The following is a 72,089-nucleotide window of genomic DNA, read 5'->3' as shown; positions in this document are numbered from 1 at the left end:
AATGTGATTCACCACATTAACAGACTGCAAAAGAAAAACCATATGATTATCTCAATTGATGCAGAGAAAGCATTAATAAAATTCAACACCCTTTCATGATGAAAACTCTAAGCAAATTGGGTATAGAAGGAATATTCCTCAATATAATCAAAGCAATTTATAAAAAAACCACAGCCGAAGGGGGGGCGGAGCCAAGATGGTGGATAGTGAGGGCGCGCACCGATAGTCCGGGAAAATTTAGTTTAATAAAAGGGGAGTTACAATAGCCTCAGAAAAAAGAACCAGGAAAATATTGCAGTGGAAACTCTTCTGGATGGAGTGGCCATGAATCAGAGGACCTACTGGGAGAACAAGGTAGCCCACCACGCGGAAGCCGAGCCGCGGATCCGAGCCGCGGAAGCCGCAGGGTCTGCGCGCTAGTGCTCGAAGGGGAGTGCGTGCCACACAGACAACAGCAGGGAGACATGGGACATCCAGGGCTCCGAGTCCACACATCGGCGCTGGAAGGGGAGCGGACCTGCGTGGAGAGCGTGGGAGCCCACAATTCGGGACACCAGCGGCACACTCAACACACCAGCGCTGGAACGCGAGGTGAGCCGAACCTCAATAGCCCGAGACACCGGCAGGCAAGCAGAGAGAGGAGACTAGAGGGAACGACCCCCGTGGGGGGGAAAGTTCAGCAGGCTAACTGGAAGAGAGAGAGAGAAAAAAAAGGTGACTGGTACGGACACGGGTTTCTCTCTCTCCGCTCACCTCTCAAGGGCGAGCAAGACAAAGAGCAGGCGCCATCTTGGACATATGTCATAAGCAGAGCGACCTCAGGTCTGCACCGGCCCTGAGCCTAGCAGAAAAACCTGACTCTGGGCGGGGCAAATTAACAGGAGATTAGGACCTAGTAAATTTGTGGTGCTACTGAACTGAGACTGTGAAAAAAGAGACGGTGGGGGAGAGAACTCACGGAATTCACGTGAGCACTCTCCAGAGACCCTACAATTTCGTAACTTTGGCAACCCAGTGGGAGACTGAAGGAGAATTTGAGCCCACTCTAAGGGCCAAACAGATTCCCTGTGTGGTCCTTGGGAAAGAGCTTCCGATCTCTGGCTCCTGTGGGTATATCATTTGCCTGCTAACTACCTCCAATTTCATTCAGCTGTGCAGAATAACTTCCCTTTGGAATCAAAAAAAGAAAGAAAGAGAGAGAGAGAGAGGTTTACCACGCCTAACCTGGGAGTGTCACCTTTGGCACACCAAACAGAGCTCTCAGGCCACACCCATCTCAAGCCCTAAGGCTCCATCAAAAACAGATAGTCCACTTAATCTAGAGTCATAGTATAACAAGAAAAAGCACCACAGTGAAGAAACCAAATATCTCCAATATGCCAAATAACAAACGCAAAAACCAAGGTAATAAAAACAAGGAAGTCACCATGAAGCCCTCAAATGAAAAAGACACCCCAATTCAAGATTATGAGGATGATGACATAGAAGAAATGCAAGAAGCAGATCTCAAAAAATTGATAAGAACATTAAGAAGTTCTCAAAAACAAATTCTTGAACTACAGAAATCCTTAATGGACAAGATAGAATATCTCTCTCGTGAAAATGAAATATTAAGGAGGAATCAAAATGAAACGAAACAACTAGTACACAGGAAACTGTGATAGTGACTGAAGTGAAGAATTCAATAGATCAAATGAAAAACACAATGGAGAGCCTTACAAACAGAATGGGTGAAGCAGAAGAGAGAATATCGGACTTAGAAGACAGAGAACAGGAAAGGATACAGTCAGACCAAAGAAAAGAAGAGGAAATTAGAAATCTAAAACATATTGTCGGGAATCTTCAGGATACTATTAAAAAAACCAACATTCGGGTTCTAGGAGTTCCTGAAGGCATGGAGAGGGAGAAAGGATTAGAAGGCCTTTTTAGTGAGATATTAGCAGAAAATTTCCCAGGTTTGGAGAAGGACAGAGACATCCTAGTACAGGAAGCTCACAGAACCCCTAATAAACACGACCAAAAGAGACCCTCACCACGACACGTTGTAATTAAACTCTCCACAGTGAAACATAAAGAAAAGATCCTAAAATGTGCAAGAGAGAAACGTCAGATTACTCTCAGAGGATCTCCAATCAGACTCACAGCTGACTTCTCATCAGAAACTCTACAAGCCAGGAGGGAATGGCGAGATATAGCCCAGGTACTAAGAGAGAAAAACTGCCAGCCCAGAATATTATATCCTGCAAAGCTCTCATTTGTGAATGAAGGTGAAATAAAGACTTTTCATAGCAAACAGAAATTGAAAGAATTTGTTGCCACTCGTCCAGCCCTGCAAAAGATGCTTAAAGATGTGTTACACACAGAAACACAGAAACACGGTCATCAATATGAAAGAAGGTAAAGGAAGGAAACCAAGGAAGGAAAGCTCACAGCAAAAGATCACACGGAATTCAAAGCATATATTAGAACTTATCTTTGGCAAATGGCAGGGCAAAGTTACCACTTATCATTAGTCACATTGAACGTGAATGGCCTGAACTGTCCAGTTAAAAGACACCGATTGGCTGATTGGATTAAGGAACAAAACCCATCTATTTGCTGCTTACAAGAAACTCATCTTTCCAACAAAGATCCATACAGACTGAAAGTGAAAAGCTGGAAAAGATATACCATGCTAACAGAAATGAAAAAAGAGCAGGCGTAGCCATCTTAATTTCAGACAACATAAACTTTACCACAAAAACCGTTAAGAGAGACAAAGAGGGACACTACATAATGATTAAGGGATCAATTCAACAGGAAGATATAACAATTATCAATGTATATGCACCTAACTACAGGGCACTGGTTTATCTAAAAGATTTGTTAACGGACTTAAAGGGAGACTTAGACCCCAATACAATAGTACTGGGGGACTTCAATACTCCACTCTCAGAAATAGACAGATCAATATGACAGAAGATCAACAAGGAGACAATAGATTTAAACGACACTATAGCCCAAATGTATCTAACAGATTTATACAGAACTTTCAATCCTACAGCTAAAGATTTTACATTCTTCTCAGCAGTACATGGAACCTTCTCTAGGATTGACCACATACTAGGCCATAAAGCAAGTCTCAGCAAATTCAAAAGAATTAGAATCATACCATGCAGCTTCTCAGACCATAAAGGAATGAAGTTGGAAATTAGCAACTCAGGAATCCCTAGAGCATATGCAAACACATGGAGATTGAACAACATGCTCCTGAATGAACAATGGGTCATAGAAGAAATCAAAAGAGAAATCAAAAACTTTCTGGAAGTAAATGAGGATAACAGCACAACATACCAAAACTTATGGGACGCAGCAAAAGCAGTGTTAAGAGGAAAGTTTATATCAATAGGTGCCTACATCAAGAAATTGGAAAGGCACCAAATAGATGAGCTTTCAATTCACCTCAAGGATCTAGAAAACCTACAGCAAACCAGACCCAAATCTAGTAGGCGAAGAGAAATAATTAAAATCAGAGAAGAAATCAACAGGAATGAATCAAGAAAAACACTCCAAAAAAGCAGCCAAACAAAGAGCTGGTTTTTGAAAAAATAAACAACATTGACACCCCATTGGCCCAACTAACTAAAAAAAGAAGAGAAAAGACCCAAATCAATAAAATCAGAGATGAAAAAGGAAACGTAACAACAGACACCACAGAAATAAAAAGAATCATCAGAAATGACTACAAGGACCTGTATGCCAGCAAACAGGAAAACCTATCAGAAATGGATAGATTCTTGGACACATGCAATCTACCAAAATTGAACCAGGAAGACATCGAAAACCTAAATAGACCCATAACTGAAACAGAAATTGAAACAGTAATTAAGGCCCTCCCAACAAAGAAAAGCCCAGGACCAGATGGATTCACTGCTGAATTCTACCAGACATTTAAAGAAGAACTAATCCCATTTCTTCTCAAACTATTCAGAACAATCGAAAAAGAGGGAATCCTCCCAAATTCTTTCTATGAAGCCAGCATCACCTTAATCCCCAAACCAGAGAAAGATGCAGCACTGAAAGAAAATTACAGACCAATATCCCTGATGAACATAGACGCAAAATCCTCAATAAAATTCTGGCCAATAGAATACAACAACACATCAGGAAAATCATCCACCCAGACCAAGTGGGATTCATCCCTGGTATGCAGGGATGGTTCAACATTCGCAAATCAATCAATGTGATTCACCACATTAACAGACTGCAGAAGAAAAACCATATGATTATCTCAATTGATACAGAGAAAGCATTTGATAAAATGCAACACCCTTTCATGATGAAAACTCTAAGCAAATTGGGTATAGAAGGAACAATCCTCAATAAAATCAAAGCAATTTATAAAAAACCCACAGCCAGCATCCTATTGAATGGGGAAAAGTTGGAAGCATTTCCACTGAAATCTGGCACCAGGCAGGGATGCCCACTCTCACCACTGCTATTTAACATAGTTCTGGAAGTTTTAGCCAGAGCCATCAGACAAGAAAAAGAAATCAAAGGAATACAAATCAAGAAGGAAGAAGTCAAACTATCCCTCTTTGCAGACGATATGATTCTGTACTTAGAGGATCCAAAGAACTCTACTAAGAGACTATTGGAACTCATAGAGGAGTTTGGTAAAGTGGCAGGATAGAAAATCAATGCACAAAAATCAACAGCCTTTGTATACACAAGCAATGCCATGACTGAGAAAGAACTGCTAAGATCAATCCCATTCACAAAGCTCCAAAAACAATCAAATACCTTGGAATAAACTTAACCAAGGACGTTAAAGATCTCTACGATGAAAATTACAAAACCTTAAAGAAAGAAATAGAAGAGGATACCAAAAAATGGAAAAATCTTCCATGCTCATGGATTGGAAGAATCAACATCATCAAAATGTCCATTCTCCCAAAAGCAATTTATAGATTCAATGCAATCCCAATCAAGATACCAAAGACATTCTTCTCAGATCTAGAAAAAATGATGCTGAAATTCATATGGAGGCACAAGAGACCTCGAATAGCTAAAGCAATCTTGTACAACAAAAACAAAGCCGGAGGCATCACAATACCAGACTTCAGGACATACTACAGGGCAGTTGTAATCAAAACAGCATGGTACTGGTACAGAAACAGATGGATAGACCAATGGAACAGAATTGAAACACCAGAAATCAATCCAAACATCTACAGCCAACTTATATTTGATCAAGGATCTAAAACTAATTCCTGGAGCAAGGACAGTCTATTCAATAAATGGTGCTGGGAAAACTGGATTTCCACGTGCAGAAGCATGAAGCAAGACCCCTACCTTACACCTTACACAAAAATCCACTCAACGTGGATTAAAGACCTAAATCTACGACCTGACACCATCAAGTTACTAGAGAACATTGGAGAAACCCTTCAAGATATTGGCACAGGCAAAGAATTTCTACCAGACATTTAAAGAAGAACTAACTCCAATTCTTCTCAAACTATTCAGAACAATCGAAGAAGAGGGAATCCTCCCAAATTCTTTCTATGAAGCCAGCATCACCTTAATTCCTAAGCCAGAGAAAAATGCAGCACTGAAAGAGAATTACAGACCAATATCCCTGATGAACATAGATGCAAAAATCCTCAATAAAATTCTCGCCAATAGAATGCAACAACACATCAGAAAGATCATCCACCCAGACCAAGTGGGATTTATCCCTGGTATGCAGGGATGGTTTAATGTGCGCAAAACAATCAATGTGATACACCACGTTAACAGACTGCAGAAGAAAAACCATATGATTATCTCAATAGATGCCGAGAAAGCATTTGATAAAATACAACACCCGTTCATGATGAAAACTCTAAGCAAACTGGGTTTGGAAGGAACATTCCTCAATACAATCAAAGCAATCTATGAAAAACCCACGGCCAACATCCTATTGAATAGGGAAAAGTTGGAAGCATTTCCACTGAGATCTGGTACCAGAGAGGGATGCCCACTCTCACCACTGCTATTCAATATAGTTCTGGAGGTTCTAGCCAGAGCTATTAGGCAAGAAAAAGAAATTAAAGGGATACAAATTGGGAAGGAAGAACTCAAACTATCCCTCTTTGCAGATGACATGATTCTGTATTTAGGGGACCCAAAGAACTCTACTAAGAGACTATTGGAACTCATAGAAGAGTTTGGCAAAGTAGCAGGGTATAAAATCAATGCACAAAAATCAACAGCCTTTGTATACACAGACAATGCCATGGCTGAGGAAGAACTTCTAAGATCAATCCCATTCACAATAGCTACAAAAACAAACAAATACCTTGGAATAAACTTAACCAAGGACGTTAAAGATCTCTACGATGAAAATTACTAAACCTTAAAGAAAGAAATAGAAGAGGATACAAAGAAATGGAAAAATCTTCCATGCTCATGCATTGGAAGAATCAACATCATCAAAATGGAGAGTGAAGAGACAACTGACACAATGGGAAAAAATATTTGCAAACTATGCAACAGATAAAGGGTTGATAACCAGAATCTACAAAGAGTTCAAGAAACTCCACAAAAACAAAACCAACAACCCAATTAAGAGATGGGCCAAGGACCTCAATAGACATTTTTCAAAAGAGGAAATCCAAATGGCCAACAGGCACATGAAAAAATGTTCAAGGTCATTAGCAATCAGGGAAATGCAAATCAAAACCACAATGAGGTTTCACCTCACCCCGGTTAGAATGGCTCACATACAGAAATCTACCAACAACAGATGCTGGCGAGGATGTGGGGAAAAAGGGACATTAACCCACTGTTGGTGGGAATGCAAACTGGTCAAGCCACTATGGAAGTCAGCCTGGTGATTCCTCAGAAACCTGAAGATAACCCGACCGTTCGACCCAGCCATCCCACTCCTTGGAATTTACCCAAAGGAATTTAAATTGGCAAAGAAAAAAGCGGTCTGCACCCTAATGTTTATTGCAGCTCAATTCACAATAGCTAAGACCTGGAACCAACCTAAATGCCCATCAACGGTAGACTGGATAAAGAAATTATGGGATATGTACTCTTTAGAATACTATACCGCAGTAAGAAACAACGAAATCCAGTCATTTGCAACAAAATGGAGGAATCTGGAACACATCATGCTGAGTGAAATAAGCCAGTCCCAAAGGGACAAATACCATATGTTCTCCCTGATCGGTGACAACTGACTCAACACCAAAAAGGAAACCTCCTGAGGTGAAATTGACACTATGGGAAACAGTGACTTGATCAGCATAGCCCTGACTGTTAATGAACAACTTAATACATTATCCCTCTTAGTAGTTTTTTTTATCTGTTCTACTTAATATGACTGGTTTAATTCTGTAATTAATACACAGTTATTCTTAAGTGTTGAAAATTAACTGAAATGTGATCCCTGTTAAACTTAAGAGTGGGAATAAGAGAGGGAAGAGATGTATAATTTGGGACATGCTCAAGCTGACTTGCCCCAAATGGTAGAGTTCAAAACATACCAGGGGATTCCAATTCAATCCCATCAAGGTGGCATGTACCAATGCCATCTCACTATTCCAAGTGATCAATTTCAGTTCACAATTGATCATAATGAAAGGACTAAGATTCAAAGGGAGCACATAAACAAGTCTAGTACCTGCTAACACTAACCGATGGAATAAATAAAGGGGAGAGTGATCCAAGATGGGAAGTGAGATACTCAGCAGACTCATAGAATGGCAGATGTCCTAAATAGCACTCTGGCCTCAGAATCAGCCCTAAAGGCATTCGGATCTGGCTGAAAAGCCCATGAGAGTATTTCAGGCATGGAAAGCCAAGACACTCTGGCAAAAGATCTCTGTGAGTGAGATCTCAGTGGAAAGAATAGGTCTTCAAAAAGGAGGTACCTTTCTCTGAAGGAAGGAGAGAACCTCCACATTGACTATGACCTTATCTAAACAAGATAAGAATCGGAGAACTCAGAGGGCTTCCATAGCCTTGGAAACTCATGACTGGAGCACAGAGAGACTACTGATGCCATAGACAGGATTGTCAATTGGTAAAGTCAGCAACAGGAGTCACTGTGCACTTACTCCTCATGTAGGATCTCTGTCCTTAATGTGTTGTGCATTGAGATTTAATGCTATAACGAGTACTCAAACAATATATTTCACTTTGTGTTTCTATGGGGGTGCAAACTCTTGAAATCTTTACTTAATGTATAGTAAACTGATCCTCTGTAAAAAAAAAAAAAAAGAAATTATCAACTCCCAACTTGACTCTCACTGGGATTAAACATGACAATAGGTCTGATCTGATTCATCATCATTTAAAAAATATCATCTATTATTTTTCACTTTATGTTTCTGTGTGGGAGCAAACTGTTGAAATCCTTACTTAATGTATACTAAGCTGATCTTCTGTATATTAAGATAAGGGGAGAGGGAGTGGGAAAGGGGTGGGTAGTGGGTGGGAGGGACGGTATGTGGGGGAAGCCATTGTATTCCGTAAATCGTACTTTGGAAATTTATATTCATTAAATAAAAGTTAAAAAAATCATCTATTATTTTTCACTTTATGTTTCTGTGTGGGAGCAAACTGTTGAAATCCTTACTTAATGTATACTAAGCTGATCTTCTGTATATTATCAAAAATGAATCTTGATGTGAATGGAAGGGGAGAGGGAGTGGGAAAGGGGAGGGGTGTTGGTGGGAGGGATGGTATGTGGGGGAAACCATTGTAATCCATAAATCGTACTTTGGAAATTTATATTCATTAAATAAAAGTTAAAAAAAATCTAAAAAAAAAAAGAAATAAAAGACTCCGTAATTAGTCCCTGAGACTTCAGTACTTATTAATATTTCTGAAATTAATAATCTGTGTCGGTTCTTGCCATGAATTCAGAGACAAATTCTGAATACTGTCTCAAATAGACCAGATGATAAGCTGAGTTTTTAAGCTTTTATTCAGTGAGAGGAATGCATAGGAGAGTGAGGGCTCTATCTAAAGGAGAAAGGAAAGTCTGGAAATTAACTAGGGGCCATACCAAGCAGGGAGCAGTCCAAGAGCTGTGGACTTGTCCTGTGAGGACCACACCATCGGGGAGAGTGAGGCAATGGTGTTCTTCCACAGGAAGCACCGGGGACAGGCTTCAGTGAACATGTCCACCTTTATTAATGACCATGTACACTTTCAAAGGGCAGGCAGAAGGGGCGTAACCAATTCAGGGCAACCCTAACTCTATAGGATAGAACCAACACTGGCACAAATATGCATCTCCAATTAGCTTGAAGGTCTCATAGTTAGGGTAGCTTTCCAGATGGGCCTGGACCATTGCCAGCAACAGTTTACCTAATTGGCAGAAGGTGGGGGTGGGAGGAAATGTGCCTGAGGCTCCCACCTCCCACCATCAGTCAGGCTAGCCACATGGGCTAGGCAGAAAGTCTCACAGAATCACCTACAATTCCCCCTTTGTTTTAGGGCAAGTGTGACTCTGCTTAGTGTGGCACGGCAACAAGCCATAACCCTCAATAAACTTTAAATTAAATTGAAGAATGCCTACCATGGGGATTAAGGGCAGGGAGGAAAAGAAGGGCAAAGGGAAAAAGGCCAGGCCTACCATGTTTCAGGCCTTTGTAAATGGCAGGCAGTGCACAGGTATGGGAAAGCAGGGGCATGAGATCACACGGGGGCTGGGGAAAGTGTGATGAAGGTGTAGCCTTCCAGTTCTCAAGTCTAATGATATATGACTGCCTGCATCATCCCCCCTTCAGAGACTCCATTCCCTTAATCCTAGGGATGTTGAAGGGTGTAGAATCATCACATCTTCTATAGCTGCTTCCTGTTTATGAGGGATATAGTGCAGGCCCTGCCTGTCCTGGGTCTGGAAGTCTCTGCCTATCTCATCTAACAAGTTCTCTTTGTGAGCTGGAGCAATCTTGGTCACCACCAATGTCTGTGTCCTCTGCATGGTCAGTGACTCCCAGAAGTTGTTGAGTTCTGGAACATATAAGTTTGTTAATTAGTATGAGCAAATCTGGAACATTACCAATTGTAAGTGGAGTGCCCATTTAAGATGAAAAGACTACATCCTACAGACTCCCAGATAGTGGGTGGTGATACATTATAAACCCATTTAGCTTGAGTATAGAGAATTATATTAGAAGAACACATTAGGAGTTTCATTGTTAATAACAGGGAGAATCAAAGAGGTAGGTACACCATGCCTGCCTTCAGGTGCAGCACTCGTGATGGGAGGAAAGCAAAGGCTTTCCTTTTCATTTTGCTTAAGATCTCTGGCTTACAGGAATCATCAGGCATGTCTTTTGAGTACACATGTGAGGACTTGAGAGGTAGACATTTAATCCTAATTTTACTGAGGTAGTCATGTTTAGTAACACCTGATAAGGTCCCTTCCATTTAAGCTGTAGCCCATCTGAAGAGGATCTTTCTATGAATGGCTTGTTCAGGGAAAGGTGCTGAAGTTGGTTTGTAGAGGGTCAGCTTTCAGAGACTGGCTCCAGGGTTTGGCATTTCAGGCTGCTATCCACACAGGCTGCAGAGTGATCTCTGGAAAGCACAAGCAAAACCTTTGCCCAACATTATGAGGGGATCAGCCCCTTCCATTGTTGGGTGGTTGGGTCCGTCCATCAAACCAGAGGCAATTGGGTTGCACCTGTGAGAGGTCTCCACTGTCTCACTGCTGGTGGCTCTCCAGGGGGTGAGACCGGTAAGAACTTTACAGTGAAAGGAGCAAAGTTAATACACTCATAGTGGGGGTACCATACTCTCCCCTCTGTTTTTTTAGCATAGTCTTAAGGTCCTGCATGGGAAGTCAGTGCACAGTGACTTCTATGGTTAATTTAACAATTCACACTCTTTTGTGTGCTGTCAGTGATCACCTAAGGCTCTTGACATGAGCTGTCTAGGCTATGGAAGCCTTCTGAATCCACAAACTCCATCAATATTTAGAGAAGGCTGTAAGCAAAGTGAAAGTTCTCCCTTTGAAGAGAGTACATCCTTCTTTGATGACCACTTCTTTCCACAGGAGTCTCACCCAGGGAGACTCTCCATGTAGGCACACCTTTTTGCATAAGTGTCCTAACTTTCCATGCCTGAAATGCTCTTGTGGGCTTTTTAGCCAGACCAGAATGCCTTTAGGGATGACTCTGAGGTCATTGAGCGTTACTTAGAGCAATTGCCATTCTATGAGTCTGCTGTATGGACTGCTACCCATGTTGAAGCATTTACTCCTCTTTAATTCAATTAATTGTATTGATATGATCACTTTAACAATTAGTGCCTCCTATATGACCAACTTAAAACTTAATGCAATCAAATACAGTCACTTTTAAAATTAATCATATTATATATATATATAAATGTTAAAACTTAAGATGTCACTTCACCATCTAGCCGAAGGGGATTTGGGATCCCATGGTGAAGTAAATCCAGCTGTGAAATTATGATTTAAGCTCTCATTTTGGCTATGATGTTACACAGAATATGTTAGTCACTCCTTTCATAAGATCGAAAAATCAAACTACATCTTGAGGAATCCCTCTGGACAGAGTCAGTGTCCCATCTTAAAGAGAACAGAGAAATGTGGGAGCAAGGCAGGCTTGCCAGAATGCCCACTGACAATGTCTAATGGAATGTTAGCAAGTGGTTTTAACCATTAAATAATAGCTTATAAAATATTTACTGGAAGGTCCAATGCCTTCTATAAATTTTAAGAATACATGTATTTAAATATATCTTAAATATCTAACATGATGAGGCTTGTTTAAACAGCAAGCAGAAACATAAAACATTTTTTAGTTCCTTTTTCTATCAACAAATTTAAAACATCTGACAAAGAGATTCAGGTCACATGAATCAAATGTATCTTCAATTAATTTTAGCTATTAAATTTATGAGAAATCTTTCCTTTATAAACCAAGTAAGACAGAGCTCAAAATAAATTTTCCCATGTAGACATACAATATGAACACACACATAACACACATACAAGGTAGAACAATAAAGCAGTTTTAGTAATACTTTCCTAAAATCTTTAGCTGTTTTATTACCAACCAATTAAAATTACTTTCTGTTCTTGGTAAACTTGATTAACCATACTTTCTTCCAGTTGGAACCTGTAGTGCATTATTCACTTCATCTGTTTACAAAACAATTCAAAACTACTGAATTCAATAGAAGTGGCTGGAAAAAATCCATCAGAACCCATAGGAGGGCAGCTAAACACAGAACCAACAATGTTTTAGTTTAGAGCAGCCAAATCTGATATACAAAACTGTGAATGAGAAAAGACTTTAAATAGCTGTGTTTAAAATGATAAACTCATTAATCAACAAAAGACATTTACTTACTTTACACAGTATTTTCAAAAGCACCTGTAGGATTTTACAAAACATTTAATTCTTTTAGGCCTCTGGGCCTTTCTCATTAAGATAACCATCATGTCTAGTAACACAAGATCATTAGACTTTTTAACTTTCAGACATTTGTATCAGTGGCATTTTATATTATCAAAACTTAAAATTTAGCATGACTTCACATTTTAACAATACCTGTAAGATAACCCAAATAGCCTGATTGATTAGCTGGTGTCTCTCCAAGATGAGAGACATATATCCTTTGACATTTCCAGGAACCTAACTGAAAATATCAAAGCCCAAATTCTTTGGAACTTTGATTTTTTTGAATGCCTGTAAAAGATGACAAGAAGGCTTAAAATATCTGGTTGAAATAAGATCCCTTAACATCATGACAAAGTATAGACCAGATTTGATCAAATCATAGCTCCTTTAAAACTCAGTTGTTTTAAACAATTAGAACTTAAGAGGCAGTAAGAGAACATAATAGATTACTTTAAAATAACACAAAATCTGTCTCTTTGGTTGTTCAAAAGTCAGAAATAAAACCTTAAATTTAAGACCTGAATTGAATCAAATCCCATAATTTGGAACACTTTTAAGAGTCAGAATTAGGGAAGAAAGAATAGCACCCGCATGGGAGACCAGGAGGAAGCACCTGGCTCCTGGTTTCAGATCAACGCAGCATGCTGGCTGCAGCGCACCAGCCATAGTGGCCATTTGGGGGGTGAACCAATGGAAGGAAGACTTTCTCTCTGTCTCTCTCTCTCACTGCCTAACTCTGCCTGTCAAAAAAAAAAAAAAAAGAAATCAACAAATGACAAAACTGATGAGGATGTAGAAAAAAGTTACCCTGGTCCACTGTTGGTGGGAATGTAAACTGGTGCATGCCACCATGAAAGACCGTATGGAGATATCTTACAAATCTGATTATAGACCTACCATTTGATCCAGCCATCCCACTCCTTGGAATTTACCCAAACCAAAAGAAATTAGCATATGCAAGAGTTATCTATAACCCTATGTTCATTGCAGCACAATTCACAATAGCTGAGATCTGGGAACAATCCAGGTATCAATTAATTGTTGACTTAATAAAAAAAATTATGGTATATACACACTATGGCATACTACTCAGTTATTAAAAAAAAAAAAAAAGAAACCCTGTCTTTTCCAACAAGATAGATGAAACTGGAAACCATTATACTTAGTAAAATAAACGAGTCCCCGAAAGACAGATATCATATGTTTTCCCTGATCTGAGGTAGCTAATAGAGTACCTAAAATGTAATGTATTGGAGTTAGATACACATTTTGAGATTTGATGATTGTTTAGAGCCCTTGTCTCTTCCATTGAGGAACAGTAATTTATTTTTTTTCTTCATACTATTCGCTGACTTGTTGAACTCTTACTTAGTGTAGGGTTAACTATACAATCATTAAGTAAACTGAAATCAGATTTTGTAAAAGTTAAGTGGGAATCTGAGAGGGAAGAGGAGAAAGGGTTGGAGTGTGTGTCGCAGGGAGGGTATCGGGGAAAGTGTCACTTACATTAATTAGTCTGTATATATGAAATATATCAAACTGATACTAAATAAATTTTAAAAGTAAATATTTAAAATTCAAAATATTTATACCAATAACAAGGAGAATTTTAAAGGTGTTTATATATATGTGTGTGTGTTTAATTTATGACATTACAATATAAATGTACATATATATAATTTGTAATATAAATATATATAGAGCAACATTTTGAAATTTTTATAATGTATTTGTCATCAGAAAATAGCTCAGATTTCTGTAATAATCCAGTTTCTGATCATTACAAGAATGAAGAGTAAGCCACCAAGTTGTAGCTCATAATCTTTGTTTCTCTGTGTCTCCAAGTCTACCAAGCTCTAATGGTAGCCTGAAGTTCCCTGCACTAGAATTGGCACAAATCAGGTTATTATTTATTGAGGTGGTAATAATAAATTTGAATCAACATGAAAAATAGAGAAATGTATTCATTTCAATATATTGACAGTTGTGTGTACAAATGATAAATTTAGTAGAAGCAGGAATAAGGTTACAAGGAGATGTAGCAGATATTAATAAAAATAGCCCTAAATACACATTTAAATACAGAAAATTTGTGCTCTCTTAAATCAAAAGCTTATGCCATTGAATTCAGTAGTTTTAAAACCAAGATAAAACTGTCTCGATCCAATGCATCGAAATTTTAAAGAGAATGACAATTTTCATTCTCGAAATATAAAGAAGCTATAAAAAAGTGTCCTTGAAAGTGTAAAAGAATGTAATGTTCTAAAATTATTTGATAGGCCATAAAGATGGAGGTTGCTAAGACAACTTGAACATTATTTAGTGCATTCCTGATAAGAAAATATAAGTGCCCAAAAGAATCATCATACCTTGGCAGTGCTAAGATTGCTTTCCATGTGGATATTGACATACACAGATGAAATTAATTAAATGAAAGACAAAATAAAAAATAGAAACCTGATGCACATGGAAATTAAAACTTTGCCTTGCCCTTAGTAACAATGTGTATTTCAATGTGAGCCTAAATTAAAAAATAAATATGTGGATGAATATTTAGTGAAAAAACAGTCCGGAATAAACTGGAAAAATTACAGTATGATAGACTTGCAGTTTGGAAAATTTCCACAATCAGAAAATAATTTACAGTTCCAGGAGCATCTAGAAACATTAAGAATGTATCCTATGCTGATGACCATGACGGTTCTGGCACTGCAATGTACTCAAATCCTATACACATGACAGTTGCTTGGACAACTTCCAGCATTTAGAGTGAGTTGATGACCACACAATTATAAATCACACCATGGTACCCATCATTTCCCTGTTTTAGGAATGTCACAAATTGGGTTATTCATTACACATGCAGGTGACAGTAGTAAATGACAAAATAAATATGCATTCCATGGAAGGCATTTAATTTTGATTATATGGTGTATAAATTAGTAATTTGGCAGAAAGAGTCATAATCATATAGAGATGGGCTAATAATTGGATGGTAGAGTAGGGAGGGAGCTTACTGCTCTAGCCCAGAAGAAGATAGTTTTTAAAAAAGTGGAAATAGAGTAGTCTCAGGGAAGAGTTAGGGAAAAAATGACAGAGGAAATTCTACTGACATGAGAGGGACATGGTGGACCCACATGGAGGGTCTTTTTTTTTTTTTTTATAGTATCCTGTAAATTCCCAACAGTCTTTTTTAGATTTCTACTCTCCTGTTTTTGTGTTTGGTTTGACTGTATACTTTCCTGTACTTTGTCTACTAAGTCTGGTATTCTCTCTTCTGTCTCACTGATTCTATTTCTAAGGCTCTCCACTGCATTTTTTATTGTATTGAATTCTTCATTTCATTTTGATTTCTTTTTAATATCTGTTTCATGTTCTGTTGAATGCTTCATTTCATCTTGATTCCTCCTGATAATTTTTACTTCATGGGAGAGATTTTCTTTCATGTCCTTCATGGATTTCAGTAGTTTGTGCATTTGCTTTTGATTACTTCTATGTAATCTTATGACCAAATTTTTGAGTTCTATTTCTTGCATTTCTTCTCTCATCATCTTCATGACCTAGTATTGAAATGTCATGTTCTTTTGGGAACATGATGATGTTTTCCTTATTCTTGCTTCTTGGATTCTTACATTTGTGGAAATACTCTTTTTTTTTTCTGGCAGTTTTTATCATTGTATTATGACTGTAGATAAATGGACTTTCTGCTTTTAGTGAATCTCTAGAGGCTTGTAGTGGGTGTGGCCAGAGAGCTCTGTTAAGTTTTCAAAGGTAAAGAGTATGCCTAAGGTGACACACCCAGCTTTGGCATGGTAAATATCTTTTTTTTAATCAGAAGGGAGTTATATTCTGTTCAGCTGAGTTCTTCTCTTCAATGGAGACCAGTGCCTGAGTACTAAATCAAGTGGGTATAATATTCACTATGTCCCAAGGACCACATGAGGATCTGTGCTCTCAATGTGGTTCTTCTGTCCTTAGTGAGAATTAACAGTAAATCTACTCTTCAAACACCTGTTTAGCTGGGAGCCTAGGAAACAGTGCTCAGGCAAGTAATGTTGTGAAAAATTAGTTCTAAGTAATATGAAAGATAACCCAGACAAAACAGCGGTCCAGCAAATCATTCAACCTCACTGAAACTACCAGCAGCTACATCATTCATTTTCTATTAAATCCGTTTATAATAAGATTTTTTTTGATGAACACTTGTAAGAAGCTGTGGGGACTTAAACAGGGATGAAGAGCTATTTCTTATGGGTCGTAATGGAGGTGGAATGGATTAGCTGCACAGCTATTATCTGGATGGGAAATAAAAGAGCTACTGCAGCTAGATGCATCATAGCATTTGTAGCCCTGTTATCATGGGATAGCCAAGCAACCTAGGAAAAGTGTTCCTCCTGAGGGTATCCTGAGGAACTAACTGAATGTAAGTCAGATTTATATTAATCCAGAAAGGACTTTGTAAATCGGAAGGAATAAAAACACACATTTTCAATAAAAATCAGGGCCACCTGCAGGAGTACGGAATAATGCAACAAAAAAGGTTATAAAAATATGTTAAATTAATACAAAAGTGTACTATACAGGGGCCAGCACTGTGTCACATCAGGTTAATGCCCTGACCTGAAGTGCTGGCATCCCATATGGGTGCTGGTTCGAGACCCAGCTGCCCAACTTCCAATCTAGCTCTCTGCTATGGCCTGAGAAATAGTAGAAGGCCCAAGTGCTTGGATCCCTGCACCTACATGGGAGATCTGGAGGAAGCTCCTGGCTTTGGATCAGCACAGTTCTGGCCATTCTGGCCAATTGGGGAGTGAACCATTGCATGGAAGATTCTCTCTGCCTCTGCTATTTCTGTGTAACTCTGACTTTCAAATAAATAAATCTTTAAAAAAAATACTACACTTATGCTCCTGCTTCTCTATTGCAATGGGTACCACATGGATAGACTTCATTCCATGTTCTTGTCTCAAGGCAATTAGGAACAGAATGAAAAAGCATAGAAAAGTGGCATCATGAATGAAAAAGGAATTATGCACTCAGTAATACAGAAAAATTCAGATGAGTGTTGCAACTTATAGGGTCTGAGGTTGTCCCTTTAAATAATGAGGGTAATGCGTGTGGCAACATCTACTTGCATATTCAAATAGACCTTGGGTAGTGGTGTCTAATCCAGATGTGCACACAGATAAGTTGAAATTTCTCATGGGTATATAGGTCACCACAAACTCATTCCCTTGTGTTGCACACAACACTTATTATCCACGGCCGGGGTACACTATGATGGCTGGAACATGTGTCACTTGATATGCCTATGGTCACATCACTGGTTTGCACTACAATAATGTGAGGAAAGAATCCTGGATGGCCAAAAAAGGAGCTATAAAACAAATAACTTTGTAATTGATGAAGATGGTATTCCAAATAACTGTTGAAATAACTGTTACTCAACTTTTAAATATTTATTAACAAAATTTACACAAGAGAGCACAGTTCAGTTCATATACTTGATCCCACTCACAATAGTGAGAAACCAAAAGTTCAGGTTGAATAAGAGAAAAATTTCTGAAGAATGGTTAACCACTCTCTGTCACAATTCATCATGAAAACTGCCCAATACTCACTAAGGTGTGATTCCACCAAAGAATTCTTCCAAACAAATTATATTTCAGGGACTTCTCTCTGTAATCTTGCTCTGTTTTGTGGAAGTTTGCCTAATAATGCTGGTATTTCACATTACAATACAGTCATAGGATTTTTTCTTTCTGTGAGTTGTCAGGTAAACATTGAGAGGTGATGTATGGTACATGACTTTTCTATGCATGTATGTTTTCTCATTTCGGAGTCTCTTCATGTGAATTGATTGATGGCAGAAAAATTTTTTCACATTCATTAAATTCCATTCATAAGGTTTCTCCCCCATGTGAATTCTGATGTTTTATGAGGTGCTACTTATGGATAAAGGCTTTTCCATATGCATTATATCCAAAGTGTTTTCCCCCATATGAATTAGATGATGTGCAATGAGGGCTGAATTATGGGAAAAAGCTTTCCAAGTCATTATGTCCAAAAGGTTTCTCTGCATGTGAATTTTCTGATGCATTCTGAGATGTGACTTATTGCCAAGGGCTTTTCTACAGTCATTGCATTCATGAAGTTTCTCCCCAGTGTGAATTCTCTGGTGTGATATGAGCTATGATTTATAACATATGATTTAAAAAGGCTTTTCCACACCCATTAGATTCATAAGGTTTCTGCCCTGTGTGAATTGTTTTGATGTGAGTATAACTTATAGAAAAAGGCCTTTCCACAGTCATTACATTTATAAGATTATTTTCCTGTGTGAATCCTTTGATGCATTTGGAGTTGGAACTTAAGTTTTTCCATAGTCATTACACTCATGAGGTTTCAATACTGTGTTCATTATCTGGTGCATTATGAGGTTTGACTTTTGTTCAAAGGCTTTTCCAGTCATTACATTCATAAGGTTTCTGCCCTGTGTGAATTCTCTGATTCATGAAAAGGTTGACTTATGGCTAAATGCTTTCCACAGTTATTGCAATCATGAGTTTTCTACCCTGTGTGAATTCTCTGCTGTGATATGAGGTTAGTCATTTGTCCAAAGGCTTTTTCACAGTCATTACATTTATGAGGTTTCTCCCTGTGTGAATTCGCTGGTGTATGATGAGGTGTAACTTTCTTCCAAAGGCTTTTCCACAGTCATTACATTAATGAGGTTTCTCCCCTGTGTGAATTCGCTGGTGTATGATGAGGGCTGACTTTTGTCCAAAGGCTTTTCCACAGTCATTACATTTATAAGGTTTCTCCCTTGTGTGAATTCGCTGATGTTTCCTGAGGCTTGACTTGTATCCAAAGGCTTTTCCACAGTCATTACATTTATGAGGTTTCTCCCCTTTGTGAATTTGCTGATGAATGAAGAGGGCTGACTTGTGTCCAAAGGCTTTTCCACATTCATTACATTTATGAGGTTTCTCCCCTGTGTGAATTTGCTGGTGTATGATGAGGTTTGACTTTCTTCCAAAGGCTTTTCCACAGTCATTACATTTATGAGGTTTCTCCCCTGTGTGAATTCGCTGGTGTATGAGAAGGTGTGACTTTTGTCCAAAGGCTTTTCCACAGTCATTACATTTATGAGGTTTCTCCCCTGTGTGAATTCGCTGGTGTATGAGGAGGCTTGACTTGTTTCCAAAGGCTTTTCCACAGTCATTACATTTATGAGGTTTCTCCCCTGTGTGAATTCGCTGGTGTATGAGGAGGCTTGACTTTTGTCTAAAGCCTTTTCCACAGTCATTACATTTATGAGGTTTCTGCCCTGTGTGAATTCGCTGGTGTATGATGAGGTCTGACTTTCGTCCAAAGGCTTTTCCACAGTCATTACATTTATGAGGTTTCTCCCCTGTGTGAATTTGCTGGTGTATGATGAGGTCTGACTTTTCTCCAAAGGATTTTCCACAGTCATTACATTTATGAGGTTTCTCCCCTGTGTGAATTCGCTGATGTTTCCTGAGGCCTGACTTGTTTCCAAAGGCTTTTCCACAGTCATTACATTTATGAGGTTTCTCCCCTGTGTGAATTTGCTGATGTATGGTGAGGTTTGACTTGTGTCCAAAGGCTTTTCCACAGTCATTACATTTATGAGGTTTCTCCCCTGTGTGAATTCGCTGGTGTATGAGGAGGTATGACTTTCGTCCAAAGGCTTTTCCACAGTCATTACATTCATGAGGTTTCTCCCCTGTGTGAATTTGCCGATGTATGAGTAGGTTTGCCTTTTGTCCAAAGGCTTTTCCACAGTCATTACATTTATGAGGTTTCTCTCCTGTGTGAATTTGCTGGTGTATTAGGAGGGCTGACTTTCGTCCAAAGGCTTTTCCACAGTCATTACATTTATGAGGTTTCTCCCCTGTGTGAATTCGCTGATGTCTGCTGAGGCCTGACTTGTGTCTAAAGGCTTTTCCACAGTCATTACATTTATGAGGTTTCTCCCCTGTGTGAATTCGTTGGTGTATGATGAGGTGTGACTTTATTCCAAAGGCTTTTCCACAGTCATTACATTTATGAGGTTTCTCCTCTGTGTGAATTCGCTGATGGATGAGGAGGGCTGACTTGTGTCCAAAGGCTTTTCCACATTTATTACGTTTATGAGGTTTCTGCCCTGTGTGAATTTGCTGGTGCATGATGAGGTTTGACTTGTGTCCAAAGGCTTTTCCACAGTCATTACATTTATGAGGTTTCTCCCCTGTGTGAATTCGCTGATGTATGATGAAGTTTGACTTGTGTCTAAAGGCTTTTCCACAGTCATTACATTTATGAGGTTTCTCCCCTGTGTGAATCTGCTGGTGTATGAGGAGGGCTGACTTGTGTCCAAAGGCTTTTCCACAGTCATTGCATTTATGAGGTTTCTCCCCTGTGTGAATTCGCTGGTGTATGATGAGGTGCGACTTTCTTCCAAAGGCTTTTCCACATTCATTACATTTATGAGGTTTCTCCCCTGTGTGAATTTGCTGATGTCTCCTGAGGCCTGACTTGTATCCAAAGGCTTTTCCACAGTCATTACATTTATGAGGTTTCTCCCCTGTGTGAATTCGCTGGTGTATGATGAGGTTTGACTTGTGTCCAAAGGCTTTTCCACAGTCATTACATTTATGAGGTTTCTCCCCTGTGTGAATTTGCTGGTGTATGATGAGGTCTGACTTTCGTCCAAAGGCTTTTCCACAGTCATTACATTTATGAGGTTTCTCCCCTGTGTGAATTCGCTGATGTATTATGATGGCTGACTTGTGTCCAAAGGCTTTTCCACAGTCATTACATTTATGAGGTTTCTCCCCTGTGTGAATTCGCTGGTGTATGATGAGGGCTGACTTTTGTCCAAAGGCTTTTCCACAGTCATTACATTTATAAGGTTTCTCCCCTGTGTGAATTTGCTGGTGTATGAGGAGGGCTGACTTGTGTCCAAAGGCTTTTCCACAGTCATTACATTTATGAGGTTTCTCCCCTGTGTGAATTAGCTGATGTTTCCTGAGGTTTGACTTTCGTCCAAAGGCTTTTCCACAGTCATTACATTTATGAGGTTTCTCCCCTGTGTGAATTCTCTGGTGTACTATGAGGTCTGACTTCCACAGAAAGCCTTTTCCACAATGAAGGCATTTATAAAGTTTCTCTCCTGTGTGAATTCGCTGATGGTTTATGAGGTATGACTTTTGTGTAAAGGCTTTTCTACAGTCACTACATTCATGAGGTTTCTCCCCTGTGTGAATTTGCTGATGTTTTCTTAGGACTGAATTTTGTCTAAAGGCTTTTCCACAGTCATTACATTCAGAACGTGAATTAAAACTGAGTGATTTGCCACAAGGTTTACAGGTGTATACTTTTTTCCTTGTATTTAGTCTCTGGTTTATTGCAGGATGTGACTGGTGAATGACAGGTTCAACATACATAATGTACTTATAAGATTTCTTTCTTGTGTGAGTTTGTTTATGCATATTGAGGCTAGAATTTTCATGGATAGCTCTTTCTATTTCAGTTGCTTTTCCAAAAGTGGCAGTTGATTTATTACAGTTTTCTACCATATGAATCCTCTCAGATTTACAGAACATCTTTCTTATGAAGACTTTTGCTTGTCCAGTGGGGTCAAATGGCTGCTTCATGATATGAATATTGCCATGCTGACTAAGAGGCTCACAGAACTGGAGAGATTTTCCAGGTATCTTAGTGTTATCAAATTTCTCTCCAGCCTGTAGTTTATCAGGCCCACTGGGGGGATATACAGTGTGACATTTACTGCATTCCTCAGGCTTCAATCCTGTATTTGTTCCCTTTTTAATAATCAGTGTTGGAATATGGCTTGAATTTAAACTAAGTATTTTTCTTAATTCAATTCTCTTGAGAGCTGATGTCTTGTTATTTTTCATAAAATCCTGATTCAGATTTGTGTCCTGACTTTCCTGGTTGATCCTAATCAGGTCATCCCTTTTCATGACCGCTGAAATGAGAAAAAAGCAATCATGTCACTGAATCACATGTAACTGTTTCTCCTGGCATACTCATGTAAAGGGAATGAAGTTACTTCTAATCCAAGTGGCATAAGATTTTCACAAAATCAGTATGAAGTACTTATTTGTATCCATTATATGGTTAATCTCCTTAATACATTAATATACCATGAGATTTCCCAATGTTCAAACATGATCCTTTTTACTATGGGAATTTGTCAAGGATGGTAGAATGACATTTGTGCTATGAAGTGTGGGATGCCTGCATCTCAAAACAGTGTCAGTTTGAGCCCTGGCTACTCTGCTTTCAGTACAGCTCTCTGCCTATGTAAACTGGAAGGAAGCAGATAATGGTTCATGTGCCTGGGAACCTATGAGAAACCAGGGAAGACTAGAGGGATTCTAGAGTTTTGGCTTCAGACTAGTTAGACTTAAGTGTTGCAGGCATTTGGGAAGTGAGCTAATAGAGGACCTCTTTCTTTCTCTCTCTTCTCTTACTATCACTCTGCCTTTCACAAAGATGAAATAACTATAAAATATTTTAAAGAATGGACAAATATTTAATAAAAATATTCACCCACTACCTAGCAACCATTTTTTCCCTGTCCTTTTTCTCCAGTTTATTTCTATAAAACTTGTATGCTTTTTGCTTCTCTGATATCTCAACCATAAACATGAGAAAGTTTTACTGATCATTTACTTGCAGGTGGAGAAGAGTGAAATGTGCCTGTACTTTAAGCAGGACATTTAAGGAGCAGGATTTGAATCTATGATTGTCTCATGCTCAGTCTTCCTACGTAAACATCAGTTGTGGGATTTTTCAAATGAAAAACTACTTTGTCTCTACTCTATGACAGCTTCCCCAAATTCCTAAGGACACCCAACACCTTTAGCTTCTCACAAGTACAACAGGTACAGAAAATTCCCAATATACCACTTTAGTTAAACACTCCCAATCAGTTTGAAGAATTTGTTTCTGCAAACCGGGATGTGCTCATCTTCTTTGAAAAGTGTTTTCTAGCTCATTCTGAAATCATCAGTGCTGGTTACCTCCTCTCAATTCTTTCTAGAAGCATTCCTGTGTGATAATTTGAATTTCTGGAGGCTTTTGATCAGTTGCCTCCTATTTTCACTGAAAGCTTCATTTCCTATGCTTTTCTTATCTTTTTGTTTGCTTATTTTTCAATGATACTGAAAAATAAGAGAGAAATCATACTTCAAACTCCACCCTTAAAGAAATCTGAGCTACTCAACATAAACCCATGAGGCTACTTGACCTTGGGTCTCAAAATCTCATTACTTTCTTGGTGAGTCTAGGATCACTTATTTTCATGTTTTATATAAGTTCATGCTTAGTTTATGATTTCTTTTTTTTTCAAAGATTTACGTTATTTATTTGAAAGCTAGAATTATAGAGAGAGAGACAGAGAGAAGTCTTACATCTGCTGGTTGACTCCCCATATGGGCACAACAACCAATGCTGGGCCAAAATGAAATTAGGAGCCAGGAGTGTCTTTCTTGTCTCCCACATGGGTACAGAGGGCCAAAGACTTGGGCCAACCTCTGCTCTTTTCTCAGGTGCATTAGCAGAGAGCTGGATTAGAAGAGGACTAGCTGGGACTTGAACTGGCACCAATATGCAATGCTAGTGTTGCAGGCTAGAGCTTTAACACACTGCACCACAGTGTCATTCCTAGCTTCATAATTTCTGATGTCACAGCACAGAGGTTTACTCATGACCATCTTTTATTTTTAAAGATTTATTTATTTATTTGAAAGTCAGAGTTACACAGAGAGAGGAGAGGCAAAGAGAGAGTCAGGTCTTGATCCAATGGTTCACTCCCCAATTGGCCACAACGGCCAGAAAACTGTGCTGATCTGAAGCCAGGAGCCAGGAGCTGCTTCTGGGTCTCCCTTGGGTGCAGGGATCCAATGACTTGGACCATCTTCTACTGCTTTCCCAGGCCATAGCTGAGAGCTGGATTGGAATTGGAGCAACTGGGTCCCAAACTGGTGCCCATATGGGACGCTGCTGCTTCAGGCTAGGGTGTTAATTCACTGCACCACAGTGCCAGCCACATGACCATCTTTTAGCATTTACTTATTTACTTACTTGAGAATCAGAGAGACAGAATGAGAGATAAAGACAGACTGAAACAGAGGTTTGCCAACTGTTAGCTCACTCCTCAAATGTTTCCAACAGACTATAATTTTCTTATTTATTTGAGAGGCACAGAGGAAAAAAAAGAGACTAAGAAAGAGAGAGTTCACATTTATTGATTCAGTCCCGAGAAAGTTCTATGCCTGGGCAAAATCGTGAGTGGGAACTCAATCTGAGCAATGAGTTAGAAATAAGTTTCCAGGGGCTGGCACTGTTGTATAGCAGGTAAAGCCACCACCTGCAGTGCCAACATCACTTATGGGCACCAGTTTAAGTCCTAGCTGATCCACTTCTGATCCAGCACTCTGCTATGGTCTGGGAAAGCAGTAGAAGATGGCCCAAGTCCTTGGACCCCTGTACCCATATGGGGGACCTGGAAGAAGCTCCTGGCTCCTAGCTTCAGATCAGTACAGCTCCAGCCATGACAGCCAATTGGGAAGTGAACCAGTGGATGGAAGACCTCTCTTTCTCTCTCTGCCTCCCCTTCTTCTCTCTCTCTGACTTTCAAATAAATAAATAAATCTTAAAAAAAAAACGAAACAGGCTGGTGTGGTGGCTCAATAGGCTAATCCTCTGCCTGCGGCACCGGCACACTGGGTTCTAGTCCCGATGAGGGTGCCGGATTTTGTCCCGGTTGCCCCTCTTCCAGGCCAGCTCTCTGCTGTGGCCTGGGAGTGCAGTGGAGGATGGCTCAAGTGCTTGGGCCCTGCACCCACATGGGAGACCAGGAGAAGCACCTGGCTCCTGGCTTTGGATCAGCATGGTGTGCCAGCCACAGCACACTGCCCATGGTGGCCATTGGAGGGTGAACCAACTGCAAAAGGAAGACCTTTCTCTCTGTCTCTCTTTCTCACTGTCCACTCTGTCAAAAAAAAAAAAAAAAACAGAAAAATTAATCTTAAAAAAAAATGTTTCTATATGTTGCCTAATTAACAAGCACTGAAGGAACTAATAAATGCATGAAGGAAAAGGTATGAAAGTGTAGAGGAGGACAAGTTAGAATTGGGGGAATGTATCAAACCTAGATAAAAGCCTTAGTAACAGCAGAAAATTACTAGATTTTTTTTTTTAATCAAAGAACATCTTCACTAAGAACAAAAGTTAGAAAGATACTGGTATCTCTAAATGCCTGTGTCTGATGCACAAAACCAGCTGTCATCAGGAGTAAGGCTTGAGAAAAATTCATGGAAAGAACACCAGTCAACATCTGCATACTTTCTGCCTTGGCCTCCCTGTCTGTTATGTGCAGACTGACCTGAAAGGCTCTGATTCAAGCATTCGTCCACCATCCATGGCTCTTCTCCTCGCTCCAACTTGAAGATCAAGTCAGGTTTGGTAATGCAGTGCCCTATTAATGGAAACAAAGTAAGACTTTGTAAAATCACTATCTTGGGTTATTTAAAGGACTACAGCTTGGTTCAGGAGCTATGCAACAAATGTTCCAATTTGAATCTTTTGTTAGATGGTAGATAGTCAGATTATTCATGGACTCAAATTCTAATCCTGCCCAATATTAAACATTATAAAGTGTTCCCTTATTTGTCAAATAGCAGGAAAATGTTATCACTTGGCATGTGATGGGTGTCACTCACCCAAGGAGAACAGGCTGCTGTAGGTCTCCAGCATCACATCTCTGTACAGGATTTTCTGAGCATTGTTCATTTTCTGCCATTCATCCCACGTAAAGTACACAGCGAGGTCTTCAAATGCTGTCATCACCTATAATAATACACTTTCAGTCAACATGTTAACTCTGTCACAAAATAAACACTGACAGTTGTGTATTGATATGAAGGAAAAAAGGAAGGATATGGTTTCACTTTAGACTTGTTGAGTGTTTAGAACGCCACACAGAGCATTCAACAGAGTCAAACCCATGATCTACAGGCTGTGAGAAATGCCCAAGCTGGAGGGAAACAGGAGGTTCAAATCAAAAAGGCCACATCATTCAAGGGGAATTGCACAGCAGGCTAGAAGAGGGGCAATACTGACTCTTGATTGGACAATGTTAAGGAGAAGTATGTAGAAGCATTGAGAAAAAAAGGCAAGAAACCATCGGTGAAACTATGATGGAAATGAACAGAAAACAATTTCCAGGAAAACACCATGCATATCATTTCCAATATGTCAGAGAAAAAATATATTAAAAGACAAGGCAGACATTTAGCTCAGTGTTGTTTATGATGCCACCTCAGAGTGTCTATGATTTCCAATGCCAGCTCTAGTTTCTAGCTCCCAGATAATGCAAACCTGGGGAAGCAATGGTGATGTCACCAATGAAGGAGGCCTAGATTCCATTCCTCAATCCTGGCTTCAGTCCTGCCCCACCTGTTTGGTATGGTTATCTAGGAAGTGAATTAATGTGTCAAAGCTCTCTATCTCTCAGTCCATCAACTTTTTTCTCTATCAAGCTAATAAATATTTTTAAGTAAGAGAGAAAATGTTTATTTCACTTTAACAGGTTTCCTTTTTGGTGCTCAGTTAGTTGTCACCTATCAAGGAGAACAAGTGGTATTTGTCCCTTTGGGATTGGCTTATTTCATTCAGCATAATGTTTTCCAAATTCCTAACAGGGATCACTTTTCAGTTAAAATTTAAACACCTAAGAATAATTGTGTGTTAATTACAGAGTTCAACCAATGGTACTAAAACAAAAAAAAAATACTAAAATGGATAAAGTATTACATTGTGATCTTAAAAAAATAAATGAACCTCCAGTAGATTCTTTTCTTCACACATTCCTTATCCTATTCCAGAATCCCATTCAGCTTCTTAAAGGTATTAAGAACTCCATTACTCTAATAATTTGAAAACAAACTTAACTGATTTGTGTTCCAGCACTAGGTAACTCTTCCTCTTGCAAAATGCTAAGTGTTTACTTCATAGGTAGCACTAAAACACTGTTCAGTACATCATCTATGTGTACACTGTTTCAGACATGACTCCAAAAATGTAGCATATTAGTTTCAACTCAATTCATGTAACAAATATGTATTTTGCTATAGCAACAGAAAGAGAAGATACCAAATTGCATTATTATAGATGACAATAATGTTTCATAATCATGCCAAATTCATAATTCATTTCTGTATATTCTCTGAGAACAAATTTTATGTTTATTTTTCTATTTTAAAATTTTTTAAAGATTTATTTATTTATTTGAAAGTCAGAGTTACACAGAGAGAGGAGCGGCAGAGAGAGAGAGGTCGTCCATCTGCTGGTTCAGTCCCCAATTGGCTGCAATGGCTGGAGCTGCACCAATCTGAAGCCAGGAACCAGGAGCTTCTTCTGGGTCTCCCACATGGGTGATGGGGCCCAAGGACCTGGGCCATCTTCCACTGCTTTCCCAGGCCATAGTAGAGAGCTGGAGCAGAAGTGGAGCAGCCAGGTCTCAAACCGGTGTCTATATGGGATGTTGATGCTTCAGACCAGGGCATTAACCCACTGAGCCACAGAGCCAGCCCCATATTTTCCATTTTAATTAAGTAGTATACTGGGACTGGCATTGTTGCTAGCAGGTAAAGCCACTGCCTTCAGTGCTGGCATCCCATATTGGTGCCAGTTCAAGTCCCAGTGGCTTCACTTCCAATCCAGCTCTCTGCTATGGCCTGGGATTTCAGTAGAAGATGGCCCAAGTCCTTGGGCCCCTGAACCCATGTGGGAGACCCAGAAGAAGCTCTTCACTTCTAGATTTGGATCAGTGTAACTCCGGCCATTGTGGCAAACTGCGGAGTGAACCAGCAGATGGAAGACTCTCTCTCTTTCTCCCTCTGCCTCTCTGTAACTCTGACTTTCAAATAAATAAAAAATACTTTAAAAAATAAATAAATAAACTAGCATTAAACACCTAAAATGAGTACTGACAAGCTGGGGAATAATTTAAAAAAAAAAAAAAAAAACACTTACAGGTGATATATTAATTTTCTTTCACCTTAGAAACATGTGGAGGACCCAGAATCATACGTGGGAGAGGAGGTGAATGGAAGGAGTTCAAAGAAAGCTCTGGAGGCCAACACTGTGGCATAATGGGTAAAGCTGCTGCCTGCAGTGCCAGCATTCCATATGGGTTCTGGTTCGAGTCCTGGCTGCTCAACATACAATCTAGCTTTGTGCTATGTCCTGAGAAAGCAGTGGAACATGGTCCAAGTCCTTGGGCCACTGCACCTGCATGGGAGACCCAGAAGCTCTTGGGTCTTGGGTTTGGATCAGCTGAGCTCCAGCCTCGCAGTAATTTGGAGGGTGAGCCAGCAGATAGAAGACTTTCTCTCTCTGCAACTCTTTCAATAAATAAATGAAATCTTAAAAAAAAAAAACAAAAAAAAAAAAAAAAAAAAAAAACAACTCTGGTTTCCTTCTGCACTGAACAGTGGGGAAAAAAAGGATATAATAGAATGAATAAAGAATAATAAATACATTAACCAAGAAAACATCAGCTTCACTGTGGAGGAATAATCCTCTAAAAATAGAAATACATAGGAAAATGCACCCACCTATATTAAGTAGCAGAGATTAAACAGAAGTTATCATTGGTTTAATGAAAGCATTATCTACAAATTTTGTAAAATAATAATGTAAAAGTAAAAAGAAAAGTTTAGTGTTCAAATGAATAAGGTTATCAAAGATAAACATTATGTTGTTATTAAAGTTTATACTAAAGAAAGTTAACAAATACACATAATGTATATTTAATGCAGTGCACTTTACCAGTAATGATTCCAAGTGGCACCTTTCCCTGTATTCATCCCTTCACAAAACCCTGGATTGGGGCTGGCACTGTGGCCTAGCGGGTAAAACTGCCACCTGCAGATTGGCATCCCATATAGGCACTGGTTTGATTCCCAGCTGCCCCACTTCTGGTCCAGCTATATGCTATGGCCTGGGAAAGCAGTAGAAGATGGCCCAAGTCCTTGGGCCCCTGCACCCATGTGGAAGACCCAGAAGAAGCTCCTGGATCCTGGCTTTGGATTGGCACAACTCTGGCCATTGCAGCCAACTGGGGAGTGAACCAGAAGATGCAAGAGCTCTTTCTCTCTCTCTGCCTCTCCCTCTCTCTGTGTGTAACTCTTTCAAATAAATAAATAAATCTTTTTTAAAAAGACCCTGAACTTCACCATTTCAATTGATTTACCCCATGAGATACCAGTAAATGTGATAGAAATAGACAATAGGTTAAAATATTTATTTATATGAAAGAGTTACACAAAGAGAGAAGGAGAGGCAGAGAAGAGAGAGAGAGAGAGATAGAGAGAGAGAGAGAGAGAAGGAGGGAGAAACAGAGGTCTTCAAACTGCAGGTTCACTCCCCAGATGGCTGCAATGGCTGGAGCTGTGTAGATCCAAAGATATGAACCAGGAGCTTCTTTCAGGTCTCCCACAAGGGAGCAGGGGCCAAAGGACTTGGGCCATCTTCTACTGTTTTCCCAGGCTGTAGCAAAGAGCTGGATCAGAAGTGGAGCAGCCGAGTCATGAACTGACACCCATATGAGATGCTGGCACTGCAGGTGGTGTCTTTACCTGCTATGTCACAGAACCAGCCCCAGAAATAGACAATTGGTAAAGTATTTGCCTTCTCAGATTTTCTTTTTCTGACAGTTATCTTCTGAAAAACCCTGGGGCCTGCCTGTTGAAGAGATAGTATGTAGGCTGGTGCCATGGCTCACTAGGCTAATCCTCCACCCGTGGCACTGGTACTCTGGGTGACAGTCCCAGTTGGGGTGCCGGTTCTGACCCAGTTGCTCCTCTTCCAGGCCAGCTCTGGACTGTGGCCTGGGAAGGCAGTGGAGGATGGCCCAAGTTCTTGGGCCCTGCACCCACATGGGAGACCAGGAGGAAGTGCCTGTCTCCTAGCTTTGGATCAGCACAGCATGCTGGCCATAGCAGCCATTTTGGGGGTGAACCAGTGGAAGGAAGACATTTCTCTCTGTCTCTCTCTCTCTCACTAACTCTGCCTGTCAAAAAAAGAAAAAAAGAGATAATATGTAGCCAAGATTCACCACAAACCCCAGACACTTAAGTGAAGCCTCAATCAGTTCCCCAAATGGCTAAACTCTCATTTCTGCTCCTGGACTGATCATAGAAACTGCCCAGCTGAGTACAGCCTATAACACAGAGTCAGAACTGCAAATCAAATGGCTATTTGTTAAGTCATTGTGTTTTCTGATTTGTCCTACATCAAATGCTGATATATATCAGTAAGTATGGCAGAAAGTTGAATTACATGCAAACTACAATGCATACAACTTCAAAATTTCATTTGGAAGTTCCCATAAAACAGGGCCAGCATTGTCACATAGCAAGTAATCCTGCCGTCTGCAATACAAGCACCCCATATGAGCACTGGTTCATGTTCTGGCTGTTCTGCTTTTGATCCAGCTTCCTGCTGATGGCCTAAGAAAAGCAATGGAAGATGATCCAAATACTTGGGCAAATGCTACCAATGTGGGAGATCCAGATGAAGATCTTGGTTCCTGGCCTCATTCTTTCCCGGCCCTGCTCAATGCAGCCATCTGTGATGTGAACAAGCAGAAGAAAGATCTCTCTGGGTCTCTCCTCTATATACAATATTTTCAAATAATTTTTTTTAAAAAACTTAGAAAAAAGCTCCTATAAACACAATATTTGCCTATCAATTAGACCTTAGAAAAGCTGCTGATACAAAAAAAAAAAAAAAAAAAGTCCTGGGATTCATAAAAATAAATTATCTGGAGACCTTAAGGTGGTTCTTCACATTTCGGCTTATATATGGTCATTGTGTTCTTTTAGTTTATATTTTAAGAAGCTTATTATCATATGAAATCTAATTTAATATAATTTTACTATCTCAGAAGGCAGGATAAATGTTCACAGTAATTTTCTGTAGGTGCATGTATACTGCATATTGTTGAAGATGAAATTACTGAAAGGGGTAAAATTTTTATGATATCTTTTGTTTTTTTTTTTTTAAAGATGTATTTATTTATGTGAAAGTCAAATTTACTCAGAGAGAGAGAGAGAGAGAGAGATCTTCCATCTGATGGCTCACTCTGCAAATGGCTGTAATGGCCAGAGCTTCACCAACCAAAGCCAGGACCCAGGAGCTTCTTCCAAGTCTCCCACATGGGTGCAGGGACCCAAGGACTTGAGCCATCTTCTACTGCTTTCCCAGGCCATAGCAGAGAGCCGGATCAGAAGTGGAGCAGCTGAGTCTTGAACCCGTGCCAATATGAGATGTGGGCACTTCAGGCCAGGGCATTAACCTGCTGTGCCACAGCACCAGCCTCATGATATGCTTTTTTAAGTCATACACTCCAAACATAGGATTAGTAGCAAAAAAGAAGACATACTCTTGAAAGTTTTCTAAAGCAGTACTATTTGAACTGGTGACAATTTCTGAAATGGATCTGAAAAATAAATGTTTTCTAATTAAGTGTGGCAAGATAGAGAACATTAGGCAGAAGTTAAGGTGCTGGGTATTTACAAATTATGTGACACTACACAAAGCACTTTTCTCCTGAAATACAATTTATTTCATCTTTTTTACAGAGATCCTGGCAAAACTTAATTGAGCTACCAGGAAGGACTATTAGAATACAGGGGGCAGGAGTCCTCCAAGATGATGGAATAGGGAGGGAGCACACTGATAGCCCAGGAAAAGATAGTTTAATAAAAGTGGAGATACTGTAGTTTCAGGGAAGAGTTAGGGGGAAAAAACTGCAGAAGAAACTCTTCCAGAAATAGTGGGACATGGTGGACCTACATGGAGGGCACGACCCCAGCTGCTGAGTCTACACATCAGTGCTGGAAAGGGAGGTGAGGCAAAACCTAGGTAGCCCAAGACACTGGCAGGGAAGTCGCAGGAAGAGCCTAGAGGGAATGAGGCTTGAAGCCCTGTGGGAGAAAGTCCACCAGGCTAACTAAAAGAGAGAAATAAAATAAATAAAATAAAATTAAATTAAATTAAAAAAAAATAAAATAAAAGGGACCAGTATGAACATGATTCTCTCTCTCCACTCACCTTACAAAGGTGAGCAAGACAAAGAGCAGGCACCATTTTGGACATATGTAAGAGCTGTGTCACCTCAGGGCTGTGCCTGCCCTCAGCCAAGTAGAAAAACTTGACTCTGGTGGGAGAAATAAAAGGAGGTTAGGACCTAGTGATGTGTGGGAGCTTATGAACTGTGACTGTGAAAAAAAAAAAAAAAACTGAGGGTATGTGAGAGAACTCATGGAGTGCCTGAGATGTGAGTACTCTTGGGAGATGCCGCAAACTTGGTAACCTTGGCAACCTGGTGGAAGACTTCAGGGGAATCTGAGCTTTCACTGAGGACTACACAGATCCTTTGTGTGGTCCATGGGACAGAGCAGATGAATATTATACCCACAGGGGCCAGAGCTCAGACACTGACTGCCTTCAATTCCACTCAGCTGTGTGGAATTACTTCCCTTCTTAATAAAAAAAAAAAAAAAAAAAAAAAAGAGAGAGAGAGAGAAAGAGAAAAAATTTAATATGCCTAACCGGGGTGTGTCACCCTTAACCCTGAAGAATCAAACAGCACTCTCTGGCCACACCCATCACAAGCCTCTAAGGATCCATCAAAAGCAGACAGTCCACTTAATCGAGTCATAGTATAACAAGAAAAACCACTTACAGCAAAAAAAAAAAAAAAAAGAAGAAGAAGAAAACCAAAGAATAACTCCATAATGTCAAGCAACAAATGCAGAAACTGAGGAAACAAGAACAAAGAAGACATTATGATTCCCCCAAATGAACAAGACACCCCAAGCCAAGATTATAAAGGTGATGAGATAGAAGAAATGCAACACACCAATTTTCAAAAATATATGATAAGAACACTTAGAAGTTCTCAAAAACAAATTCTTGAACTACAGAAATCCTTACTGGACAGGGTAGAAATTCTCTCTCATGAAAATGAAATCTTAAGGAAAAATCAAAATTGAATGAAGCAATTAGTAGAACATGAAATTGTGATAGTGAAGAGAAATCAAAATGAAATGAAGAATTCAATAGATCAAATGACAAACACATTAGAGAGCCTTACAAACAGAATCAGTGAAGCAGAAGAGAGAATACCGGACTTAGAAGACAGAGCACAGGAAAGCATACAGTCAAACCAAAGAAAAGAAGAGGAAATTAGAAATCTAAAAACTATTGTTGGGAATCTACAGGATACTATTAAAAAACCCAACATTCAGGTTCTAGGAGTTCCTGAAGGCCTGGAGAAAGAGAAAGGCCTATTTAGTGATATACTAGCAGCAATCTTCCTGAATTTGGAGAAGGACAGAAACATCCTAGTACAGGAAGCTCATAGAACCCCTAATAAACATGACCAAAAGAGATTCTTGACATGACACGTTGTAATCAAACTCACTACAGTGAAACATAAAGAAAAGATCCCAAAATGTGCAAGAGAGAAACGTCAGATTACTCTCAGAGGATCTCCAATTAGACTCACAGCTGACTTCTCATCAGAAACCCTACAGGTTAGGAGGGAATGGCAAGATATAGCCCAGGTACGAAGAGAGAAAAACTGCCATCCCAGAATATTATCTCCTGCAAAGCTCTCATTTGTGAATGAAGGTGAAATAAAGACTTTTCATAGCAAACAGACATTGAAAGAATTTGTCACTACTTGTCTAGCCCTGCAGAAATGCTTAAAGATGTGTTACACACAGAAACACAGAAACACAGCCATAAATATGAAAAAAGGTGAAGGAAGAAAATCTCCCAGTAAAAGATCACAGGAAGTTCAAAGCATATATTAGAAATATCTTTGGGAAAATGGCAGGGCAAAGTTACTACTTATCAATAGTCACATTGAATATTAATGGACTCAAATCTCCAGTTAAAAGACACAGACTGCCTGAATGGATTAAAGAAAAAAACCCATCTATTTGCTGCCTACAAGAAACACATCTTTCCAACAAAGATGCATACAGACTAAAAGTAAAAGTTTAGAAAAATGTATTCCATGCCAACAGAAACCAAAAAAATAGCAGGTGTAGCCTTACTAATATCAGACAAAATAAACTTCAACACAAAAACTGTTAAGAGAGACAAAGAGGGGCACTATATAATCATTAAGGGAACAATTCAACAGGAAGATGTAACTGTTATAAATGTATATGCACCTAATTAGAGGGCACCAGTTTATTTAAAAGATTTGTTGAGGGACTTAAAAGAGAGACATAGACTCCAATACAATAGTATTGGGGGACTTCAATACTCCAGTCTCAGAAATAGATCAACCCGACAGAAGATCAACCAGGAAACAGCAGATTTAATTGACACTATGGCCCAAATGGATCAAACAGATATCTACCTAACTTTCAATCCTACACTTATAGAATTTAAATTCTTCTCAGCAGTGCATGGAACCTACTCTAGGACTGACCACATATTAGCCCATAAAGCAAGTCTCTGCAAATTTAAAAGAATTAGAATCATACCATGCAGCTTCTCAGACCATAATGGAGTGAAGGTGGAAATTAGCAACTCAGGAATACCTAGAGCATATGCAAACACAGGGAGACTGAACAACATGCTCCTGAATGAACAATGGGTCATAGAAGAAATCAAAAGAGAAATCAAAAACTTTCTGGAAGTAAATGAGGATAACAACGCAACATATCAAAACTTATGGGACGCAGCAAAAGCAGTGTTAAGAGGAAAGATTATATCAATAGGTGCCTACATCAAGAAATTGGAAAAACACCAAATAAATGAGCTTTCAATTCATCTCAAGGATCTAGAAAAAATGCAAAAAAAAAAAGACCCAAATCTAGTAGAAGAGAAATAATTAAAATCAGAGAAGAAATCAACAGGATTGAATTAAAAAAAATTACAAAAGATCACCCAAACAAAGAGCTGGTTTTTTTTGACAAAATAAATAAAATTGACACCCCACTGGCCCAACTAACTAAAAAAAGAAAAGACCCAAATCAATAAAATAAGAGATGAAAAAGGAAACATAACAACAGACACAGAAGAAATAAAAAGAATCATCAGAAATTACTACAAGGACTTGTATGCCAGCAAACAGGGAAACCGATCAGAAATGGATAGATTCCTATCCATGCAACCAACCTAAATTGAACCATGAAGACATAGAAAACCTAAACAGACCCATAACTGAGATAGCAATAAAGGCCCTCCCAAGAAAGAAAAGCCCAGGACCAAATGGATTCACTGCTGAATTCTACCAGACATTTAAAGAACTAATCCCAAACTATTCAGAACAATTGAAAGAGGGAATCCTTCCAAATTCTTTCTATGAAGCCAGCATCACTTTAATTCCTAAGCCGGGAAAAGATGCAGCATTGAAAGAACATTCAGACCAATATCCCTGATGAACATAGATGCAAAAAACCTCAATAAAATTCTGGCTAACAGAATGCAGCAACACATCAGAAAAATCATCCACCCAGACCAAGTGGGATTCATCCCTGATATGCAGGGATGGTTCAACATTCGCAAATCAATCAATGTGATACACCACATTAACAGACTGCAGAAGAAAAACCATATGATTATCTCAATAGATGCCGAGAAAGCATTTGATAAAATACAACAACATCTCATTATGAAAACTCAAAGCAAATTGGGTATAAAAGGAACATTCCTCAATACAATCAAAGCAATTTATGAAAACCCATGGCCAGCATCCTATTGAATGGGGAAACGTTGGAAGCATTTCCACTGAGATCTGGTACCAGACAGGGATGCCCATTCTCACCATTACTAGTCAACATAGTTCTGGAAGTTTTAGCCAGAGCCATCAGACAAGAAAAAGAAATTAAAGGGATACAAATTGGGAAGGAAGAACTCAAACTATCCCTCTTTGCAGATGACATGATTCTTTATCTAGAGGATCCAAAGAACTCCACTAAGAGACTATTGGAACTCATAGAAGAGTTTGGCAAAGTAGCAGGGTATAAAATCAATGCACAAAAATCAACAGCCTTTGTATACACAAGCAATACCATGGCTGAGAAAGAACTGCTAAGATCAATCCCATTCACAAAGCTACAAAAACAATCAAATACCTTGGAATAAACTTAATCAAGGATGTTAAAGATCTCTATGATGAGAATTACAAAGTCTTAAAGAAAGAAATAGAAGAGGATACCAAAAAATGGAAAAATCTTCCATGCTTATGGATTGGAAGAATCAATAGCATCAAAATGTCCATTCTCCCAAAAGCAATTTATAGATTCAATGCGATACCAATCAAAATACCAAGGACATTCTTCTCAGATCTGGAAATAATGATGCTGAAATTCATATGGAGACACAGGAGACCTCGAATAACTAAAGCAACTTTGTGCAACAAAAACAAAGCCAGAGGCATCACAATACCAGACTTCAGGACATACGACAGGGCAGTGGTAATCAAAACAGCATGGCACTGGTACAGAAACAGATGGATAGACCAATGGAACAGAATTGAAACACCAGAAATCAATCCAAACATCTACAGCCAACTCATATTTGATCAAGGTTCCTAAACAAAACCCAGGAGTAAGGACAGTCTATTCAATAAATGGTGCTGGGAAAATTGGATTTCCAAATGCAGAAGCTTGAAGGAAGGCACCTACTTTACACCTTACACAAAAATCCACTCAACATGGATTAAAGATCTAAATCTATGACCCAACACCAACAAATTATTAGAGAACATTGGAGATACCCTGCAAGACATTGGCACCGGCAAAGACTTCTTGGAAAATACCCCAGAGGCACAGGCAGTCAAAGCCAAATTAACTATTGGGATTGCATCAAATTGAGAAGTTTCTGTACTGCAAAAGAAACAGTCAGGAGAGTGAAGAGACAACCGACAGAATGGGAAAAAATATTTGCAAACTATGCAACAGATAAAGGGTTGATAATCAGAATCTACAAAGAGATCAAGAATCTCCACAAGATCAAAACAAACAACCCACTTAAGAGATGGGCCAATAGACCTCAATAGACATTTTTTCAAAAGAGGAAATCCAAATGGCCAACAGGCACATGAAAAAATGTTCAGGATCACTAGCAATCAGGGAAATGCAAATCAAAACCACAATGAGGTTTCACCTCACCCTGGTTAGAATGGCTCACATACAGAAATCTACCAACAACAGATGCTGGCGAGGATGTGGGGAAAAAGAGACACAAACCCACTGTTGGTGGGAATGCAAACTGGTCAAGCCACTATGGAAATCAGTCTGGAGATTCCTCAGAATCCTGCATATAACCCTACCATTCAACCCAGCCATCCCACTCCTTGGAATTTACTCAAAGGAAATTAAATTGGCAAATAATAAAGATGTCTGCACCATAATGTTTATTGCAGATCACTTCACAATAGCTAAGACCTGGAATCAACCCAAATGCCCATAAACAGTAGACTAGATAAAGAAATTATGGGACATGTACTCTATAGAATACTATACAGCAGTCAAAAACAATGAAATCCAGTCATTTGCAACAAAATGGAGGAATCTGAAAAACATCATGCTGAGTGAATTAAGCCAGTCCCAAAGGGACAAATATCATATGTTCTCCCTGATCGGTGACAACTAACCAAGCACCTAAAAGGAAGCCTGTGGAAGTGAAATGGACACTTTGAGAAACATTGACTTGATCACCCCTTTTCCTGACTATTGATGAACAACTTAATACTTTTATCGCTTTTCGTATTTTTTCGTTCTACTTAATACTTTGGTTGAACTCTTTAATTAACACACAATTATTCTTGGGTGTTTAACTTTAACTGAAAAGTGGTCCTTGTTAAATATAAGAGTGGGAATAAGAGAGGGAGGAGATGTACAATTTGGGACATGCTCAATTGGACTTGCCCCAAATGGTGGAGTCAGAAATGTGCCAGGGGATTCCAATTCAATCCCATCAAGGTGGCATGTACCAATGCCATGTCACTAGTCAATCAATTTGATCAATTTCAGTGATCAATTTCAGTTCACAATTGATCATAATGATAGGATTAAGAGTCAAAGGGATCACATAAGCAAGAATAGTATCTGCTAATATTAACTGATAGAATTAAAAAGGAGAGAACGATCCAACATGGGAAGCGGGATACACAGCAGACTCATAGAATGGCAGATGTCCTAAACAGCACTCTGGCCTCAGAATCAGCCCTTAAGGCATTTGGATTTGGCTGAAGAGCCCATGAGAGTATTTTAGGCATGGAAAGCCAAGACACACTGGAAAAAAAAATAAATAAAAAATAAAAGCCTAAATAAAAGATCCCTGTGAGTGATATCTCAATGGATAGAACAGGCCTTCAAAGAAGGAGCTACCTTTCTCTGAAGGGAGGAGAGAACTTTCACTTTGACTATGACCTTGTCTAAATAAGATCAGAGTCAGTAAACTCAAAAGGCTTCCACAGCCTTGGCAACACAAGAGCCTAGGGTGATTACTGATGCCATAAACAAGACTGTCAATAGTTAAATCAACAACAGGAGTCACTGTGCACTTACGCCCCATGTAGGATTTCTGTACTTAATATGTTGTTCAATGTGAATTAATGGTATAACTAGCACTCAAATAGTACTTTACACTTTGTGTTTCTGTGTGGGTGCAAATTTGAAATCTTTACTTAATATATGCTAAATTGATCTTCTGTATATAAAGATAATTGAAAATGAATCTTGATGTGAATGGAATGGGAGAGGGAGCCAGAAATGGGAGGGTTGCAGGTGGGAGGGAAGTTATGGGGGGGGGGGAGCCATTGTAACCCAAAAGCTGTACTTTGGAAATTTATATTTATTAAATAAAAGTTAAAAAGAATACAGTGGGCAGAAGCATAGCCCAGGTATCAAGTATATAACAAACTAGATTTTACAGACCTCCATTTCTAGAGATGCTGATAGTGGAATGATGTAATGGGCATATGGTAGGAAGCAATGCAAATAGTGATTCTCAGATTGGAGAGGTTATCCCTCCACCCCAGGATGCACCCTTAAGACCACTGTCTTTCTAATCCACTCACAACTCTCTTTTGAATGCTGGTCCAGAACTTCTATTACCACCAAGTTTTGAAAACTAATGGATGAGGTAAGGTAATATCAAGTACATCTTGTTCACTCTGGTCAGTATGCCCCATAACTGCTTGAACCATGCAACTAGGATCTTTACTTTTTAATGACTCTTGTCTCTGCTCTGAGCCTTAAGGTATTATCTTAGAGAGCATTAAGTTGTATTCTGTTAGAAAAGATTCCTATTTATTGAGTTCCCTTCTTCAAATGCCATAAAAGCTTCTCACTTCCAAAGGAAATGGGACTGTCCCCCAGTACCCAAACTTCCATGTTCCCAGAAACTATGTATTGTGTAAGTTCTGTAACCTTGAATGAGTAGCACTGGGCAGGCTATACAGTGCAGGAAATGAGAAACTTCATTTAAAGAAGACACACCAGAAACCCCATAAATGCAATTGCAACACAGTGTAAATCAGCGTGCACACATTTCACAATAAAGACATTTCACTATTATTGTTGCTATACTCATCTTAAAGATGAGTAAACAGTGACAGAGGTGCAACCTACATTCAGCTCATACGCAATTCAGCTCAAATGGTCTGAATACCCATCTCCATCCCACGGCCATTTGTATGAGACTAGTTGTCTACAGAAATTTTAGAAACCCTTTCTGTATACCTGGAGACCCACTGGTCTTCTGTCAGACACATCATCTTCTTTTTTAAAAAAAAGATTTATATTTATTTATTTGACAGGCAGATTTACAGAAAGGGGTAGAGACAGAGAGAGAGGTCTTCCATCCACTGGTTCACTCCCCAGATGGCTGCAACCGAGCTGTGCCAATCCGAAGCCAGGAGCCAGTTTTTCTGGGTCTCCCACACGGGTGCAGGGGCCCAAGGACTTGGGCTATCTTCTACTGCTTTCCCAGGCCACAGCAGAGAACTGGATCAGAAGAGGAGCAGCCGGGATTAGAACCGGCACCCATATGGGATGCTGGCACTTGAGCCCAGGGCACTAACCCACTGAGCCACAGCGCTAGCCCTTCATCTTCTGACAAAAAAAAAAAAAATCCTTGAAAATCCAACATTATTCATTCCTTCTATGGCTTTGGAACTGAGGATCTACCACTAGTATCCCTTCCTGAACCAGCCAAGGGTGTACCTGAAAGAGAGATTATAATGCCTCCAATCTACAACTGCACCTATGCCATCAAGAGACAGGAACCTGCCCTGCTCTCCAAAGTTCCTTTTACCCCCACACTAACATTCACAGACATAGAAACCAATCACACAATCCTTGAGCAATATGAGGACAGCTTCAGGACCAGAAATTCTCTAACGATGGTGGGAGTGGTTGCAATGGCATATGCTGAGAAGGAAAACAAAGGAGACTTTCCATGATCTTTCCCTGTTGACATCATGGGCTGCTGAAGCTACTTTCCATATAAAACAGTGCACACCTCCATTAGGAAGAAATTTGCTAAAAAATCAACCTCTTAGGATACAGCGAGGATACATAAAACTTGTCTAACCACATGAAGTGCTTGCATAATATTCCAATTCCTCATTAATTCCTGGCTTGGCAAATACATTTGAAAGAAACATACTATAAGTTGGCCGGCACCATGGCTCACACGGCTAATCCCCTACCTGCGGCACCAGCACCCTGGGTTCTAGTCCCAGTCGAGTTGCTGGATTCTGTCCCAGTTGCTCCTCTTCCAGTCCAGCTCTCTGCTGTTGCCCAGGAGTGTAGTGGAAGATGGCCCAGGTCCTTGGGCCCTGCACCTGCATGGGAGACCAGGAGGAAGCACTTGGCTCCTGGCTTTGGATCAGCACAGCATGCCAGGCATGGCAGCCACTTGGGGTGTGAACCAACGGAAAAAGTAAGACCCTTCTCTCTGTTTCTCTCTTTCTCTCACTAACTCTGCCTGTCAAAAAAAAAAAAAAAAGAAAGAAAGAAAAGAAACATACTATAAGTGGAGAAATTAAAATGTGGAAAGAATTTTTGGAAATTGTCATTATATATATCAATATTTTTTAAATTCTCATAATTAAATTATGGTTCTAAAACCTCAAATACTTCTACAGATACTTAGAAAAAAACCTCCACGGACTCTCTTTAACTTTAGTGTTTAAAGAAGAAAATAATATCCTAAATAAATCATTTTTAATCCTTTAAAATAATGCTTGATCTTACCTATTAAAAGAATTTGTGGGCCATCAATGGATCATATTTTACAGTAAAATAGTAATAATTTGGTGCATTAATATGGCTGGAAAACAGGGTGAATGCCTTGTAAAATCTTTGTGAATATTTAAAACTGCACTATCTAGAAATTCTTTACCCAAATCATCCTGAAATTCATCTATCCATCACATCCAGTTATCTGTATATTTTTAATAAAGCTATATTTAAGAAAAAAACTGCACTTAAGTAGTGGTTTCTGACACAAATTAGGCAAGAGACAAATATTAGGGTGTCACAGAGCTCCTGCTTTTACTCCTCTTCTAGTCTAAATGAGAATTGCCATGAAATTATAGACAAACTCTTGAGGATTTGAGTGATGGTCTCATGGGCCACTGACTGTTGGCCAACAGCTATTGGTCATTTTTTCTATGTATAGTGTATGAATTGTGCCATGCAAATGCCTATATCAGCACTGATCTGGTAATTGCCTTTCAGTGACTAAACTCTGCAAATTGAAGGACCTCAGTCTTGAACTTCAATCTTACATAACTTCACCTCAGACCCAGAATAAAATTATTACTTAGTTCCCAGCATCATACAATGTAAACAGAAAATGAAGTTGTAGGCATCAAACAAGAATAGTATCATGAAATAGTGAATTCCCTTGTTCTTTCTAAAAATTATTGCTCCCCATAGTGGTAGCCACACACTTCTGACAGCAGGAGTTGCTGATTTTAGAATTATGGTTGAAAATTCTGTGGGGATTCCTGAGAAGAAAGTGGGAAGACAGCACGCAACACTCAACTGCTGTTGATTGATCTTTTACAATTCATTTTCTCTCACTGATTTTAAATACACCTTAGTTTTTATTTGACAGGTAGATTTATAGACAATAAGAGAGACAGAAAGGTCTTCCTTGTGCTGGTTCACTCCCCAAATGGCCGCTGTCACCAGCGCTGCATTGATCCAAAACCAGGAGCCAGGTGCATCTTCCTGGTCTCTCATGGGGGTGCAGGGGCCCACGCACTTGGGCCATCCTCCACTGCCTTCCCTGGCCACAGCACAGAGCTTGACAGGAAGAGGAGTAACCAGGACTACAACCTGGTGCCATATGGGATGCTGGTGCCACAGGTGGAGGATTAACCAAAGTGAGCCATGGTGCCAAGCCCTAAATACACCTTCTGACCAGCATTTATAATTTCAAGCACTTAGAAATAGGAGCTCTAACATTCGATTTTACTCAATCAATAATGAAAAATGTAGTCCCTAAGATATAAAGAGAGTGAGGATTACAGACTGAAACTAATTCAGGATCCTACAAGGACTAAATTTGAGGTCAAGGTTGAGCTACTTATCACTAATAGAAGCAACCAGTGTTATCTGATCAAGTTTTACTAGATGGGAATTGTGTCCCATATTTGTGCCAGTTTGTGTCCCAGTCTCTCCACTCCAGATCCAGCTCCTTGTTATTGAACCTGGGAAAATAGCAGCAAAAGATGGCCCAAGTGTGTGGGCCTCTGCCCACACCATAGTGCCAGTCCTAATAAGTCTTAAAAACCTAAAGAACGAAAATGTAAAATCTATAAATTATGGTTGTATATATGTATAAATTTCTGAAAAGTACATAATTTCATCCTTTTAGACATCTAAAACTTATTTGTAAATTATATAATTAAAAAAGGTAAAAAGACATTGATTCTTATGTCTCTTCAGCATAAGACATCAACTTTTCCAGGTTCTAGATGCACTTATTCACAGAGTTTCATAGATGTAATCATTAATGTGGCTCAAATAACAGTCTTACACAGGGAATCCCCCTAAATTTAAACAGGGTGCTCAATACCATTTTAGAAAAGTTCCAAAATATGTATCAGAAGAAAAAAATAATTTATTTGGTACATCTCATTTTAACTATAGTATTACCTAAATTTCCAATAGTCAGATGTACTCAAAAAATCCCACAGGTGGGAGAGACGGCCTAACACAGCAAGTAATTATTAAAATAAAAATTTTAAGCTACAACTTAACTAGGGAAAATAACAATCCACAGGTCCCAAACTAAAGTAATTAAGATGACATAATAAAAGGAAACTCAATGTCTTCATGCATTAAAATTTATTACATTAAACTTAATAAACAAAAAGGTGATTATTCCAGCTGTTTCCCACTTAGCAGCCCAATTTTACCTGTTGAATCTGGAAAAAAGTAAATGGCATCTCATGGTAGATTACTAAAATCTTAATGCTATATGCCATCGATTATGTCCACCATACTTTATATCTAATATTAACATATCTGATGCCTCTTAATAGATAAATGACCTGTCTTAACTATTACAAAAGTGGCAAATGTGTTTTTGCTCAAAGCTTTTCCAACAGCTCCTCACTCTAGTTTGCCTTCACTTTGGAAAGACACTTTTTCTAGAGTATACATGAGCATTTCATTGACTTGGCCATCAAACATAATTTTTGCAAAGAATTTAACTGTACCCAGCTTTTATCAGGAGCACAAGAATATATCACACTGATGACTTCCTCCCTTCATGAGACTGTTTGACACACTTGTGAAGAACATACAATGCTAATACCTTTTAGTCCTTCCTGGGTTTTGGTGCAATGCATGCCTCATTTAAAAAATTAATTGTCATGGATGCTACAAATCAGCCCAGCTTATATGGCCTCCCTTCCAATGAAAAGTCAAATTGAATTCTGTAGGCACTATCCTTAGTACTCTCAGTGACTTCTTCACTCGTGGAGCTCATATGCCTTCTAAATTCTCTGGATCATTTGTGATATCCATTACTTCTCAAGGGCTGTGATGCAAGGAATACCCTCTTTTGGAACCTTGCTATGTTTCAGTAAAATTAAATTAGATGGCTATTAACTGGGCTATACTGGAAAAACAGTCACCTACACACCTTGAGCCTGTGATTCTACAAACCTTGTTATCTAGTAGGACTTTGGCCATGGATATAGAACAGTAAAACATGAGAATGGCTACTAAGGCCTCCTTAATAGATGATGGACCCAAACTTAGCATACTCCATCTGGCAAAGGGGATGGCTTCCAATGTCTGCTGTCTATGTCCGGATGCCAGGGTACAGCAGGAGGTCACTATTCTAACAATAATAAAGTAAAACCATTTAAGTTCAGCTGGACACCATTCTGCTGACTGTTGATTTCATTACTATTAATCTGGATGCCCTCACTGGTGACAATCCAGAGACCCAAAGTAGTCACAGCCATTATCTGCTAACAAAAGCTTAAACCAAGAGTTATGGATTAATATCTATTATAACACAATTCCTCAGAACCCATCTAGTCCAAACCTTGAGAGTTGGAAGCTGTTATACTTGGCCCACCCATAAATAGGACGTTAATTGCGCAAGATGGGCTCTATATCCTTGTACTACAAGGAGGATGTCACAGATATTGATGCTCCAAACTTATCCCGCTCCCTGCTAATGTGCCTGGGAAAGCAGTGGAAGATGGTCCAAGTACTTGGGCTCCTGCCACCCCCATGGGTGACTCAAAAGAAGCTCCTGGTTTCAACCTGGCCCTACACTGGCCAGTGGAGACACCAGGCACGTGAAACAGATGATGGAAGATCTATGTCTCTCTCTCTCTTTCTCTCTCCCTGTAACTGTGACTTTCAAATAAAGAAGTAAATAACTTTTAAAATGATTTTAGAAAGGGCAGAGAAACACACAGAAAGTGGGTGAAGAGAGAGAGGAAAAGAGGTCTTGCATATGTTGGTTCACTCTCTAAATGTCTACAACAGCTATGGCTGGACCAGGCTCTCAGGTCCCCTAATAAGTAGTAGATCTTGCACTTAGGTAAAAGGAACTGAAGAATTTGAGCCACTACCCCATGCTTCCCAGAGATATTAAGCAGAAAACTAGTTTGGAAGTGAAACACTGAAAACTTAGATTAGCACTGCAATATAGAATGTGGGCATCACATGCAATGACCAACAAATTAGAAAACCTGGAAGAAATCAAGACACATGCTAGGTAAAAAAATTGAGCCATGAACACATATAGAAAACCTAAACAAACTAAAAACCAAAACAGATATTGAATCAGTAACAAAAACCCTCCAAAGAAAAGCCCAAGACCAGAAAGCTTCACTGCTAAATTCTACCAGACTTTTAAAAATAGAACTAATTGGCCAGCACCCTGGCTCAATAGGCTAATCCTCCACTTTGTTGCACCAGCACACCAGGTTCTAGTCCCGGTTGGGGTGCCAGATTCTGTCCCAGTTGCCCCTCTTCCAGGCCAGCTCTCTTCTATGGCCCGGGAGTGCAGTGGAGGATGGCCCAAGTGCTTGGGCCCTGCACCCCATGGGAGACCAGGAGAGGCACCTGGCTCCTGGCTTCAGATCAACGCAATGTGCTGGCCATAGCGTGCCAGCTGCAACGGCCATTGGAGGGTGAGCCAATGGCAAAGGAAGACCTTTCTCTTTGTCTCTCTCTCTCACTGCCACTCTACCTGTCAAAAAAAAAAAAATAGAACTAATTCCAATTCTTCTTAAGCTATTCAAAGCAATTGAAAGAGAAGAGTATTCCCAAACTCCTTCTATTTGGCCAGTGTCACCTTGTTTTCTAAACCAGAAAATGATACAATAGAGAAAGAGAATTAAAGAACAATATCTCTGATAACCACAGATCCCAAAATTCTCAACAAAATACTAGCTAATAAATTCCAACAACAGATCATAAAGATAATTTACCTGGACCACGTGGAATGTACCTATGGTATGCAGGGATAGTTCAGCATATGCAAATCAATAAATGTGATATGTGACACTGGCAAACTAAAGAATAAAAACCACATGATGATCAATAGATGAAGAGAAAGTATTTGATAAAAAACAACCTTTCACTATAAAAACCTTAAGCAAGTTGGGAATAGAAGGAACATTCCTTATCACAATCAAGGCAATATATGACAAATCTTCAACCAACATCATATTGAATGGGAAATCTTGGAAGCATTTCCACTAAGATCTGAAACCAAAGTTGCTCTCCATCACAACTGCTGTTCAATACACTACTGACAGTTTTAGCCATGGCAATAATTCAAGAAAAAGAAATCAAAGGAAAACAAATTAGAAAGGAGAAAGTCCAATAATTTGTTTGCAGATGACATGATCCTAAATATTGGGAAACCAAAAGACTCCACCAAGAGATTATTGAAACTCACAAGAAAGTTTGGCAAAGTTGTAAAATATGAAATCAACACATAAAAATCAATAACCATTATATATACAAAAATGCCATGGCTGAAAAATAACTTATCAAATCAGTACCATTCTCAATAACCATAAATTTTTTTATTACCTTGGAATAAATTTAGTCAAGGGTGTGAAAGATCTCTATAAGAAAAATTACAAAACATTAAAGAAAAAAAACAAAACCCAAAAATGGAAAAATCTTTGATGTTTATAAATTGGAAGAACTAATATCACCAAAATTCCCATTCTACCAATAGGAATTATTTTTAATTTTACTTTTATAATCATTTATTTATTTGAGAGGAAGTTATAGACAGAGAGATGGAGAGACAAAAAGCGATGCCTTCTAACTGTTGGTTAATTCTCCAAATAGCTGTAATGGCTGGTGCTGGGCTGATCTGAACCCAGGAGCTAGGAGCTTCCTCCTCATCTGCTATGTGAATACAGGAGCCCAAGCACTTGGGCCATCTTCCACTGCCTTCCTAGGCCATGAGCAGAGAGCTGGATCAGAGGACCAGCTAGGACCCAAACTGGCATCCATATGAGATGCCAATGCCACAGACAGAGGCTCAAACTACTATTCCACAGTGCCAGCCCCTCAAAAGCAATTTACAGATTCAACATGATCTCAATCAAAATACCAACAACGTTCAGAAGGAAGACCTTTCTCTCTGTCTCTCTCACTGTCTGTAACTCTACCTGTCAAAATAAAAAAATAAAAAAATTTTAAAAATAAAAGAACATACAGCATCACCTGATGGTTCAGGAGCATGACAAGTAGGACCCTGTGGTGGCCTATTACTGAATAGTTGCTCAAGAATTGATCTGAGGGGTGTTTGTTGTCAGCCATTGTTTGATCATTATGTATTTCACCAAGGGGGTCATTTATATGCCATGCAAACTAGAATGAAGATTGATAATAAAACTCCTGAGTGTCATAAATTTTTATCAAAATTAACAGGTCAGTTAAGAGCTCTTAATAAATAGTTGGGGGGTTGGCACTGTGGTGAAGCAGGTTAAAGCCCTGGCCTACAGTGCTGACACACCATATGTGCTCCAGCTCAAGTCCCAGCTGCTCCACTTCTGACTCAGCTCTCTGCTCTGGCCTGGGAAAAAAGTAAAAAGATGGCCCAAGTCCTTAGGTCCCTGCACACATGTGGGAAACCTGGAAGAATTTCATGGCTCCTGGCTTCAGATCAGCACAGCTCTGGCCATTGCGGCCATTTGGGGAATGAACTAGCGGATGGCAGAGGCCGACTCTCTTTCTGTTAGACCGAACTTGGATGGGACTCAATTATCCCAAAGACAGACTTCAATGATGCAAAAGCAAAGAGGTTTATTGTTCTAGCTTGATCTAGGGTCCACTCCTCCAATCATCACAGTGGTCATCTGATGAGGACCCATCCCGTATACTTTGTAGGGTTTATATAGAGTTTTCAGAGACATTCTACATATTATAGCACCATTCAGCAACTCATCTCATTCTGTGAGAATTTAAAGAACATCTCTTAAAATTGTTTAGTAAATCCAGTGGTGGGAATAGACCTAGTGAAGGCGGTTAGATGGCTTTGGGGTTGATGCTTTTTAAAATGATTGGCTAAAGTGTAGGGTCCAAACCACTAGGGTGTATGTTCCAAACTACAGGGTTTTGGGATGTTATCAATCACCTTAATGGCCTAAAAAGACACCTGGAAAAGATTCAGATTCCTTTTGAAGCATTTATTGGTAGCTTCAACCAGTTTTTATTGTCCATTTAATGGCTCCAATAATTTATGGGTACATAGGGCTGATGTTGGCAAGATCCTAAAAACACCCTTTGAACCCTACTTCAGCAAATGAAAATACAGAAAATATATATTGGAAATAAGCTTTATTAATTTACATACATAAAGAGAATTTTTTAAAAGGCATACTATTTGGACAGATCATATTACTTTGCTGTAAAATTCTAAATCTAATGAAAGATTCCAGAATTGTCTAGATTAGAGATTACCTTTTTGTTTTCCTTAAGACTTATATAAAACAAATGCAAATGTCCTAAAGTGCTAGATTAACCTGAAAAACTTATGTTCAATACACAATTTTTATTCATTAGAGTTTAACATTGACAGAAGGGAAAGTCATTCAGTAAAGAGGTAGAAATGCTTTCAGACTTAATATTAAGAATGTTGGTTTCCCAAATGCTTTTTCTTATACATTGAAGCTTAAGGTGAATTGGTATTTGCTGCATCAGCAGTCTGACTGCATGTCTTAGAGAATGAAAAATAGACACCTGTAGAGATGCCTGAAGAGTTGGTGCTTTTAAGTTAAGATTCTTCTCAGCTGCTGAGGAGTTCATTCCATTGAGTGCATAACTATGAATGATTCAGAAGATTTATAAGACTTAAGATACTCAGTTGTTAAGTTTATCAATTTTGTGGGAAATTATGGACTTAAGGTATCACCTGAGTTTGCTGTATTAAAAAAATAAATACAAAGATTCTTTTTAAATAAAACTTTAAAAAAGTATAGGCTTGTATTGAACAAGATGTATCTAAACTTTATAAAATGCTGTTATTTTAATACAAAACATACATAAGCATATGTTTTAAATATAAATAATTGATTATAAAAGCTTGTGTTTCTACTCAAATACACTTGTGAAAAGAAATTACAATTTACTCACAAAATAATCTAGAATTTCCTAACAGTATCTAACTTAAATAATGAAGTAAAACATACTAAAACATCTTTTGTTTGTGTGAATTTAATTACAGTACCTTAAGTTAGCATTCTCCATCCCAAAGGTTATTAAAAGTTTTAAAAGGGAGATAAACTCCATGAGGTTGGTAGATTTTCTGTTCTAAATTCTTCATGTACTTGGGGCTGGTGATGTGGTGCAGAGGTTAATCCTCTGCTTGTGGTGCCGGCATCCTGTATGGGTGCTGGTTCTAGTCCCGGCTGCCCCTCTTCCAGTCCAGTTCTCTGCTATGGCCTGGGAAAGCAGTGGAAGATGGCCAAGTGCTTGGGCCCCTGCACCCGCATGGGAGACCAGGAAGAAGCAGCTGGCTCCTGGCTTTAGATCCATGTAGATCTGGCCATTTCAGCCATCTGGGGAGTGAACCAATGGAAGGAAGACCTTTCTCTCTGTCTCTCCCTCTCTCTGTCTGTAATTCTACCTCTCAAATAAATAAAATCTTAAAAAATATATTCTTTATATATTCATATCACTTACAACCTCTTATTTTAGAAAAATGAGGGTTAGCCGGCGCCGCGGCTCACTAGGCTAATCCTCCGCCTAGCGGTGCCGACACACCGGGTTCTAGTCCCGGTCAGGGCACCGGATTCTGTCCCGGTTGCCCCTCTTCCAGGCCAGCTCTCTGCTGTGGCCAGGGAGTGCAGTGGAGGATGGCCCAGGTGCTTGGGCCCTGCACTCCATGGGAGACCAGGAAAAGCACCTGGCTCCTGGCTCCTGCCATCAGATCAGTGCGGTGCGCCGGCAGCAGCGCGCTGGCTGTGGCAGCCATTAGAGGGTGAACCAACAGCAAAAGGAAGACCTTTCTCTCTGTCTCTCTCTCTCACTGTCCCTCTGCCTGTCAAAAAAAAATAAATTAATTAATTAAAAAAAATGAGGGTTAATGGTTTATGACTTCTGCTAGTCTGTGATTGTTACAAAGTAAAACTTCTAGTTAAGGTATGAATTTGTAAATTCCTTATCAGCAATCAAATTATTATAACAAAAATTGTCATACTGAGTTAATAGTCTTTAAATAAATACAAAGTAGGAGAATAGTTAGCAACTTAAAAACACCTGGCTATCAAAATTATTCAGATGCAGACAAGATAAGACTCCTTGTGGGGTAACCACATGCTGAATATCTGTTTTTTTTTTTATTTACATGTCACTGTCACAGGCTGAACAGCAACAGAACACAGTATGAGAATGATGAGCACACCTCTAATTCTAGAGACATATGTACCCTGTCAGGACTTCATTGGCCTAACTCATCAAAAGACTCAGGAATAAATGTTTCTGTTTTCAAGAGAATTGTGGGGCCAGTGCGATGGCACAGTAGGTTAATCTTCAACCTGTGGCACTGGCATCCCATATAGGCACTGGTTCTGGTCCCAGCTACTCCTCTTTCACTACAGCTCTCTGCTATGGCCTGGGAAAGCAGTAAAATGTGGCCCAAGTGCTTGGGCCCCTGCACGCATGGGCAACTAGGAAGAAGCACCTGGCTCCTGGCATTGGATCAAGCAACTCTGGCTGTTGTGGCAATTTGGGGAGTGAACCAATGGATGGAAGACCTTTCTGTCTGTCTCTACCTCTCACTGTCTGTAACTCTGCCTCTCAAAGAAATAAATACAATCCTTCAAAAAGTCTGTTAAAGTGAATTACAACCACCATTGTAGGTTTCCTTTCACAACTTCAAGTGGACATAGCTCATAAAATAAAATAAATCATAGGCTAATGCCATGGCTCACTTGACTAATCCTTCACTTGTGGCACCAGCACCCCAGGTTCTAGTCCCAGTTGGGGTGCCGGGTACTAGTCCCATTTGCTCCTCTTCCTGGGCCCAGGAGGGCAGTGGAGGGAGGCCCAAGTGCTTAGTTCTCTGCACCCGCACAGGATAACTGGAGGAAGTACTTGACTCTGGGCTTCGGATAGGCAGAACACTGGCTGTAGTGGCCATTAGGGGAGTGAACCAACGGAAGGAAGACCTTTCTCTCTGTCTCTCTCTCACTGTCTATAACTCTGTCAAATATAAATAAATAAACAAACAAACAAATAAATAAATAAATCATAGTTTCATAAACACTAAAGCTTAGACAATTGGTACCAATAAATAGCTTCTTTCATAGTCTCTCTTTATAAATAATTAATAAACCAATTATTTTCTTCCTACTCTGCAAAGTCAGTCAACGTAATTGATTTTGAGTTTAGTTTCCAAAACACCCAGAAATGCACAATGTTAATGCTTTTGCAGCTTTATAAGAGCATAAAATAATAGCAATTTTTAATTCTTGTACTTTTTAACATTAGAGAGTTCTAAGACATTAAATGGCATTTTTTTCTAACCCATGTAAGACTAACAATGTGCAGAAAAAATTGAGGATTTTTGTTATGCAGGTAAATAATTGTGCTTTCCCTAGAATCATGCTTCAACTGTGGTTATTTTTCCTCTCCACTGAAGCCAGGAAGAAGAAATTCCTGTGAAACTAATGAAATGCCCCTGATGTTCTTAAATGATTACTTTTTGGATAGCAACTTCCAAGAAACAATATCACAGTCATAGTGAGCTTTTTCTGTGGTTGGAATCTTCTCTTTGCTTCCAGGAGACTAAAGAAAGCCACCTGGAGATCTCAGGGGAAGGCCATGTGGGAATGAAGAGGCATGCATCTCCTCTGGAAGCAGTTGTGTCTGTGAAATTTTTTGCTCATGGCAAATTTGACAGGTCTCTATCCATTGATAAAGATGAGACTCATCATAAAAATTAGTAGTAATACAGAAAAAAAATCATTGAAATCACATTTTTTTCTGCCACAGGCAAGTGGAACAACATCTCTCACAGTAAAACAGACTGTAAAGAGTCTATCCAATATCTCTGGCTCTCCTCACATTCTAAGGAAAGACCTCAGAGAACTTCCAGCTGCCTCTTCCAGAAAGGTAAGTCAATAAATAAATTATTAATAAAAAGAAAAAGGAGGTAACTTTTTTTTCCATATTTCTGGATAGGATTCCTGTCTTTGAATCACTATCTCATGATTTTTATTCATTTTTCCTTCTTTGGAATTGGAGTAGGAGTAGGCAAAAACATGCATGAAAGAAGGGGGAAAAATCTTAAAGTACTAGATTGTAAAGTAGGAGCAAATGGACAGGAAGGCTGGAGGTGAAGGGCTAAAGACTAGGTTAGGGAAAAAAAACCAGCTTATTAAATCCTTAAAAAGAGAAAGGAAGAAAGGAGGGAGAAATAGAAAAGTATGGTTATGTTCTTCTGGAATTACAATCTTACGCAATCTGTTCTCTTTATATTAATAAAAATGTTTAACAATTGAAAGTTCATTCCTTTATTGCATCACTACTGCCTCATTCCAACACTCTATGAAAGCAGAATCCAAAGGCAGGCATGGGTTGCAGGGTGGAAGTGACAGTGATAGCCCTATTTCTCTAATGTCAACCTCTGCACCACAACTTCTGATCCAACAAAATTCTATACAGTACCCAGAATCAGCTTTATAAAATAAACCACTTAGGGCAAAAGCTCAGAAAAAATCAATGTCCCCATTATTCTTTGCCTATGAAGTACTCATAAAAATTAGCATGCTGCTAAAGAAAATGAGATTGTGGCCAAGCTATGTATAAAGAACATAGGGATGCAAAGTCAGGAGGCAGTTTGGTGTTTTATGAGCACCCAAAGTGAACTGCAGATGATGGAAGGGGATGCATTACAGAATGGGAGCTGAGTAGGCAGCCCAGCCAGTAGTGACCACCAAGCCTTTAACCTGAGATTTGTGAGTATTTGTGAAGTGTACAAATGAGTTCTAGCTATAACAACAGTAATTACTTTTTCCTTAGGAACACAAGGCAAAACACACTTTTTCCAATTTTTATCTGTTTTTCATTTTATTTGAAAGGTAGAGGGAGATGGAGAGGGAGAGAGATTTCTTCCATTTTCTGGTACACACCCAAATGCTCACAACAGCAGGCAATGTTCAGCCTGAAGCCAGGATCCCAAAACTCCAGGCAGGCCTGGATGAGATCAGTTGATTCTGAGGACACACAGTCTTCAGTGACACCTGTCTTTATAAAGACACATCTCAATACAAAATAAAACTCCCTACTCAGGACTTTTGAGATCCAAGAGAAAACTCAAATATTTTGCAGATGAGTGCAAAACAGAAATCTGGAGACTTCTGTGAGCCAACAAATTCCCTGCCTACCTGAGAATCAGCCTGGTCACCAAGGAGATCAAAGGAAGAGAACCAAGCAAAGCCACTTGGGACCTGTTCCCAGAGTCTTATCTCTTGAGTGAGCATAAAGGCAGCCCAGTCATTGGGCATTGGCAGTTTTGGACAACCTTAATCCTGAAGTGAGTACACAAACTAGTCAACTCCAATTTGGGCTGAGTTATCAGACTGGCAGTCTGGACAAAGATTGTCACCCATTAAGGAATCTGGACACAGGAATGGCCAAAAAAGAACCATCAGGAGATGTGCACAATAGGAGTCAGAGTACTAAGTGTATAATAAATGCACAGATCCCAGACCAAGGCAACAGGCAATGCCAACCTTCTCTTTTGTTGCAAAATTTGCTTATTTTATCTTAAAGGCCTTGAGAAACAGATCTGTAGACATCTCATGTGTAAGACAAACATGCATCATTCATAATTGGCCTATAAATATTAGCATTCTTGCCCTGATCAATAAGCCTCAGGAACTAGCTCAGGGAGGGGCAAGGAAATGGAATCACTTCTGTCTCATTTCTAGGGAAGTACACATCCTCCATGAACTGCTTCTTATAAAATATTTCTCCAATTATCCAGGAGAAATACATCAACTCTGAAAAGGCTACTTTTTTTTTTCCATAGAGCCCAACACCTGTCTTGGGAATCACCTGTGATGCCAGGTAGATGGATAAGAAAGCCAATTGGAATCATCTACTAGAAGACAAGATACTTTACACAAATCACTATATTTCACTCTACAGAAAAATGCAAACTGAATCACAAAGAACTCCAGTCGATCAATCCCCTGGTTTAAGCAAAGGGCATATTTGCATTACTCCAGATATGCAGGCCTCTCTTTCTATTGTACTCTCACGTGGACTATCTGCATAGGGATACAGAGTGAGGGGGAGGCTGCAGCAGTAAAAATGGTCAATGTTTCAATTATGAAACTGATTTTTAATTGTCTCAAATTCAGTCATAAAAATTCTGCTCTAAGCAAGACACACATAAAGCCAAGCTCATCCCTTTCTCAACAAAAATTTAATGCTAACTGCATATTTAGGAGTGTACTACTGCATTTCATTCCAGTACTTCTCTACATCTTATTTTTTTATAGACAGTGAGAGGAAGAGACAGAGATAAAAGTCTTCCATCTGCTGGTTCATTCCCCAAATGACTATAACAGAGGGAGCTGCACTGATCTGAAACCAGGAGCCAGGATCTTCTTCTCTGTTCCCCCTTGGGTACAGGGACCTAAGCACTTGAGCCATCTTCTACTACTTTCCCATGTCATAGCAGAGAGCTGGATCAGAAGAGGAGAATCTGGGACTAGAATGGTGCCCATATAGGATGCCAGTGCCACAGGCAGAGGATTAAACTACAAAGCCACAGTACCAGCCCCTCTACATCTTATAAGCACATCTTATCTGTAAGAAGAAAACTGAAAAGTGAGTCCAGTATATCACAAATCATGTTAGAAATTATCTCTAATTAACAAGAAAAAAAAAAAAAGGAAAACCCTAAAATGGAAACCTGCACAAATGACCTGTGTCCTATTACTTTATCCTTTGGAATACTTTTCAAGATTTCTTCTGGCCTTCCCATCTTCCCTTGTTCCTCATACCCTTTCATTTTTTTTTTTTAACTTTTATTTAATGAATATAAATTTCCAAAGTACGACTTATGGATTACAATGGCCCCCCCCATACCGTCCCTCTCACCCACAACCCTCCCCTTTCCCACTCCCTCTCCCCTTCCATTCACATCAAGATTCATTTTCGATTATCTTAATATACAGAAGATCAGCTTAGTATACATTAAGTAAGGATTTCAACAGTTTGCTCCCACACAGAAACATAAAGTGAAAAATAATAGATGATTTTTTTTTAAAATGATGATGAAATCAGATCAGACCTATTGTCATGTTTAATCCCAGTGAGAGTCAAGTTGGGAGTTGATAATTTCTTTCTTTCTTTTTTTTTTTTTTTTTTTTTTTTTTTACAGAGGATCAGTTTAGTATACATTAAGTAAAGATTTCAACAGTTTGCACCCCCATAGAAACACAAAGTGAAATATATTGTTTGAGTACTCGTTATAGCAGTAAATCTCAATGCACAGCACATTAAGGACAGAGATCCTACATGAGGAGTAAGTGCACAGTGACTCCTGTTGTTGACTTTACCAATTGACACTCCTGTCTATGGCATCAGTAATCTCCCTATGCTCCAGTCATGAGTTTCCAAGGCTATGGAAGCCCCTTGAGTTCTCCGACTCTTATCTTGTTTAGACAAGGTCATAGTCAATGTGGAGGTTCTCTCCTCCCTTCAGAGAAAGGTACCTCCTTCTTTGATGACCCGTTCTTTCCACTGGGATCTCACTCACAGAGATCTTTTGCCAGAGTGTCTTGGCTTTCCATGCCTGAAATACTCTCATGGGCTTTTCAGCCAGATCCGAGTGCCTTTAGGGCTGATTCTGAGGCCAGAGTGCTATTTAGGACATCTGCCATTCTTCCTCATACCCTTTCAATATCACTGCCTCTCTGTCCCTGTAGCTCTCTCCCTTTGGAAGCAGTCTTGTGGACTGTCAATCATTATTTCAAAATGTATTGTAGGAAGGGCCTGAATGGCCTTCTAATGTCCCTTAAATATTTCCATAAAACAGACGATAGAGGGGCTGGTACTGTGTCCCAGCAGGGAAAGCTGCTGCCTGCACTATTGGCATCCCATGTGGGTGCTGCTTTGAGTCTCGGCTGCTCCATTTCTGATCCAGCTCTCTTCTAAGGTCTGGGGAAGCAGTAGAAGATGACCCAAGACCTTGGACCCCTGCACCCATGTGGGATAACTGGAAGAGGCTCCGGGCTCTTGGCTTCAGTTCAGGGTAGCTCCAGCCATTGCAGCCATCTGGGAGTAAACCAGAAGATGGAAGGCCTTTCTCCCTCTCTCTTTCTGCCTCTGCTTCTCTCTAATTCTCTTTCAAATAAAAATAATAATAACAATAATAATAATAATAATAAACAGACAGTAGAGCATAGTGGGAAAGCCATTGCCTGTGATGCTGGTATTCCATATTGTGCATGAGTTCATGTCCCAGCTGTGCCTAGGAAAGCTACAAAGTTTGGTGCCTATGCTCCTACTCCCACATGGGAAATGTGGAAGAAGATACTGGCTCCTGACTTTAATCCAGTTTCAACCCCAGGTGCTGTGGCCATTAGGGGTGTGAAACAGTGGATAAATAATTTACATCTCTCCTTCTCTCTTTGTAATTCTGCCTTTCAAATAAATAAATACTTTTAATTTTTTAAAAAAATTAACAAATGGCCCTAAATATTCTGACTCATCTTGACATGTAACAAGAGCCAAGAAAGTTGCTGCTGACTTTATGTAGTGCCTCCTCAATCCATTCTATAAGAAAAAAAATATGTATTTCTTTTGCTATCCAGGCACTCAAATCCAAAAGAAATAATACTACCCAGTACAGCTCTCTTTAAGGCTGCTCCTGCACTGAAGAAAAGTAAAGGAGCAAGGGGCCCAAACCCTGTGTGGCAGGCTGGCAGTCCCCTCCTTACTCTGCATCTGAGTTTCTGGTTAGAAATGAGACAAAGGCAACTCCAGATACTGCAGTGGTACACAAACAGCCTCAATCACAGACACGCCTTGTGTGTGTGCAACAGAAGGGAGGAATACAATGAACAAAAAGGAAAGGATGTGAATGGACATAGCAAAGAATTTCCCCACTCTGCTGATCATGATCTCAAGGATGTCCAGGCCAGAATTCCATTTCACTTTGGAAAACCCACTCCTTGAAGTTTTCTCCACCTAGGTGTATTCTTCTTTGAGGAATCTATCCTCCTGTGAGAGAGGGCACCACCACAAATTGAAAACAAGTCAAAAAGCAGAGTGATGGCTTTAATTCTCAGAGGTGAATGGATAACCATATCTATGAATTCTGCCTTGAAGAATAAGCTTCCTTCTGCTCTAAGAATCTCATGTAGGTTTGGGCTAAAATGAGAAACACAGAGACCAGCTGGGTCTGTTAGGTGAGAAGAAAGGAAGCTTGATTTCCAGTTGTTACTTGTAGCATGTTAGTTTTGAGAGGATTTCATTTTCCACTTCTACTTGAAGAAATGGAAAGGTAGAATCAGTGCCAACCTAACACATGGCAGCTTTAGCCACTGATGACATCACAGCTTGCTACCCAAAAGTGGCAGCCAAAATAAACTCAACAAATGAGAACCAAAATAAAACAGAAGAGTCTAACATAATAGCAACATTTGTTCAGCATATGTTACCCAGATCTTGACACACAAGTCACCAGGATAAAGGGTGGGGCTGGCTTTGTGGCACAGTGGATTAAGCCACCACCAAATAAAATGCTGGGATCCAATATGTGTGTCCACCCTTTAAAAAAGATTTATTTATTTGAAAGTCAGAGTTTTGGGGGCCAGTGCTGTGGCACAGCTGGTTGAGACACTGGCCTGCATCCCATATGGTCACCAGTTTGGGTCTTGGCTGTTCCACTTCCAATCCAGCTGCCTGTTAATGTGCTTGGGAAAGTGGCACAGTATGGCCCAAGTCCGTGGTCCCCTATATCCATGTGGGAGATCCAGAAGAAGCTCCTGGCTCCTGGCTTCAGATCAGCTCAGATCTGGCCACTGTGGCCATTTTGGGAGTGAACCAACAGACTGAAGACCTCTCTATCTGTCTCTATCTCTATCAGTAACTCTGTCAAATAAATAAAAGAAATCTTAAAAAAATGTCAGAGTTATGGAGAGGAGGGAGAGTCAGATGGGATGGCATTGTGGACTAGCAGGTAAAGGTGCTGCCTGCAGTGCTGGCATCTGGTATAGGCACCAGTTCATGTCCTGGCTGCTCCACTTCTGATCCAGTTCTATGCTAGTGGCCCTGGAAAAGTAGAAGATGGTCCAATACCTGGGTCCTTGACACCCAAGTGGGAGACCTGGATGAAGCTCTTGGTGCCTGGCTTGGGCCTGGCCCAGTCTTGGCCATTGCAGCCATCTAGGAAGTAGACCAGCAGATGGAAAATCTCTTTCTCATTCTCTCCCTTTCTCTATCTCTGCCTTGCAAATAAATAAATGCTAAAAAGAGAGAAATCTTCCATATGAGATGGCTGCCATGGCCAGGGCTGAAGCACACAGAAACCAGGAGCCAGGCACTTCATCTGGGTCTCCCACATGGGTTACAATGGCCCCAACACTTGAGTCATCCGCTGCTGCTTTTCCCAAACCATCAGCAGGGAGCTAAATTAGAAGTGGAGCAACTGGGACATGAACGGCTGCTCATCTGGGAAGCTGGCATTGCAGATGGTGGCTTTCCCCATTGTGCCACAATGCCAGCCCCATGAGTGCCAGTTTGAGTCACAGCTGTTCCACTTCTGATCCAGCTCCCTGCTAATGCAACTAGGGAAGCAGAAACAGATGGCACAAGTACTTGGGTCCTTGCACCAACATGGGACACTGGGTTGGACTTCCAGGCTGGGCCAGCATTATTCATTGCAGTCCCTTCAGTGAACCAGCAGATGCAAGATCCCCATCCTTCTGTCTCTGCCTCTTTCTCTGTAACTCTGCCTTTAAAATAAAATTTTTAAATCTTAATAAAATAAAGAGAAAGGGTGAGAGAGTAGCCACACTAAAGTAACAGAGCAAAGCTACAGTTGTGTTGTCCCTCAGCAGCCTTCTGCCTTAAGTGGCAAATCTCCAGCTTACAGACACTGACATAAAAGACACATTCACAACACATTTCAAAACAAGAGATGAGAGGTTTACAAGGCATATTGATTTCATGATGAATTTCATTCATTAGGTACACTGGGTTTAGATATATGCCTTTTGTGCAGCCAAGTTAACCCAGGGTCTAATTCAAAGAGACGTACTGAGGAAGATGTGCTGCCAGGGGAGAGAGCTACAATGTCCCACTGCTCTTGTAACATCATAAAGAGAAGGAAAATAAATGGCGTAGTGTCTCAATAGGCTAATCCTCCTCCTTGCGGCGCCGGCACACAAGGTTCTAGTCCCGGTCGGGGTGCTGGATTCTGTCCCGGTTGCCCCTCTTCCAGGCCAGCCCTCTGCTATGGCCCAGGAGTGCAGTGGAGGATGGCCCAGGTGCTTGGGCCCTGCACCCCATGGGAGACCAGGAGAAGCACCTGCCTCCTGCCTTTGGATCAGCACGGTGCACTGGCCGTGGTGGCCATTGGAGGGTGAACCAACGGCAAAGAAAGACCTTTCTCTCTATCTCTCTCTCTCTCTCACTGTCCACTCTGCCTATTAAAAAAAAAAAAATAAGAGAGGGAGAGAGAGAAGGAAAAGTGCTACTCATGTCCATGGATATAAGGAGGACAGAAGCACAAACATTTCAGAAAGGGGGAGCAAATTACAAATATAGTTATTTTAAGAAAATAAAAGGAAGTAAATTTCAGAATTCTCACAGTAATCCAGGAAAATTGCCCTGCCTACCCATAGACCAAATGTTTCAAAACACATTTTCTGATTAAATTCTGAAGATTACAGGACTCAGCACTCTGGGTGTTCAGATGCCAAATTAAGTTTTAGTTTCCACTACGGGCAGATGTAGCCAATCACTCAGATCATGAGAAAAACTTTTCCATAAGAAGGAACATGAAATATTCAGTCACACAGAATAACTGTGCTTAGTGCTCAAAGTGAACCCCAAGATAAGCACCCAGAAAACCTGTTAGGTCTTGGGGCCAGCTCCATGGTGTAGCATGTAAAAATTTATTTATTTATTTAAAAGGCAGAGTTACAGAGAGGCAGAGGGACAGAGAGAGGTCTTTCATGTACTGATTCACTCCCCAAATGGCTGCAATGGCCAGAGCTGGATCTATCTGAAGCCAGGAGCCAGAAGCTTCTGTCAGGTCTCCCATGCAGTGAAGAACCCAAGAACTTGGGCCATCTTCCACTGCTTTCACAGGATCTCAAACAAGCACCCATATGGGATGCCAGCACTGTAGGTGGCAGCCTCACCTGCCATGCCCCAGTGCCAGACCTCAAAATAAACCTATTTTTAAAAGCATTTTAACTGAGGTATGGGAGAGAGTTTGTTTATCCAAAGCAAGGATAACATAACATAACTATTACACAGAAGAAGCTCCTGCTCCTGGCTTTGGATCAGCACGGCTCTGACCACTGTAGCCAACTGGGGAGTGAACCAGCAGATGAAGACTTATCTCTCTCTGCCTCTCCTCTCTGTAACTATGACTTTCAAGTAAAATAAATAAATCCTTAAAAAAAAATAAGATAACTACTAGTACTCATTAACTTAAAAAATATAGAAATTTAATGAAACTCGCTGGTGCCGTGGCTCACTAGGCTAATCCTCTGCCTTCCTAGGTAACCTTACTATGCTAAATGAGTTTCACAGATTAGTAATCTGGTGACAGCAGAACTCTAACAGAATCTATGAATCACTCAGTTAATCAAGTGAAAACTTCATTACACTGAAAGTTAGTCTATACCAATAGTTTTCAGGGCCACATTTCTCTTTTTTTAAAAGATGTTTTATTTATTTATTTGAGAGGTAGAATTACAGATACAGAGATGGATAGACAGACAGGAAGGTCTTCCTTCTGCTGGTTCATTCCCCAGTTGGTCAAAATGGCCAGAAGAGCTGCACTGTTCTAAAGCCAGGAGCCAGGAGCTTCTTCTGGGTCTCCCTCATGGGTGCAGAGGCCCAAGCACTTGGGCCATCTTCTACTGCCTTCCCAGGCCATAGCAGTGAGCTGGATCAGAGGAGGAGCTGGGACTCGAACTGGTGCCCATATGGGATGCTGGCACCACAGGCAGAGGATTAAACTACTGAGCCACAGTGCCAGCCCAAAGCCACATCTTTCACCGTACTGTGTGGGCATCTCTGTGAGGGGAAGAGGGGCACATTTTCTCTTTTCTTCCTTACCCATCTTCACATCAACACCTTGTACAAAGGCTTCCACAGAGCAGTCATTTTGAAAATCTATCACTAATATCCTCCCATGTTGAAAATGTCATGGGGTTAAACACAGAACCCAGAATAAGAAAAGTAACTTGAAGTTGGTGTTGTGGCTGAGTGGGTAAAAGCATATGGGTGCTGGTTCAAGACCTGGCTGCTCCACTTCTGATCCAGCTCTCTGTTATGGCCTGGAAAAGCAGTGGAAGATGGCCCAAGTGCTTGGTCCCCTGTACCTGTGTGAGAGACCTGGAAGAAGGTCCTGGCTTCTAGCTTCAGATCCATGCAGTTCTGGCCATTGTGACCATCTGGGGAGTAAACCAGCAGATGGGAGCTCTCTCTCTCTCTCTGTGCGTGTGTGTGTGTCTTTGCCTCTCTGTAACTCTGCCATTCAAATAAATAAATATTTTTTTTTTTTAAAAAGTAACTGACCGGCGCCATGGCTCACTTGGTTAATCCTCTGCCTGCAGTGCCGGCATCCATATGCACACCAGATTCTGTCCCATTTGCTCCTCTTCCAGTCCAGTTCTCTGCTGTGGCCCAAGTGCTTGGCCCCTGCACCTACATGGGAGACCAGGAGGAAGCACCTGGCTCCTGGCTTCGGATCAGCACAGTGCGCCAGCCATAGTGGCCATTTGGGGGATGAACCAGCGGAAGGAAGACCTTCCTCTCTAACTCTGCCTGTCAAATTAACAAAAAAAAAAAAAAAAGAAACTGGCCCCCTTAATTAAAACAGTATGGACTGTAAGATAATCAGCTTGGTGGAGCATTGAGTGACTGTAAAGAACTAGACAAGAAAAATTGATACTTTTCTGTATTTATGTTTTCGTAGCTCTCCACTATGAAAATCCAGATTGAAGTAGCTCATTAATAACTCACACGGTAGACTTGCATTAATTTCAGTTCACTTCTCACTTTGCAAAGGGATTAGCAGCAGGTAATAAAAGTTGACATCCCTAATAACATGAGAAGAAAGAAGGGTTGAAGACAGAAATCGACATGCAGGAAAATAAATCACTACGTTTCCATGGCCTCAAGCTCCAGATTGAAAAAGAGTCTGTTAATTAAACACGGAGGAGTGATCAATCCACAAAGCTACTGCACAAGCTTCACGTGCTGCTGGGAAAGTCAGCCAAACACATAATGCCCCAGCTGTCAGATGTGTCCGCGGGGTCCAGCATGGGGGCCAGGAGCCAGAGCCTACTCTGATCTTCTGTCTCCACCTCTCCACTGCCTCAGGCTCAGGCTGAGGGCCGCTGAGCCCCACCCAGCTGGAACTACCAGGGGATATAGCCAGAGGCCAGCCACAAGGCATTCTCTGACCCACCCAAAGTGAGAACTGGGCTTATTTAAATATAGGGAAAGGGACTCCTTCCTTAGGCGTGCTCTCAACTGCCCTGCTTGTGCCGTTCCTCATCCAGTGTACTTTAAGGAGAATTTGAGCGAGGCAGCCCATGGCACTGGCCAAGCATCGGGAGACTGGGAAGCGGTGGCGGGAAACACAACACCTGGGCCCCAGCCTTGACTCTGCCGGAGAAGCTCCCAGGATCACTGAGAAGCAAGTGATCGAGGTCTGGGAGCCGCCACCTGCCATCGCACCCTCCCTTCTCCCACACACGCATAGATGCCCCTCCTGTTCTCCATACTTGCCGTGGAAAATCTCGGGAGCACGTCCCCTTTCTTCAGGACACCTGGAGAGCAAAGCGGAGAGTGTGGGACAGGATAAGTCGCTGGAACTTGGGGCCCACGGTGCCAGATGCAGAGGCACAGAAGCAGTGGGCGGCAGGTCTGAGGTGTGTGCTCCCGAACCGCCGGAAATTGCACTTGCAAAGCAAGACTCCCCAGTGAATGTGGGAGAAGGAGCAACGCGGCCTCTCAGGGCCCTCTCTGATCAGTAAATCAACTTCTGTTCCCAGCCCCGAGCCACAGGGAAAAGCACGCATGCGCACGTTCTCCCACATGCACACGCACAGGCAGGAAACGTTAGAGCACTGGGTGACTCTGGGAAATGGAGTCCAGGCCAGAGCATTCCTAGATAGACTTACTGGCCCTCTCCTAGGACTTCAGCGCGGGGTGGGTGGAGACAGGCTGGGAACCAGATGGCGTTTGCTTTTGTTTACATCCCTCCTTCCCTTCCTTCCCACCCCAGATCTCCAGGATCAGCTGCTGTTCATCCTTTCTTGAACAAAATCTTAAGAACTGACAGCCACTGCTGCTGAGTCCCAAATCCCGGTTCCCTCACACACGCTGTTTCCCTCAGGAAAATCCCCTGCTGCTTTATTCCTGGACAGCTTCTCTCAAGTAATGAATGACAAGGATTTCAATGTAACTCTCAGCACAGGTGTACACGGCATAGTTTAACATCTAGATTTGAGAATACAATTTTTATTTGTGTCTTTTATTTGTGGTTCTTTTCAAAGCATTTTACACCACCATCTAATTCACCAAGTACAAAAAAAAGAGAGAGAGAGAGAGAGAGAGAGAACTGGATACAGGACTAACATTGCCAAGTATCTTCTAGGGGCCAGATTAACAGAGTAAATGCCTTACATTGTATCAATTATACCTTAGGTTAATTCTGGAGACCGTATTCTCAATTCACAAAGAGAAAGCTGAGGTGGAAAGAGATTAGAATTCAAGTATGGTATGGTAAAAAAGTCTAGCTTAAAGGCTGACCAATGTGAAATATTGGTTTAAGAAGTCTTTCAGGACCAGCACTGTGGCATAGTGGGCTAAGCCTCCGCCTTCAGCACCGACATTCTATACGGGGGCTAGTTCAAGTCCCTGCTGCTCCACTTCCAATACAGCTTTCTGCTGTAGCCTGGGAAAGCAGTAGAAGATGGCCCAAATGCCTGGGACCCTGCATCCACATCAGAGACCCAGAATTTCCTGGCTCCTGGCTTTGGATCAGCTTAACTGTGGCTATTGCAGCCATTTGGGGAGTGAACAAGTGGATGGAAGACTTCTCTCTCTCTCTCTGTCTCTGCCTCTGCCTCTCTGTAATTCTACCTTTCAAATAAAAAAAAAATCTTCTTTAAAAAAAGAAATATTTCTTTTATCTTGGGGCTCAGTTTCTAAAACCCCACATTTCTCATCTCTAAAATAAAAAGTGAGGGAGAGGAAGAGTATCTACAATCCTAATCTTCACTGTAGAGAAACACATAGGATTATAACTTATCTAAAAAAGAAAGGAGGTTCAAAGTTGCTATTGTTGTATGGTTATTTTTCTCATGCTTAATATCAAGATAGCATATAAATATTATGCATTCTTAGGTATATGTGTGGTGTTTGATTTTTAAGATTTTAAGTAGAAATGTAAATGGAAGCAGGATGACATGGAGTTCTGTTTGTGATTGCTTCTGTCAATTATAATTCATGGGATTAGAATTGCTGGATTAGGAATGCTTAAATGTATCCATTCATTTCACACTAATGTTTATTATATCAGGCAATATTCTTTGTGTAGACTGCTTTTTCTTGCCAGATTGAAATTCAGGAGGGCAAGAAACATGTTTGCTTTGACATTGAAACTCAGCATCTTGATAGAGTCATTCTTTTAGTTGAATGAATAAATGAGGCTATAAAAATTAAACAAATATAATTTCTGACCCCCAATAACTACCTAGTTGAAGAGACAATGAAATAGATATCTATTTGATAACACACACAATTAGATGAATGTATAATTTGTTGCTCAGAGACAACTTTGATAATAAAAGAGACATACTGATAATTACACAGGGTTGAAATGTATAAACAGAAACCATCCAGGGCCAAGCAGGTTAAATGTTCACCCTAGCTTTGTAAGGCATTCCATTCATTATTTAGTAAGCATTTACTGAGCATTCTTTTGTGCGGTGTGTTGAAAGAACTACCAGCCACATGATTTTCCTAGTTATTGGAGTAAGAGAACCTGAGCAATCAGAAAAATATTTGGATGAACTAAGAGGCTTTACACAAAGGTAAGAAAAACAAAAAGCAGAGAAGTCAATTAAAAAGTATATCAAAGGAAATTTCGTAGGATCTGAACCAAGGTATGGTGGTAGTGGGAATGAAGAAGAGGCAACAGATTACAGGGAGATCCAAAAGGCAGAAACAACAGGATTTCAGTGGTAGATGAAGGCAGGAGGGAACTCATGTGTAAATCTTCATTTGGATTTTATTATTAAATGGACAAGGAGTTATCAGTACATTCATGTTCGCCAGTAATAAAAGGCTACCTCCAACTGACTTATAAACTTCCCCTAAATCCAAGACACAATCTCATGGGTAGCTACTATCTATAAGCCTTATGTTGATCATCAAGCCAAATATTTTTAACTGCTACAATCTACAATGGTCCTCATTATGATGCAGTTACTTAGAAACTAGAAGACATAATCCATTTCTATAAGAAAGGTCTAAATAAAAAGTTAAATTCAGGGGCTGGCGCTCTGGCGCAGCAGGTTAACACACAGGCCTGAAGTGCCGGCATCCAATATGGGCCCCTGTTCAAGACCTGGCTGCTCCACTTTCAATCCAGCTCTCTGCTATGGCCTGGGAAAGCAGTAGAGGATACTTGCTCCCTTCCATCCACATGGGAGACCTGGAGGAAGCTCCTGGCTGCTGGCTTTGAATCAGCACACTTCTGGCCATTGTGGCCAATTAGAGAGTGAACCATCAGATAGAAGACCTCTCTCTCTCTCTCTCCCTCTCTCTCTCTCTGCCTCCACTCTCTCTGTGTAACTCTGATTTTCAAATAAATAAGTAAATAAATATTTTTAAAAAGAGTAGTAATGGTCAATATTTTAAAAAGGCCAGCGCCGTGGCTCAATAGGCTAATCCTCCACTTTGCGGCGCCAGCACACCGGGTTCTAGTCCAGGTCAGGGCACCGGATTCTGTCCCAGTTGCCCCTCTTCCAGGCCAGCGCTCTGTTGTGCCCAGGGAGTGCAGTGTAGGATGGCCCAAGTGCTTGGGCCCTGCACCCACGTGGGAGACCAGGAGAAGCACCTGGCTCCTGCCATCAGATCAGCACAATGCGCTGGCCACAGTGCACTGGCCGCGGCAGCCATTGGAGGGTGAACCAGTGGCAAAAGGAAGACCTTTCTCTCTGTCTCTCTCTCTCACTGTCCCTCTGCCTGTCAAAAAAAATTTATAAAAAAAAGTTAAATTAAAAAACACACAAAATCATATATTTCACAGCTAAATTTGGAATACCTTGCTAATTCACAATTTATAGATTCATCAACCTTAGGTAACTAAAGCACAATTAAGCAGGAAAGAAGTAAAAAACAAAAAATTCCTTGGGGAGGGGCCAGCACTATGGCATAGTGGGTAAAGCTGCCACCTGCAGTGTGGCATCCCATATAGGCATTGGTTCAAGTCCTGGCTGCTCCACTTCTGATCCAGCTCTCTGCTATGGCCTGGGAAAGCAGTAGAAGATGGCCCAAGGCCTTGGGCCCCTGAACCCATGTGGGAGACCTGGAAGAGGCTTCTGACTCCTGGCTTCAGATTGACACAGCTCTGGCCATTGCAGCCAATTGGGAATGAACCAACGGATGGAGGACCTCTCCCTCTCTTTCTTCCTCTCCTTCTCTCTCTGTGTAACTATTTCAAATAAATAAATGAATCTTTAAAAAACAATTTCCTGGAATAGCCAAAATGCACATTATAAAGTCCAAGTAAGGTGTCTAGCCACTGGCTCACCATCATGACTCATAAAAACTCACTCTGTCCTGGCTACTCTGATATGAGTGGATGGACACAAAGCAGAAAAGAAAGCAATAGGTTTGAGCAGTGAATAAATGGAAAGGTCTAAAACAACAATGCCACAGAGCTCTGTGTCTCCTAAATGAATGGGATATGCAGGCAGGCTGTGGGGAGCAACTTGGACTAGACTAAGTTACTGGAATTAAGACTTATTCTATGCATCTGCTCTCCCACAATATGGCACTGAAAGGGAGTAAACAACTTCTACGCAGCTGCCTCTTGCCAACTTGACTGAGCTGCAGGCGCTGATCTTGCTCCTGATTGGAGGAGAGCAGCGTGCTCGGCGTGTGGGTAGCAGAGTTGGGATTGCTGGAAGAGGACTATAAAGGAGGAGAGAGACAACATGCACCGGGAACATCTGGATAACATCTGAGCAGCCCCCGAGAGAGCCAGCCGGTGGTGTGCCGCTCCCCTGCGGAAGTGGGGAAAGTGGCAGGGGGAGCTGCCCCTCCACGGAGGTGGAGGGATCGGCAGCCAACCTGGGAAGGACCAGCAGCAAACCCGGGAAGGGCTGAGCAGACAAAAGAACAGCACAGGGTCCTAGTGTCGTTCCTCCGTGAATGGGGGAGCGACAGCAGGCATCTCCTTAATTCCTGCCATGCTCTCAGTTGTCATTGGACCATAGAACTGAGCACAACAATCAGAGCTTTCAAGTCCAACATCCACAATTCACTTAGTGATAGTGGAGCTCTGTAGCTTTGCTTCATGAGTACAACTAAACCTCCACACTTGATATGTCATCCTGTTAGGATCCACTGGAACTGGAGAGCGTATGGGTTCAGAGGGAGTAAAGGAGTATGGTGTGTGGGTCTCATGGTGGTGCTAGCTGTGCAGAGGGAGGGGTGGAGGAGGAGAAGAGCAAGAGCCCCTAGCACTGTGGGAATGAGGAGCAGAGGAGGAAGGGAGACAGTGGTGACTTGTATGCATTATGCCTGGTACTCTCCTGGGTATGATTGATGCAATATGAATAATGTGAATATCATAATTACCCTAAAGGTGATTTCAGTCCTGGTGGACAAATGACAAGGACATAGATAATTAAAAACAATGTGACAAAAGTTGTGGGTGCAGAATACAATCACCTACAACATTTGTGGGTGCCATGCCCATCAGGCAGGAACCACCAGGTTAAGGTCAGATCTCAGGGCTGGCATTTGGTGTAGAGGGTAAAGCCACCCCCAGCAGTGCCAGCATCCCATATGGGCACTGGTTCAATTCCCAGCTGCTCCACTTCTGATCCAGAACTATGCTGTGGACTGGGAAAGCAGATGGCACAAGCCCTTGGGCCCCTGCACCCTCATGGGAAGACCTGGAGGAATCTCCTGGCTCCTGGCTTCTGAGCAGTGCAGCTCCGGCTACTGCAGCCACGAACTGTGAAGTGAACCAGTGTATGGAAGACCTCTTCTCTCTCTGCCTCTCCTTCTATCTCTGTGTAACTCTGACTTTCAAATAAATAAATAAATAAATCTTTTTTAAAAAAAGAGTCAGATCTCAGAGGTAGCAGAGCCCAGAAATGACACCATTGTATGAAATGAAAATAGGCAGATGGTAGGTAGAAGCTTGGTAACTAAAGCTGGGATCAGCACATGGATCTTGACTGGCAGGCTGTCAAACCAATCATTAACCTGGACAAGGCTGGGATCTCCCAACTTCTATCCTAGTGCCCATGTCTTTGCAGAGAGGCATAACCAAGAAAGAGAAAATCATCTCTGGCCTTGGCTGAGGGGACTGTGGGAGCTCCCCACATTTGAAGCCAGAATCTTTTTAACCCTGAGATTTCCTCTTTCATAGGAAGGCTCTTTTCTGATCTGGTCTTCTTAGCATAAACCTCTCAAGCCACCAGACCCCCCCATAGCCCCACATCACAGGGCACATGTGAATGTGAATGGCTGAATGAACAGAATCTTGAGGTATCATGTAAATGGAAGACTCATGAATCTATTCTCACCTTATGGGTGTACTTGAAGGTGAGAAAACTGAGGCAGGGGACTTTGGTCATGTTCAAATGTTCAACCATAAAGTCCTCCTTACAAAGCAAAAAAAAAAAAAAAAAAAAAGAAGAAGAAGAAAACAAAACACAGAAAATCCTGTTCACACTTCAGAAGTGCCCAGCCCCCACCCCTGAGTACATGCTCCTGGAACAATGACAAATCCCCTAAGACCAGAGTTGGGCAGGCACTGTCTTGACAGTGTAGAAAACATTTGGGGAGGGAAAGCCCTGCCCCTCTAGAGCCCATTGGTTAAAGGATCCAGCAGAAGACTCAGAGGCTTGCCACATCACACATCTGCCCACAGAGTAGGATGGTCACAGATGTGCTGTGAGCTGTGGCCTCGTGGTACTGGCTGCAGCTGTTGACACATCAGGGATGACTGGTGGCAGTGGTTTGAGCTAATCCTGCCTCTGTCTGGCCAGCACTGCAGTATGCATGGAGCAAGTCTGCTCCTGGAGTACCTGATGAGGCCAAGGGATGTGTGTAGACCTACAGTCAGAGGAAGTATGAAGCACTGGCCTCAAGGTTGGAAAGTTGCCATAGCAACAATATTTTCAGAAGGTGATGTGGCAGGGGTAGCCCTGCAAGGCAGGGTGGACTCCTGACTACATGTCCTTCCCCTTATGCTCCTGTGAACTTAGATGAGCCTGAATTGAGTGCAACAACCTGGGTGGGTGATGCTGAGAGACCACCAGATGAGATCCTGGTTAATGTATGCAGGTTGTGGGTCATAATGACAAGTGAATGTGCAATGTTGGGTGCTGTCCCATGTGTTCACTCACATGCCTGATATGAATGAGGGTCAGACAGAGGGAGAGTGGGCATGACAGGCAGAGTGGACAGTGAGAGAGAGAGAGAGAGACAGAGAGAAAGGTCTTCCTTTTGCCGTTGGCTCACCCTCCAATGGCTGCCGTGGCCAGCGCGCAGCAGCCGGTGCACCACGCTGATCCGATGAGAGGAGCCAGGTGCTTCTCCTGGTCTCCCATGGGGTGCAGGGCCCAAGCACTTGGGCCATCCTCCACTGCACTCCCTGGCCACAGCAGAAAGCTAGCCTGGAAGAGGGGCAACTGGGACAGAATCCGGTGCCCCAACCGGGACTAGAACCCAGTGTGCTGGTGCCGCAAGGCGGAGGATTAGCCTAGTGAGCTGCGGCGCCGGCTGCGCCATGGGATTTTAAAGAAGAACCTATGAGCAAGTGAAGCAGGATGATTTCTTACCTGGGGCTACTAGAGAAGAAGAAAGGTTTGCAGGCTAGAAAATGAGCAAAGAGACAGGAAACACAGCATTTCCTTTGCCCCTTCCCCAAGATGCACACCCAAGGTTAGCAATTGTCCTCCTCTTAAATCTGAATTGGTGGTAGTAATGATGTTGGAACTTGTGAATAAAGGGCCTAATGTGGCTAATATTCTGCTTGTCTTTCCGACAAATGGCCCAACAAATATTTGCTTAAAACAAATATAGGCATGCACATAGCTTGAGACTTGACTGAGAGTTCTTGCAAAAGGTAAATACTCCTTGCTGACATGAAAGATGCTAAATGTGTGGCTCTATATTGGGGATTGGGAGTTCTGTCATTACAGCTGGATTTTGCCATTGGTGGTGCACATCATTTTCTCTACTAGGTCTCTGACAACTCCTATGGCATTTACCCTTGCTAGACATTTCCTCAGGTTCCCAGCTGAAAGGCAGCCAATAATGAATTCAATAATGAATCCCATTATTGAAAGACTGACATCTGTGGTCTCTTTGCGTGAGACCCTCAGCTGTTGGGCTGGAAGAGCAACAGCATCTCTCCACAAGAAACACTGGAGACAGGCCTGATGAGCCTGTCTGTTTTTAGCAATCAGGCTCAGAATTTATAGGGTAGGAGGGGAAGAAAAAACCTGAGGTGGCAACAGCAAGTCTATAGAGCAGAAGGGGCAACATGCCAAAAGGCCTCTAACTAATTGACTTATAGGTCACTTAGCACACATAGGCCCCTGGGCTCCTTTGTGCAACCAGCCCATGTCTGGGAGTTGCTTATCAGCTCTCTGTTTATGAACCACAAAAGCATAGCCACAAGGCTTCCAACAGGAAGAGGAGATGTTGGAAATGGGCCTGGAGCTCCTGCCACTTGCCAGCAGCCAGGCCCGGGTCCCTCCTGGGAGGCATAGCGCACCATGCCCTCTCAACCTCCTGCATGGGCAGGGCAGACAGTCCCATGGGATCACCCACAGAAATGTATTCCAACTACAAAAGATTGTGATTGGCTAAATTTTTATTATAGAATTTATATCAGAAATTTCCCACCAAAGTCTGCTTTATTCTGACTTTGTCATACACAGTGATGGAGAAAGGACAAAAATCCTTATGTCCATGTTGACCTCTCACCTACATAACAAGCAGTCCCCTGTTTCTCTGTCTTGCTAATACAGCCTCTCCCCCCACCCCCCACCCCTGCCTTGACCAGCCTTGCCCTGCCTCAACTTTTGGGCACAACACT

At 40.8% G+C, this 72,089-nt stretch overlaps 1 protein-coding gene across 1 annotated transcript; it reads right to left on the bottom strand.

Moving 5' to 3' along the window:
* Positions 1-18,749: 18,749 nt before the first annotated feature.
* LOC138848529 (zinc finger protein 585A-like) lies at positions 18,750-63,804 on the bottom strand. Its single transcript, XM_070068645.1, is given in 5 exon segments — positions 18,750-19,323; positions 19,325-22,416; positions 25,843-25,935; positions 26,180-26,306; positions 63,518-63,804. Coding segments are annotated over 4 exon segments (3,570 nt in total). The 5' UTR covers positions 26,304-26,306; positions 63,518-63,804; the 3' UTR covers positions 18,750-19,062.
* Positions 63,805-72,089: the final 8,285 nt, after the last annotated feature.

This window comes from Oryctolagus cuniculus, chromosome 2, assembly GCF_964237555.1.
Source record: "Oryctolagus cuniculus chromosome 2, mOryCun1.1, whole genome shotgun sequence".
Classification (NCBI taxonomy): Eukaryota; Metazoa; Chordata; class Mammalia; order Lagomorpha; family Leporidae; genus Oryctolagus; species Oryctolagus cuniculus.
Note: the sequence above shows the minus strand (reverse complement) of the source record. Positions and strands in the feature narration are given on the sequence as shown.